This window comes from Nicotiana tabacum, chromosome 9 (assembly GCF_000715075.1).
Source record: "Nicotiana tabacum cultivar K326 chromosome 9, ASM71507v2, whole genome shotgun sequence".
NCBI classification, from domain to species: Eukaryota; Viridiplantae; Streptophyta; class Magnoliopsida; order Solanales; family Solanaceae; genus Nicotiana; species Nicotiana tabacum.
In genome coordinates, this window is record NC_134088.1 from 83,746,913 (window position 1) to 83,819,001 (window position 72,089).

The 72,089-nt window shown below is 38.4% G+C and overlaps 3 protein-coding genes, 1 long non-coding RNA gene and 1 other non-coding gene across 8 annotated transcripts; 4 read left to right on the forward strand and 1 right to left on the reverse strand.

The window, feature by feature from the left end:
• The first annotated feature begins 1,034 nt into the window (after window positions 1-1,034).
• Window positions 1,035-6,176, forward strand: LOC107773765 (uncharacterized). The gene is made up of 8 exons (XM_016593191.2): window positions 1,035-1,470; window positions 1,601-1,695; window positions 1,785-1,888; window positions 2,102-2,202; window positions 2,284-2,387; window positions 2,726-3,163; window positions 3,776-3,907; window positions 5,808-6,176. The coding sequence occupies exons 1-8, from the start codon at window positions 1,237-1,239 to the stop codon at window positions 5,962-5,964; spliced, it is 1,365 nt and encodes a 454-aa protein (XP_016448677.2). The 5' UTR covers window positions 1,035-1,236; the 3' UTR covers window positions 5,965-6,176.
• Window positions 6,177-9,741: 3,565 nt separating this feature from the next.
• Window positions 9,742-11,785, forward strand: LOC107829870 (peroxidase 57-like). Its single transcript, XM_016657335.2, has 2 exons — window positions 9,742-10,323; window positions 10,888-11,785. Exons 1-2 carry the CDS (start codon window positions 9,778-9,780, stop codon window positions 11,632-11,634), a joined length of 1,293 nt encoding a protein of 430 aa, XP_016512821.1. The 5' UTR covers window positions 9,742-9,777; the 3' UTR covers window positions 11,635-11,785.
• Window positions 11,786-20,746: 8,961 nt separating this feature from the next.
• Window positions 20,747-23,287, forward strand: LOC107829868 (uncharacterized). The gene is made up of 2 exons (XR_001658029.2): window positions 20,747-21,297; window positions 22,724-23,287. It is a non-coding gene; the product is annotated as an uncharacterized LOC107829868 (long non-coding RNA).
• Window positions 23,288-27,222: 3,935 nt separating this feature from the next.
• Window positions 27,223-39,876, forward strand: LOC107829867 (glutamate--glyoxylate aminotransferase 2-like). Of its 4 annotated transcripts, none has more exons than XM_075221791.1 (14): window positions 27,223-27,374; window positions 27,482-27,625; window positions 29,872-29,937; window positions 30,022-30,139; window positions 30,567-30,648; window positions 30,742-30,829; window positions 30,946-31,104; window positions 31,473-31,646; window positions 31,734-31,865; window positions 32,183-32,248; window positions 32,455-32,519; window positions 32,736-32,827; window positions 32,913-33,069; window positions 39,358-39,876. In XM_075221791.1, exons 2-14 carry the CDS (start codon window positions 27,509-27,511, stop codon window positions 39,461-39,463), a joined length of 1,422 nt encoding a protein of 473 aa, XP_075077892.1. In that variant the 5' UTR covers window positions 27,223-27,374; window positions 27,482-27,508; the 3' UTR covers window positions 39,464-39,876. The 4 variants fall into 4 exon arrangements, with proteins under 4 accessions (XP_075077892.1, XP_075077891.1, XP_016512819.1 ...); XM_075221790.1 differs by lacking the exon at window positions 39,358-39,876 and adding an exon at window positions 36,480-36,662; XM_016657333.2 differs by lacking the exon at window positions 39,358-39,876 and adding an exon at window positions 33,407-33,801.
• Window positions 39,877-56,631: 16,755 nt separating this feature from the next.
• LOC142164401 (small nucleolar RNA R71) lies at window positions 56,632-56,738 on the reverse strand. Its single transcript, XR_012695173.1, has one exon. It is a non-coding gene; the product is annotated as a small nucleolar RNA R71 (small nucleolar RNA).
• Between the last annotated feature and the right edge of the window lie 15,351 nt (window positions 56,739-72,089).

The following is a 72,089-nucleotide window of genomic DNA, read 5'->3' on the forward strand; positions in this document are numbered from 1 at the left end:
ACAACATAATACTAAAGGGCACTAAACAACAATAAAGTCACATATTATTATACGTACACCACTAAAATCACATATAACACTAATTATTAATAACATAACAATATATAATTTTTTTAATTTTTTAGCACATAAATAAACTAATCCGGATAAACAATAAAAAAATAATTATATCACAAAAAGCATACAACACAGTAAAAGCAACTAATTAGTACTTTATATACATGAGGTTTACCAAAAAGTAAGTCGGAATAACTCGATTTACAGTTTTTTGATTTGTGAAAAATTGATGATTTGACCACCGAAACGAGCAATAGAAGATATCCACTACACGATAACGCCTTAGATCTGGTGTTAGCTTGCTAAAATACGGAGGGACACGATTTTGGGGGGGACGGGTGGGCTCTAATAGAGAATTTTGCATAAAAATTCCTGGTGGGGGGGGGGTACCGTTTTCTCAGTTCTGTCGAGAAAGATGGCTGGGCTATTTTTTATATAGGTATAGCACATATACAAGATGCGCTATACCTACTTGTCTTTTCAACTTCAAGTATAGCGTATGTTGTATATGCACTGTACTTATATTTTGACCGCTATTTAAAATTCAAATATAACGCATTCGTTACATACGCTATACCTTTAACGGACAAATATGCCGTTAAGATATAGCGCATCAACCCATGCGTTATAAATAAATTGATAGTCGATTAATTTTTATGGTTTGAGTCCAAATAAACATTATGTTGGTTCCCGGCTCGTTTTTGTTCTCTTCAAAAACCATAGTGTCCTAAGTAGTGGGACCCAACATTACCCTATGTCAGCGGTCTAACCTATAACACATGGCAAGAACACCCATCAACTTTAGTTGGATGTGGGTCCCCCTCTATCTGTTTCAAAACACGGAGGCAGATAAAATATAGTACGACACTTTGATTGGTCAATTTGTGGGAATGTGAAAGTGGTGGAAACTATTTTTCAAGTCTTGAATTTTCTACAATCAAACTCTATAAATCCAATAGAAAATAGGACCCAAATTTATTGTAAACTTAATAATAAAAAGGGAGAACTCCACGTTTTTCTTCTCCCCTTTCCAGGAATCATCAATAGGCTTTAAGAATTGAGGAGTCTTATTGTTATTCTCAAAGAATGAACATTTACTAACACTTCTATTTGATCAAAAGAGCCTTCTTTGAGAATTTGAACTAGAGATTAACCCCTACTTTAATTTCCTCAAAGAAAATGATAGTAAGATGGTGGGTAACAACATTCCAATTGACAGAGCTGTTTGTGAGTTCTTTAGTTCATTTGACATATGGGCTTTACATATTCAGCACAGCTGTTGCCGGTGATCTTTCCCAAACTCTGAGCAATTGTCTTTTCAAGTCAAATTTGGAAACAGATGATACAAAAAAGACTAACAGTGATGTGCCTCCTATCGTGCTAGTTCATGGAATCTTTGGTTTTGGCAAAGGGGTAATGCCCCTTTATCACATTTCCACATTTTCTCCTTCTTTGGGTTTTGGGTTTTTTTCTTTCTCCATAATATGAAGGTCAAGTTGTTTGTTCTAATTGCCACCTGGCCTAATGTATTTTGCTTTTTTAGAGACTGGGAGGACTTTCATATTTCGCTGGTGCAGAGAAAAAGGACGAAAGGGTTCTAGTGCCAGATTTGGGTTCGCTTACTAGCATTTATGACAGGTGGATGTTTCAGCTCAAATACTGCCATACTGTTGTCTCCTGTTCCTTTTTTTTTTTTTGAGCAACAATTGATGGATTTTAGTTTTCAGGGCTCGTGAATTGTTTTATTATTTGAAAGGAGGGCAGGTTGATTATGGGGAGGAACACAGTAAGGTTTGTGGGCATTCCCAATTTGGAAGAATTTATGAACAAGGTCAGAATCTTTTAATCTTCTCTTAATGTTGGTCTGAGATGAATTTAAACGGGGAACAAGGTCAGCGACGATTCATATAATCGACGCCAATTTGTTTGGGACTGAGGCGCAATTGTTGTTGTTATATATTTACTTAATTGCATTTCAATCTTTGTGAATTCAATGTCTAACTTAAACTTGCCACTTTTCTTTCCTGGCAAAAAAATGAAGCAGGACACTACCCCGAGTGGGATGGAGATCATCCTATTCATTTTGTGGGGCATTCAGCTGGAGCACAGGTTGTTCGAGTCTTGCAACAGATGCTGGCTGACAAGGTAAATTAATGCACAATTAGTTAAAAATATTTGACGCGTTAAATAATCTGTTCGCGGTTAACATTACGCTTACTGTGATAGGCATTCAAGGGTTATGAGAATACTTCAGAGAACTGGGTGTTAAGCCTAACATCATTATCTGGAGCACTTAACGGGACAACCAGAACATACTTTGACGGAATGCAGTAAGTTTCTCAACTTTTTTACTTGCTGTAGTTTAACCTTATTTGGTCCATTATTGCCATGTGAACAATTGATGCTTTTATGCTATAAATTTGATCGAGTTGTGAGTTAATATATCTATACTTAGCTGTGACGTCAGAGTCCTAGATGATCTTCGCGTACATAGTACTTCAGGAGGCACACAATATGTAGTTACTCCATTATATTATGATAATATGCATAAAAACTACTGTCAAATCTATCATTGTTTTGTAGCTTTCTTTACTTTTATGTTTTTAACCAGTTAACTGAGACCTGTAAAACTGCAGTATTTACTGAATTTGACTGAATTCTTCGACAGACCTGAAGATGGGAAGTCCTTAATGCCCGTATGTTTGCTCCAACTTTGCCGCATTGGAGTAATAATTTATGAGTGGCTTGATATTCCCTGGCTGAAGGTCTATTACAACTTTGGCTTTGACCACTTCAGTATGTCCTGGAGGAAAAGTGGTATCCGGGGTCTTGTTGATTGCCTTTTAGGGAATGCCGGCCCATTCGCTTCAGGAGATTGGATACTTCCAGATCTTACCATCCAGGGGTCAATGAAGTTGAACAGCCACTTACGTACATTTCCGCAAACATACTACTTCAGCTATGCTACCAAGCGTACCACACAAGTAATGGGTCTTACAGTTCCTTCTGGCGTTCTAGGGATACATCCGCTGCTATTCATCAGAGTCCTGCAAATGAGCCAATGGCGGCATCAACAAGATGTTTCTCCTCCATACAAGGGCTATAGGTTCGTGCCTATTACTCCTCTGTTTCAATCTACTTAGATAGATGAAGGTTCTTTATACTGCATGGCCTATTCACCTGAGTTTTATTTCTATTTAGTCAGCAAGATTTTGAAACTCTGTAGTGAAACTTTTCTCAAGCATTGGCTATTTTAATCGAGTGACTATGCGTGTTGAGCCTCGCTGATTTGCATTGAGATCCCACATCCAACCTGATTATATTATTTGGGGTTATTGTTGTTCATGACAAGTTATTGTTGATTGTTAGACTACTTCGTGGATTTACATGCATGGCTCATATGCAATGCGCTAAATTAGGGATTTTGTAGCACCACTTTTGATTGATTTCCAATTCTCCTAATTTTAGTGTCACCTGAAAACTTTCTGTTTAATCTCCTTTTGTAAGATGTGGATTTCCGTTTATGATCAGTTTAGAGTCACAAGTTTTAATACGTCGCAAAAATTTTAAAATCAGTAATTCAAATGCACCATTAAGTTTTCTCATTCAAGATTGTATCTTCTTAAAGTAATCATTGTATATGAAAGCAGTACAGATTCAATACAAACAATAACTAGTTTCATCATCTCATTGCTGTTATTTCATGTAATACCTGCAGGGATGAAGATTGGTGGGACAATGACGGTGCTCTCAACACCATATCTATGACACACCCTCGCTTGCCGGTTGAACACCCGAGTCACCTTGTTGTAAAAGATTCTGATTGCCAGCCCTTGCAACCTGGCATCTGGTAGGTGCCAGTCAGATTCTGCTCTCGTATTTGTTTAGCCAAGTTAATATCATACAGTACCTCTTCTAGTTCTGTGTCCATAGCCTTTAATAACTACACAGTCCTCATCATTAGTCTTCATTCATGTCCTTACTCCTTAGTATTCCTGGGTATTAAGAATGGCAAATGGCCAAATATACCCCTCTACTTTCGAAAATGGTCTAAGAATACCCCTCGTTATACTATTGGGCTATTTATACCCCTGCAGCCATACTTTGGGTTCAAATATACCCCTCATTTAAACGGAGGGACACGTGTCATCGTCCTGTTGGTCAATTCTAAATATCTCTTAATTAATTAAAAAGACATATTACCCATACCTGAAAAATAATTATTTTTTTTGTAAAAACTGAAAAAAACTGATATTATTTTTACTAAAAACTGAAAAAAATGATTTTTTTTTTTTCAGGTTTTACAAAAAAACTGCTTTAGAAAAAAACTGAAAAATATTTTCTAAAACAATATTTTTGTAAAAACTGAAAAAAAGAGCTGAAAATCAATTTTCTAAAGCAATATTTTTTGTAAAAACTGGAAAAAACTGAATTTCTTTTACTAAAAACTGAAAAAAAACGAAAATATTTTTTTTTCCAGTTTTTACAAAAAAATTGCTTTAACAAAAGCTGAAAAATATTTTTTAAAACAATATTTTTGTAAAAACTGAAAAAAAAACAAACTAAAAAGCAATTTTCTAAAGCAATGTTTTTGTAAAAACTAAAAAAACAAATATTTTCTTTTTTTTCAGTTTTTAGTTAAAAATATTTCAGTTTTTTCCAGTTTTTAATTGCTTTAGAAAATTGATTTTCAGCTTTTTTTCAGTTTTTTACAAAAACATTATTTTAGAAAATATTTTTCAGTTTTTTCTAAAGCAGTTTTTTTGTAAAAACTGAAAAAAAAAATATTTTCGTTTTTTTTAGTTTTTAGTAAAAATAATTTCAGTTTTTTCTAGTTTTTACAAAAAAAAATAATTATTTTTCGGGTATGGGTAATTGGTCTTTTTAATTAATTAGGAGATATTTAGAATTGACCAACAGGACGATGACACGTGTCCCTCCGTTTAAATGAGGGGTATATTTGAACCCAAAGTATGACTGCAGAGGTATAGATAACCCAATAGTATAACGAGGGGTAATCTTAGACCATTTTCGAAAGTAGAGGGGTATATTTGGCCCTTTGCCGTATTAAGAATTGAGGTTTCAGAGAATTGGAACCTTGCTTTATGATGAGCGATTGTTATAGCCATCTTTTCCTTGCAAAAAGTATCTTAACTCAATGTGATCCTTTTTCTTTACTAGGATCTGATGTAGTATTGATCTCTTCTAATGGAATTCCCTATCAGAACTAATGATATCATGTGAAGGTGACAGTAGTTTTGTCTCCTTACTGATTTTAATAGATTTGACCAACCATCTATACTTACCTATATCAAAAAGATGGATGTTAAATTACATGCATTGATAGGATAATCATAGATTTCCTCTGTTAGTAGATTCAGATGTTTAGGTTATCTCTGAAAAATTGTTTCACTTGGCTGAAGAGCGAGTTCCAAGTACTTACAATTCAAAGAAATATGCTTACATTGTATGATCTTCCCTAAGCTTTGAGTAATGTATAGGAACTTATCCATATTAAAGGGATGTTTATATTGTCAAGAAACATTCCTAGAAAAGCAACTGTAACTGGTTTCGTCTTTATTTTTCAATGAACAAATTACTGATCTTATCTCTTGTAGACCCCTCATACACCGTATCTTGTTTATACTCGTAACTGTTTTTTATATAATTCTTTTAATATATAGTTCTTTTCACCCTTGTCGTTATGATTGCGTTCAAAGGCAGCAGCATTCATATTTCCTCCTATGCAGGTACTATAAAATTGTGGAAGTTGACCACATTCTTTTTGTTATGAACCGGGAAAGAGCTGGAGTTCAATTTGATTTGATCTACGACAGCATATTTGAGCGCTGCAGGAAGCATGTCTTAAGAAAGACTCCAAAGACTCCCAAACCAACATTCTTCTAATCTTTTACACATTGGCAAATATCTATTTCGCCTTTGAAATGGATTTTAAGGTCAATGTCTCTCATTGTTCTTTTGTATGTAATTGTTATTACCTCCATTGGCTCGTAGGCTTTCCGTGGGGAAATGTAAGTAGAGATTTGGTCCGTTGAACTGTCAAAAAAGATGAATTTAGAATTCCAAAAGAATACAGAACTTTCTTCTTTGACCATGAACTGCATGATTTCTTATTGTGATTGACTGATTTTTCATCTCAATATGGGAAAATACTCCCTAAACTTGTCTCGAAAACTCATTTACATATTCTAACTTTACGAGTGTCTTTTTACCCCTCTATTCTAACTCAAAGAAGAATTAATACCACCCTGAGAGGCGAGAGCTGATGGCAGAGAGAGTGTTTTCACTCCTTAAAACGTGACAAGATTCTTTAATTGGATAGTACACAATTGACTAGACTAATTTTGGCGGGCCTCTTTTCTTTTTCTTCTCCTCCACCTCAATCTTCTATCTTCACCTGCAAAACCAAGGGTGGTGCCTCCAAAGACTCCACCATTGCAGGTTCTCCAACTCCAAGATAAACCTTATTTGGTTGAAATCACTGACATGATGCCCAAACACTTTTGTGTCTCCTCTTTGAACAAAATTACATATTGGGTTTGCACTTTGCAGTCTCTATATATCCAAAAGAGGTCCACAAAATTAAATTTATATCCTTTGACACAGCTTAAGCACGAATTTCCCACATTACTAGATTCCTCTTGATTCAAAACTCTTGTCAAGAATAATAGGAAGGCTGCCATAGCAGTCGATCTGACTATGCTTGAAAAATATTGTTGTGGTTATTATTATTTCTCTTCTATGTTACTAAACAAAGTCAACTCTAGTTTATTTGGAAAAGAAATAAAGCTTCAGTGATTGATCATGGCAGATCTGTCATTCTCAGTTGTGTTAGTTTATTTGCACGGAAAGATCAGCTCTCACCACTAGAAACCAGATGGAAGCTAGCTGCCTCGCCTCACTGCCATAACAAGCTGTTAGGACTGAAAAAATCAGGTGTCATGCGTAAGCTAGCAAAGCAAACCTTGAACGACGATATATCAGACAACAAAAGAGAAATCTACCAAAAGAGACACAATCATTTAACGTGGTTCAGTCAATTGACCTACGTCCACGGCGGAGATGGGCAATCTACTATAATAAAAGAGAGTACAAAATATCGAGAGAACAACCTCACGAAGAGGCAAACACAACTGACACACTAACACTTGTCCCGTAAAGTTCTTCCCCTAAACACGACTCTCAAACCTCATATGGCTACATTGTGGATGCTACTGAATGAGAAGGAACGATCCTCAATTTATAGAAGTTCAAACCTTTTCCTAGAAGAAAAAAAGGACTAGCCAAACATGGAAGAATTATAATTTCCTTCTACAAAAATGAAAACCCAATTATGGTATATGTTGCCCTTTCTTTCAAAAGATAGGAAACCAAATATGGTAAGAAAATCAGGACAACCCCTAACACAAACCACCATGATATCCTCTTTCACCACCAGAAGTGCGCATGCCTTCCCGTCTTACCATGAACGCCCACGACCAGTGGAGTTTCTTAGAAGGATTTCAAGAAATGTAGAAAGCAGGTAGAATAGGTAAAGACCCCCTCCCCCCCTAAAATTGACACTTTTTAATGAGCATACACCTTAAGTGTACGTGATTTTAATTACCCCCTACGCTTACTTTTTCGGATGTTATTACCCCTAACCTAGTAAACCTTTCTATCGTGAATACACGCGCTGTATACATTTAAATGCTTGATGATGTGGCTGTACACGTTGGAATAATTAGGGTATCCAATTAGAATACCCGACCCGCCTTTAAAATTAATCCCTCAAATTTAACCCATCCCTTTTACCATCAGTTCATTTGGTCGATAACATAGAAAAACTAGGGTTTCTCACCACTTCATTCCCATCAATGACAGAGACGATTGTGAGTGCTTGAGCTTGATTTTGTGAGTCGATAGGGTTCTCCGTTGAGGTGCTGCTAAAAGCTAATGTGGAGGAGCTAAAAACTACTGGTTTCTTTGAGTCTCGCCAAAATTTCTATTGTTTTCACTCCGCATTTGTTAGTCTTATTCAACAACCCAGAAATAACAATGTTTGCTTGCTCAAAAAATGGAGGTTCATACCACTGAAAAAATCGACAAGAATTTGTTTTCGGATAAAGACTACATCCAAAGAATCGTCATCCAGGATTTGCAGTAGTCCATGCAACTTTTAAAGGAGTTGGCTTGCCACATCTATAAAAAACATTCATCTTCTTTCTTCCAAGTAAAAAAATGGTTGTTATTTGGGCAAAAAATAAGAGCCAAAATGGATGGAATTTGGATGGACAAAGAATGTGAGAACAACGAAAATGCTGAAGAATTAGAAAGAAGACAATAAATAAGGGTGAGAATAGGGTTGTTACCGTTGAGGTCTTCATTTTTGGGGGAAAATGCATTTATTACCGTTAGGGATGGTTCTAGGATTGGGAAAAGGAAATATTCAACTGATGTGGCAAAAAATATACTCCCCACGCGCACTCAGCCATTTGAACCAACTTTCACTGCCATGTGGCAGGTTAGGGGGGTAATAACATCCGAAAAAGTAAGCATAGAGGGGTAATTAAAATCACGTTTAGTTAAGGTGTACGCTCATTAAAAAGTGTCAAGTTCTGGGGAGGGGGGTCTTTACCTATTCTACCTAGAAAGAAATGAAAGTGAAAGAGTTAAATAAAATTGGAAAAAGGAGAGAAAAATTAAATTAGATGGTATCTGACGCAAATCTGATGTGGCATCTGATGTGGCGGCGTGTGTAATACACCACCAGCCTCAAGATTCGTGGAGCATTCTCGGGGTGATACTAATTCCACTTTGAATAAGAATAAGGGAGTAAAAAAGACACCTGTAAATAATGTGTAATTGAGTTTTTAGGACAAGTTTAGGGTAACTTATGTATTTTTCCTAATAGTTACTCAAGAGTATCTACATCAATACATAATATTTGATGTAATACATAATAGAGAAATGACTGATTTGATGTAATACTGATTTGGCAGGTTAGGGGGGTAATAACATCCGAAAAAGTAAGCATAGAGGGGTAATTAAAATCACGTTTAGTTAAGGTGTACGCTCATTAAAAAGTGTCAAGTTCTGGGGAGGGGGGTCTTTACCTATTCTACCTAGAAAGAAATGAAAGTGAAAGAGTTAAATAAAATTGGAAAAAGGAGAGAAAAATTAAATTAGATGGTATCTGACGCAAATCTGATGTGGCATCTGATGTGGCGGCGTGTGTAATACACCACCAGCCTCAAGATTCGTGGAGCATTCTCGGGGTGATACTAATTCCACTTTGAATAAGAATAAGGGAGTAAAAAAGACACCTGTAAATAATGTGTAATTGAGTTTTTAGGACAAGTTTAGGGTAACTTATGTATTTTTCCTAATAGTTACTCAAGAGTATCTACATCAATACATAATATTTGATGTAATACGTAATAGAGAAATGACTGATTTGGCATAAGGACCTTCGTATTTTGAGTAATTATTTTTTTTTAAATATTTTATTTAAATTTTGAGGTTAAAAATTCTAATGAAAATGCTTTCCGGAAGTTTGTAAGGACCTTCGTAATTTGAGGTTAACCATTTATTTTCTTAACTGAAATAACTACCATGAGAGATCTAACAGACAATAGCTTAACTTCTTTTTTCCTTTACAATTTATAAGCACCCCCAAAACCTCAATTCACAAATATATATATCATCAAATCACCATTGATGATGGCAGCTAAGGCCAGGATTTCTGCAGCTATTTTACTAGTTTGCATTATCCTTCCTTTGCTAGCCTCAGCATTTCTTGATCATCTTCCTGAAGTTCTAGAACATGATTCTAGAAATAAAGATGTAACAATCCGTGGTGATAATAGTATTGTTCGTGCCAACGACAATGACTTCACTCTTCCTCGCTCACATGACAAAAAGAATGAAAGATCCTTAAGAGAAAAGAAGCATAAGAAGAAGAAGAAGAACAAGAAGGGAAAGAAATCACATAAAGATAAAACTTTCGATTTTGACCACTTATTTGGAGGAAACCAACAAGAAGGAGATGAATTTTCTCCTTATTTGCAACCATTTGATGTGCCTCAAACAACAGAAGAACAAGAACCGGCAGAGAATTATGATGGATTACGTGAGGGATTTTACCAGAAAACGTGTCCTCAAACAGAGAATATTATAAGAAATGGCCTAATCAGGGCCTTTCAGAATGACTCTACCATTGCTGCTGCATTTCCTCGCCTTCTCTTGCATGATTGCTTTGTCAATGTAAGTCCTCGCCCACACTTTCCAAATTGCAAGTTCTACAATATTGATGCTTTTTATTCGGTCATTTAATAAAGCAAAGGTAAAAGATAACCTTTTAACTGTTCCTTGCTACAATTGTCTCCTACTTTCCCTTTGACCTTAATGGAGCTTTAATCTGAAGTATTAAGAACTGTAATTTTAGCTATAGTAAAAAAAACAATAGAGCATCAAATTTGGATCTTTTTTCCTAAATATTTTGACACATGAAATCCACCTCATTCATCCCGGAGTTTTGGCGAAGTTTAAGGGAAAATAAGAGATGATTTGCTAATGATAAAAGTATGAACGACTTCAAAGCAAAATGGATGGTAAAATTGAGATATTTCGTACAGTAGACGAATAAATTCTCTTTTTAATAAATTACGCATATGATAAACCAATAATATTCTTGGGACCTTCAATATTTTATCTAGATTCCACCATTTCTTCTTAAATCAAGTTCATGTATAATAACTCATACAATCTTCAATTCCGGTGGTAATTGCAACATATTAGTCTAACCAAAATCATGAATTTGATGTACAGGGATGTGATGGGTCGATATTACTAGATACAACACCCAGTGGTGCAAGAGTGGAGAAGTTAGCGGGCACAAATGGTGCTACAGTCAAGGGATTTGAACTCATAGACGAGATCAAAGCCGAGCTCGAGAGACAATGCCCTGGCATTGTCTCCTGCTCTGATATTTTGGTATACTTGTCGCGCGATGCCTTTGTTTTATCAGGCCTCCCCAATTACAACGTGCTCGCTGGTCGACGCGATGGCATGGAATCCAATGAAGCAAACGTTGTCGGAAACCTACCACTTCCTGGTGACACAGTGGATCAAATGATTGATCTTTTTCAAAAGAAAGGCCTAAATTCGGAAGATTTAGTTGTCCTAATTGGTGCACATTCAATTGGAGTAGCCCATTGTTTCAACTTCCTTTACAGATTGGACGAACCAGAGAAGGCACAAATGTTAGATCCTAGGCTTGCTGGAGTCATGAGATTTATGTGTGCTAACCAAATGAATACCTTACCTTTTGATCCCACAACACAGTACAAGATGGATTCTATTTTCTACAAACAATTAATGATGAAGAAAGGGTTGATTGAGTCGGATCAGATATTGGCTCAAGATATTAGAACGAGGGGCTTTGTGCAAAAGTTTGGTGATGATGAAATGGGATGGTTTGATAAGTTTGGTAAGGCTATGAATAAATTGGGAGCAATTGAAGTGCTTACTGGAAACCAAGGCCAGATCAGGAGACAGTGTAGAGCTGTTAACTGAAAATTGGATTAGTTTCTCATATTTTTTTCCCCTTTTCTTAAAAGAGCTTATAAAGCCAGCCAAAAGGTGTAAGAATTTGCTCATTTCAAGCAGCATCCTAGACAAATTAAAGCCTTGTTGACAAGAAATAACAAAATTTTACTTTCCCATATCATCTTTAGGAATTTACATATAATTACTTCCAACAATTAGGCAGGGAAATTGATGATTTTCCCAACTGCTGGCATGTGTATTTATAGTGTATGGACGATAACTATATTTGAAGTTGTTCGAGCAAACAAAATCATACATTCTGAGATGTTAAAGAATGTGCATGACATGTATGGTTTCAACAATATAAAGTTATTACACTATTTAGTATAGAAATTTATAGAATACAATAATTTGACGACACATTCGCACGAAACATGGGTTGTTGACTAGTATTTACACGATACCAAAATAAAATTAAAGCAGCATGAGGAGGAGATTGTGGTCGTGAAATAGTTGTGGGGTCCTAACCAGTAGACTCCAGGAGTTTGGACAGCGTAAACTATGGCTGTCCGATGGGACGGGGAGGGACAAAATTATCGGGACGGGACAGACTTTGACCGGAACGGTGACGAAACGAGCCTTAAACGAGACGACCCGGTAGGCCCATCCCATCCCACTTATAAACGAAATGGGACGGGACGAGATGGGATGGAGTGTGGGCCCTAAGTAGGCCTTTTTTAAAAATATTATTTAAATATTTAAGCATTAAATTTGGCAACAACTATTTTTTTTATAGATAGCAACGGTTATTTTTTTAAAGTTGACAATGACTAAGTTTTTAAAGTTTGCAACGATTATGTTTTTGACTTTTTTAATAAACTTAAAACTTAATAAATTATAAAGAAACTAAGTAAAGAATTATAAAATAGTAAAATGAAAGACTTGTAACGAAATATTTTAGTAATTATAATAGACTTGTAATTTATTTAATATAATCTCAAGTTATAAAGTAACTAAGTAAGACAGTTCATAAAACAATTACAAGGCTAAAGCCTTTTATTTTATTAATACAAGTTTCAAATTTCACATACAAATACAAGTCTTTTGAAGAGCACCTAATCTACGCAGCCACCTTCTAGGAAGGGTTTTGTTTGAACTAGGCTTGTTAGTAGCTATTTGCAAATTATCATACTAATATTTCTATATAGTTTCGTTGTAACTCATCTATAATTTTTGTGGGACATTGTTCTGGAATTAACAATGTTGCTTGATGTTCCATGAGTTACATGCCGCTATCGCTCCCAGTGCAAAGTATCTCATTGTATTTTTCTTCTTCCCTAGTGGTTAATTTTTTAAAACCAAGATTTCTTCGTTTTAAATTAATCCAATTTCTAAATAAGACGAAAATCTCTAGGATGTCTTCCACTAATGAATGTCTATGATCTATGATTTGAAATTTTGTCTCGCTAAAAGTACTCTCTGATGCTACTGATGATGCTTAAATAGTCAGTATATCTCGGGCTATTATTGAAAGTGTTGGAAATATCTTGCCATGCTCCCCCCACCATGCCAAAAGTTGTTCGTTGCCTTCTTCGTATTTAATACAATCCAATCTTTGATTAGGATAAGAATCAAGTTCATCATCAATAGAGGAATCAACACCTATTATATCCTCCATACATTCCCATAGAACTTCTACTCTAGCCTTGGAAGTAGTAGGAGCATTTTCACCACCTGCTAGTTGCCATAGATTTATAACTATCAAACATTAACCTAGCATAAAAATATATGCTAGGTTGGCAGTCTTCGAGAGATAGCTGTTCATTTTCTTGAATTTCTAAATTCTCATAAATTTTACGAACAAATCCCTTTGCTCCTCTTAATTTTAAAGTATAAATTCTCATTAACTTTATGAACAAGTTCCTTTGCGCCTCTTAATTTTAAAGATTGGTTAAGTATAATAGAAATTAAATAAACTTAGGGAATATGAAAAATACTTTTTAAATTTTACAACTATTTCATTAACGGTCGGTGCATAGTTTAGATTTGTTTTATACTTATTAAATATAATAAAAATTCCATAAATATACCATAATATATTTATGTAACAGTAGGATAATATATACCAGAAAATTATTTTGTAGCATAATAAAAATTTTCTAAATATTTAGTAAGTTCTTTGATCTCATCCCAATCAGACTCAACAATTTGATAAGCGGGGTTACCATTATGCATATTAAATATCATTTGTATATGCAAACGATAATCATAAGTAAATTTAAGCATTTCATAAGTAGAATTCCACCTAGTACAAACATCTTTTGGAATATTTCTATATGGAAGGTCAGCATATGCACATTGTTCTTTAAACTCACGAATTTTACTCGCTTTATTAGCACGAAAAATATAACCGCAAGCATGTTATACTTTACCACAAGCATAAAAAAATAAATTAATACCATCTTTTACAACCAAGTTAAAAATATGGCATGCACATCTAATATGAAAAATTGATGGATTAATTGGACAAAGTCTAGCTTTTAAGCTAGTTGTTGCAGTGGTGTTAGCAGACGCATCATCTAATGTGATAGTTAAAACTTTATCAATGAGCCCATAAAATTCAAGTATTTGTAGAACAGTAGTTGTAATATATGCTCCAGTGTGTTTCGAATCAACAAATTTATAACCAATAATATGTTTTTGCATGTTCCAGTGATGATCAACCCAATGAGATGTAATATTTAAATAATCATTACCATTAGGACTACGACCTACATCAGATGTGATACTTTATAGTCTAAGTAAAAAAAATACACAATGAATGTACTGAAGATATTCAGTTTGATATAGAAAAACATCATTTATGATTGTGGTATTAGGAAAATCTTGAAAAGAGGGATTATAAGTTTCTTGTATATAATGCACAAAAGTAGGGTGAGAAGAAAAAATAAAAGGTAAGCCACAGACATCGACCATTGTTGTTAAATTTTCACGATCTCGGACTTTGTTATAGGGACATAGTATAGTGCCAAAGTAGGGTGAAACTGTTGTTGAAAAAAGTTAGAACCCCATTGTGAGCACCTAAATTTTGACCATGCTTGAATTTTTTCTTACTCATCTCACCAATACCTCACTTTTCACTCCATCATTCCCGCTCTCATTTTCCCCCACGCGTGTTCCCACTCCACTTTTCCACTCATCCCCACTCATGTACACAGATGGGAAACTCCTCGGTTTTATATTCAGTCGGAGAGGCATCGAATTAGATCCACCTAAGACAAAGTCAATTCGAGATCTGCCACCCCCAAAAAAAAAACTAAAGTCATGAGTTTGCCCAGGAGATTGAACTATATCAGTAGGTTCATTGCTCAGCTCACAAACACGTGTGAGCCCATATTTAAGTTGTTGAAAAAGGCTGTTGTTATCAAGTGGACAGACAATTGCCAAAAAACTTTTGACAAGATCAAAGATTATCTGTCAAAACCCCCTGTACCGGTCCCACCTGAACCTGGTAGACCTTTGTTTTTATATCTATCAGTGATGGATAATTTCTTTGGATGCGTTTTGGGGCAATATGATGCGATAGGCAAAAAGGAACAAGCAATCTATTATTTGAGCAAGAAGTTCACCAATTACAAGGTTAAGTACACCCTTTTAGAAAGGACATGTTGTGCCTTGACTTGGATCGCTCAGAAGCTGAGGCATTATCTTTTGGCCTACACTACTTACCTCATATCCAGAATGGATCCTTTGAAGTACATCTTCCAAAAGCCAATGCCCACTGGCAGGCTGGCAAAATGGAAAATCCTGCTCACAGAGTTCGACATCGTCTATGTCACTCACACCGCAATGAAAGCACAGGCTTTGGCAGATCATTTGGCAGAGAATCCAGTTAATGATGATTACAAGCCACTTAGCACACACTTCCCAGATGAAGAGGTCAACTCAATAGAGGAAGTAGTTCCGGATGACAACCATGTATGGAAAATGTATTTTGATGGTGCTGTCAATATCAAAAGAGTTGGGATCGGGGCAATCCTCGTCTCACCTATTGGACAACATTACCCTGCAACGGCCCGACTTCGGTTCTTTTGTACCAATAATATGGCAGAATACGAAGCTTGTATCATGGGTTTGAAAATGGCCCTCGATCTGGATGTGCATGAACTATTGGTTATGGGAGATTCCGACTTGCTTATCCGGTAAGCCCAAGGTGAATGGGAGACTCGAGACATCAAGCTTATTCCATACAGACAATGTGTACAAGACCTAAGCAAAAGATTCAAATCCATCGAATTCAGGTACATTCCTAGGTTTCATAACGAGCTAGCCGATACCTTGGCTACTTTAGCCTCGATGCTCCCTTATCCAGGCAACACCCATATTGATCCATTACAAATCCAAGTTCAGAATCAACACGGTTACTGCAATACTATTGAGATAGAACCAGACGGTGAACCATGGTATTATGACATAAAAAGATTCCTGAAAATAAGGGAATATCTGGAGCATGCCAAGGGAGATAAAAAAAGAACTATAAGGCGGATCGCTGGCGATTTCTTCCTGAATGGGAAAATTTTGTACAAAAAGACCCCAGATTTGAACTTGTTCAGATGCATAAATGCTTCAGAAGCTGAGAGGATCATAGTTTAAGTGCATTCTGGGGTATGCAGACCTCACATGAATGTATATGTTTTGGCGAAAAAGATTCTGCGGGCAGGGTTTTATTGGCTTACTATGGAGCGAGATTGCTTTAATTTTGTTCGCAAGTGTCACCAATTCCAGATTCATGGTGGCCTAATTCACTCGCCTCCTTTGGAGTTGCATCCCATGTCCTCTCCTTGGCCTTTCATTGCTTGGGGAATGGATGTTATTGGGCCAATCGAGCCAAAGGCTTCAAATGGACATAGATTTATTTTGGTTGCAATTGATTAGTTCATCAAGTGGGTGGAGGCCGTCACTTTCAAAGCAGTCACTAAGAAAGCAGTGGTAGACTTTGTTCATTCCAACATCATCTGTTGTTTTAGTATTCCAAAGACCATTATCACTGACAATGCAGCCAATCTAAATAGTCATTTGATGAAGGAGGTATGCGAACAATGTAAAATTGTGCATCGACATTCTACCCCTTACCGGCCTAAAGCCAATGGACCCGTTGAAGCGGCAAAAAAGAACATCAAGAAGATCCTTATAAAGATGATCCAAGGTTCCCGACAATGGTGCAACTCCTTATCTGCTGGTATATGGGATGGTGCAACTCCTTATCTGCTGGTACATGGGATGGAGACTGTAATACCGGCTGAAGTCGAAATTACCTCTCTCCAGATCATTGTGGAATTAGAGATTGAAGATACAGAATGGGTAAATACACGATTAGAACATTTAATGCTGATTGATGCAAAACGGCTAGTAGCAGTATGTTTTGGCCAATTATACCAGCAAAGAATGACACATGCTTACAACAAGAAAGTGCGTCCGAGGCACTTTGATGTAGGCCAACTCATTTTGAAACGCATCCTTCCACACCAGGTAGAAGCTAAAGGAAAGTTCGCCCCGAACTGGCAACTACCCTACATCATCAAGAAAGTATTACCAAAAGGGGCCTTGCACTTGGTAGATGAAGAAGGACGGGTACCAGACATGACTATTAACGTAGATGCAGTCAAAAGATATTATGTCTGATATATATCTACTACGGAACTTTCAAGCATGATTTTCTCATATCGAGTGATGAAGGCGATCATTGCTCACCACCCCAAATAAGTGTCACCATTTTGTTAACCCTTTTAAGCCATATTTGTTTTCTTGGTTTTCCCTCCTTTTGGAACACGTGTAAAAAAAACAATATTCTGAGACATTGAACTACGTTCGACTTGATTCCGAAAGGATACGTAGGTAGCCTCTCCCTGGGGTTCAGTCACACCAAAACAAAAATTCACATTTCCCAAAAGTGAAAACTGGGAAAAATATTCCAATGGTTCGACGATGGTTTCGCCTGAAAGGTCCCAAAGTTGTAATTTAATCCAAATTCTTTTTACCCAAATCCTTTTCAAGTCCTTCCGATCAATCAATGAGAATGTTCAAGAATTGGAGGATACAGTCATTTGGATCTGATGCAACAAAAATGAGAGAAATAAAATGAGATAGTCTTATTGGTGAAATCCCTCATGGGCGCCATAGGGTGATGGCGAACAGAGAAAATGAAAATAAGAGTCTTACAGTGAAAACCCAGATGGGCACCATTAGGCGATGGTGAGTAGAGAAATGAGAGAGGTTAGTTAGAGAAAACCCGCAAAGGGCGCTACTAGCCGAATGAGGGTCTTTGATGCTCCGACATGAGCACAACCAAGACAGTTTCAAGATGAATATTTGCGGCAAATTTTGAGAATTAGATAGCTCAGACGAATCAAGCGTCCATTCCAAAATGCATGTCATGATTCGTTAAAGTCGGCACATACCTCCAGATAAGTCCCCCTATCCTCCTCCCCCAAAATGGGCACCTTTTGTTTAGACACAATTTCTTTTTTCACTTTCAATTGCTTTTATATTTTAACCCATAATTTTTCTTTGAGTCCTTTTTCGGTCTAATCTTGCATCAAAGCAAAGAAAAGAAATGGCTGCAAAACTGACTATAGTTTCCTTGTAATACCAAGCATAATTTGGGGCATATACGGCATTGATGAAGGCACAAATCCATCTGTGATCTCTTTTGATAAGAAAAACAAAGCGTCTCAAAGAAACTGAAAAGTTTGCCTAAGCAAGACTTGCTATGGGAAAACTTTACAAGCACTACAGACACGAGCTGTTGCAATGTGCAAGACAACTAAGTTTTATTTTAAAGGAAATTTGCCTTGCCCTAAGGACAAGGGTTAACAGTACCATGGACATCCGGATATGAAACAGTCGGGGGCAACATCGAAGAGCCAAGGTATCTAGGAAGCCATGCAGAGTATCCAAGCATCTCAGTACCATACTGGCAGAATCAGTCCTTCTACAGCAGTGGCCGTGACTTCAAGCTACTTAGGGCATTAAGGCCGCAAACCAACTACCACTTTGAAAACTCACAGTTTTATTTTTCTTTGTTTGAAACAGGAACAAAGCGGTGCAGAATGGCGATTCTTAAAGGACGAATATCACCAAAGGTAAGTCCCTCAAAATCTTCATTTTATTTTATTTTCAGCATGCATCACTACTGTCCATACCTCTCATTTTCGTAGCTTAACCCAGATAGAACTTTTTCGCCTAAGGGGATCCAGCTCATATTTCTGGCTAGAAATACTTTTTGCCCAGACTTGATTTTTATAGCTTAACCCAGGTAGAACATTTTCACCTAGGGGGATCCAGCTCATATTTCCGGGTAGAAGAACTTTTCGCCCAGGTTTGCTTTTTGTAGTTTAATCCGGTAGAAGTACTCTTTGTCCAGGCTTACTTTTCATAGTTTAACCCAGGTAGAACCTTTTCGCTAAAGGGATTCAGCATTTTTTTCAGTAATACAAGACGCCAACCCCTGGTTACATTTCCTTTTCAATAATACAGGGCGCCAACCCCTGGTTACATTTCTTTTTCAGCAATACATGGCGTCAACCCCTGGTTACATTTCTTTTTCGGTAATACAAGGCGCCAACCACTGGTTACATTTCCTTTTCAGTAATACAGGGTACCATCCCCTGGTTGCATTTCCTTTTCAGTAATACAGGGCGCGCCATCCCATGGTTACATTTCCTTTTCAGTAATACAGGGTGCCAACCCCTGGTTACATTTCTTTTTCGGCGTCAACCACTGGTTACATTTCCTTTTAATTAATACAGGGCACTAACCCCTAGTTATATTTCCTTTTCAAGAATACAGGGCGCCAACCCCTAGTTATATTTTATTTTTAGTAATACATGGCGCCAACCCCTGATCTCCTTACCAGTATAGGGTACACCAATCCCTAGCTGTGTTCTCCAACATAGGGTACACCACTCCCTAGTTGATTTGATCTTAAATGCAGGATACACTACTCCCTAATATCATTGCCAATATAGGGTATACCATTCCCTGACCACAATTTTCCAACATAAGGTACACCAAGCCTTGGTTGAGACATCTTTTTGACAATAAAGGAATATCATCCAAAAAATAAAAAATAAAAAAATAATCATCATGATCTTTTCAGGGTACACCATTCCCGATCTTTTATTGCTTTCAATAAAGAAGTAGTTTAGAATTTTATTACAATAACTCACGAAATTTTTCTAGTAAAAATTGGGGCAGAAAAATTTCGTTCGTTTATTTGTTTTGGTGTATGAGCAGGTTTTACCTCGAGGCATAAGATTCGAGATGACCAAAAGAAGAATTCGCAATTCAGAATAAAGAAAAGAAAAGAAAAAGAAGTGAATTCAAATGCAGAAGCAGATGAAAAGAATATGAAAAGCTCAAGACATGGCTAAAGTAACGAACTTTACATTTCCCGTTTTGATCAGAAGAAGTCGTAGAGGAATGAACTAGTACCTGCAGCTAGCAAGCATCAAAGTTCAGATCAGAGTCTGCGTGAAGACTTAAGATCAAGTTTTAGAAGATTTATAAATAGGAATCTTGTAACTCATAGCTGATAGGCTTGTTTAGTTTCTTTTGATTTTGATGTAATAAAAGGACCACAGACCAAAGCCTCGACGGAACCTCACTCGACTCCCCAACTCATTATTCCATCACTCTTCTTGAACACACACGACTTGACTCTTTTATACCCGGGATATGTAGGCTGTCCGAACCAAGACTCGGTCGCACTCTTTTCTCTTATCTATTCCCTTTTGAATAATGGGTATGGCAAAATATTAGTCATATCGCTCATCTTTTCTTTGTCTGAAAACTCTTCATGTTTACAAGCAAAGAGGAGCATGCTGTGAGCACCTAATTTTTGACCATACTTGAATTTTTCCCCACACATCTCACCAATACCTCACTTTCCACTCCATCATTCCCGCTCCCATTTTCCCATGCTTGTCCCCACTCCACTTTCCCACTCACCCCCGCTCATGTACCCCATGCTTGTCCCTCATGCTTTGTCCCCCACTCACAAACCCCATACCCGAAATCAACCATAAAAGCACACAACAACCTATCTTCCAAAGGGGGATATTTTTTTTCTTGATAAACACACACACACGAAAGGGGAAAGGAGGAACAGATCTGAAAAATTATAAAAGGACTGAGAGAGAGAAACAGGAAAAGAAGACTAGAAACAGAGGAGTACGACACAAAGAAAATCCGAAGCTCCACCAGACCCTGACTCCTTTTTCTTCTCCATCAAAAGCCTCACGACCACGAAAACCTAATAAAAAGACTGTAAATCACCTCTAATCAACTGTGATTGTACCATAAATCAAAAAATTTCTGTCCACTAATTTCTCCCGATCCTAACACCACCGCGATTTAGCGCCGCAACACCTGCAAAATTTTGATTCTCCGATTTCGGCGCATACTGATCTTCATGTAGAGTTGAGGGAAAACTCACAAATAAGATTTATCTGTTAGTTTCCTTCTCAATATCCGAGTGCGGTTTTAGCGAGGTTCCTTTCAGGTCGCCGGCGTGGTTTATGGTTTGCCGCTGAACTGGTCGAGGTCCCTATCTTGATTCGAGTTTATGTTTTGCTGGTCTGTACTGGTTTCGGGACTCCGTGCATTTGAATCATTGGAACTCAATTAAAGGTCTATTCTTCACTCTGTTTCTTCTTAGATTTTCAGATTTCAAATTGTTTTGGTGTTTGAATGGAACATTTGTTTGGCTGTGTGTTTGCTATTTGATCTTAAGTGAAATTCTTGTGTTTGGCCTAAACTTTGATGAGATTAATCCGCCAGTCAATTTAATTGATCCTCTTGCTAAATACATTGGGGCATGAATCGTTGATTTTAATCTTTAAATGTTTGGAGTCTTTTGTTGCATTCGTTGGTTCTTAAGTTTGAAGTTCAGCCCCGTAAATGCATGATTAGTTTAGTTATCAGTAAATTTCTCAATAAAGTTATATTGACTGAAGAATATTTGGTTAGTATATGAGAGTTAGTTTGAGGTTTAAAATTGTTATTAACATTAATTGCCATTTAGGCAAATGGTATAACCAAAGTCTTTTTCTAACAACAATCAGTTGTCAAAATTGTCTTAAACTTCAAATGGCCAGTATCACGTTTGCTTCTCTTTTCCTATTATTTCATTGTGCAATCTTCTATCTTATATGCATGTTTATATGTTTTCCTCTATAGGTTTATTTGATTTTGTTGGTATGGTTCGTACCTATTTTGCATAGTTTGGATCATGCGGCGGGACGCAGGTATAAAATAAAAGGACTCAATTTGATTTTCCAATAGTTTTATTTCATTGTTTCTCCAGCATGCTTTAGGTGCGATTAATAATAATCATCGTGGCTATGGGTACGGTTTTCGTGGCATAGTCACGATACATAAATCCAAATTCGAGTGTACGTTTCACGTGACTCGACCAGAACTTTAAATAATAATAAAAATTAACATGTTGTAAATCGCGGGTGCGTTTCACGTAGTGCGATTCGCAATGTGTACAAAAACAAACGAGTGCGCGATATCGCGACTTATTCAAATAAATTTCATAAATAATTAAAAGCGGTTGAAAGTAAAAAATATACAATAGGTTTAAAACATGTAATAAATTAAATAATTAAGCCAGGTATTAATTGTCAAGAGACCGTGCTAAAACCACAAAATTTGGGAGTGCCTCACACCTTCTCTCGAGTTAACAAAATTCCTTACCCGGTCTTCTGTGTTCGTAGACCATGAATAGAGTCAATTTCCTCGATTTGGGATTTTAAAATAAATTGGTGATTTGAGACACCATAAATTATTCCAAGTGGTGACTCTGAATAAATAAATAATCCTATTTTGATTAATGTCACTTTAATTGGAAAAACTCCCCTATTCCTCGGAAAAAAGGAGGTGTGACACCCTCCAGATCCAGTAGGAGCGGCAGTATCGCTGCTAGGATCCGGGGTTTTTCCGACGTTGATAAATGTAAATTTTAATCACTTATTAGTACCCTCTTGCTTTAGTTTTAGTTTGAAAGTATTGACTTTTGTTTCCAAATCTAATGAAATTGTATGAATTGCAGGCATGTTGGAGGATTGGAGCTTAACGAAGAAATTTAACTCAAAAAGGAGTATTCCAGCTCAACAAGGCAAAAAGAAAAAGTGCAAGCAGAAGTGCAGTCTGTAGAAGATCATGTGGACCGCAGAAATATAAGTGTGGCCACAAAAGAATCCCTGAATCCTCGGAGGAGTTTATAAAAGCGCAGCATGCACACCAAATTATGCGGCTGCAAAAGTTGGGCGCACAAACAAAATTTGACAAGTTCAGAGAAGGTGCAAAAGACCAAGTGTGAAGCCTCATTAAAGTGCGGTGCAATCAAAATATGCGGCCGCAGATTTCCTCACATTTCCAGAGAAGAAGATAAGTGCAGTCCGCACATGCAATTATTCAGCCGTAGAACCTCCGAAAGATATTTTTATCAACGAATTTCTGGGTACTATAAATAGATGGAAAATACTTTTTTAGGGCAAGTTTTATATTCCTAGCAGTTGTAGCGGTGATATTTTACCCTTCTGGGAAAGTAGTGATCAAAATTGAAGAAGATCCATTAATTTTATCTTTGAATTGTAGTTTATGGATTTAATTACTTCTTCTACTTTGTTTTCTATGCTTTCTAGGATGAGTAACTAGATTTTAGCTAGGATTATGACCCAACCCTAGTATATAAATCTTATGGGTTGTTAATTCTAATGCTTATTTATGATTGAGTATTTGTTATTTAGCCTTGCTTATGCATTATAACTAGAATTAATGGTTGCAAACATTGATTCATGAATATTTGACTTAGTTCTTACTTTAGAAAGAGGAACCTAGTCTAGGAAACTTGGCTAACAAGAAATTGACCTAGTTAAGGTTTTGGCTAATTTGATTAAAATGTTTGAACTAGAGATAGGAAAAATCTTACTTGCACTCATATCAATTGCTTGGATTGTTACCCATTTGGACTTGAGAAAGCCAATTTGGGCATAACCACTCTATAACTGAGAGGTATTCAGTGAGTATTTGAGAATTGAGAGTCAAAATACACCCCGATCTACAAAACAAGCATTAACTTAGTATACCCATTAGGTTTATATCTAGGTAGAAGTTACATCCCTAGGCTTTTCCCCAATTGATAAAAACACCAAAAATCCCTAGTTGCTTTACTTAGTCTAAATTCTTAGTGTTAAAATTAGTTAACAATCATCCTTCTTGTTTGAAAGTATAAATTAGCTATTTCAAGTACCCTCGTCAAGTATTTATCTCAACACCCATTATAAACTCCCTGAGCAATTCGACCCCTACTCATATTGGGTATTATAATTACAACGATTGTTTTCCACTTAATATTGAGTGTGGACTTGGACATGATCAGGCATCTATTTGAGATTGTATCCATAAATATTTGTGTGTTTTAAGTAAGTGCCTGGTTAAACCCCCCATCCCACCTAATGTTTCATGTGCAAATCGTGCTTTATATTTTACACAAATAGCAACTAAATTGACTTTATCATGTTAAAAAATTTCCATACAAGTAACGTTTTCGTACGTTCAACCTTGGCCTTACCCCTTATAGGAGGTACATGGGTAAAGCTCCAGACCGAGATTAACTCTGAGTTGGAGCTTGTATTGCTGGACTAGTGGGTGTTTCATCTAATTCTTCTTTCTCACTAAAAATATCATTGCCAAATTATCTTTGTAAAGTTTCATGATCTAATTATTCTACTGAACTAATACTATATTATACGGGGGGTTGGGTAAATGAAATTTCATCAACATGAGTCATTTCATCTATATATTTTCTAATTCTAAGAGAAGGATTATGATTAAGATTACTACAACTAGCACATTTACTATTTTTTTTTTAAATGGGTTGGTTATGCCAAATACTTTTTTAGGAGACATAATTTAAATACGAAAATAAATTATAAAAGTTAATAGAAAAAATAAACAAACAAATAAAACACGAAAATAAAGCACATAAAGTAAACACAAAAATTAAGCACTAAAACAATACGCAAACATTAAATATTAAAATTAAGAGATGGAACGGGTGCATCGTGATTAAATATTTAAAGTTGAAGAAATTACCCAAAACATTACTCCAAATACTTGACGAATTAATTTGAAGCTTGAAAGTTGCTCCAAATATTTACCCAAATACTTGAAACATAGTTGATTATGAGAAAATTGAGAGAAGAATATAGATAGAATGTAAGAGATCTGAGCGAGAATGATTGATTTTTGTGAAAAAAATAAAGAAGGATGGGGGTATTTATAATTAAAAATAGGGCCAAAGTATAATTTAACAAACTTAGGGGTTAAATTAAAAGTTTGGGGGAGAGTGGGGGTAGAGGGTTTTTTTTGGGGGGGAGGGGGGGGGGGTAGGGGCCAAAAATGGCCGTTTATAGCCGTTGCCAACGGCTTCTTTAGAAAAAAATGACATTGGCCAACGACTCTATTTTGAAGAAAAAAACAAGCGGGCTGGCGGGATGGGACCTTAACAGGCCAGACCACAGTACAAAATGGGCATCTCGTTCCATCTCATGTCCCGTTTAATATATGCCCAGTCCTGTTTAATATTTAGTGGGCCGGGACGAGACCGGGATGGGCCGAGTCGACCCATCCTGTTGGCAGCGATAGCGTAAACTAAACGAAAAAGAGCCAAAATTAGCCTTGAACTATTGGCCAAGGGATAAATATAAGGGAACTTTCAGAAGTGGCTGCTGTTTGGAGGCTTATTGTTGGGCGTATCTATAATTTAGTTAATTACATTCTGTAGCTATTAATTGTTTGCCATGAGATGTATGTCGCTATGTTCAATTCGGTTGTATACACTGTATTCAATTCGGATGTATTCGTTCTTATATATATTACATTGTATTCTTTTACTATGCTGAATCCAGTTGTATTCAAACAACAAAAAATCAAGAAATATGGTGTATACCGCTCTATTCAATTCGACTATATTCATTGTTAACTATTTTACATTATATTATATTCAATTCGATTGTATTCAAATAAAAAAAAATCACAAAAATGGTGATATTCAGATGTATTCAATTCACTATATTCATTCATATATGCTTTTACACTGTATTCGATTTACTGTATTTGATTTGGATGTATTCAAACAACAAAAATTCAAAAACTCAAGGATCTGCGACAAAAAATAACCTTCGTAATACATAAATACAGGTGAAAATACAAAAAAAATAAACGGTATTTGCATTGAAAAATACAGAATATACTCAAATTTGAGTGTATTTGCAGAGAATACAATGTATTTGTATCATTGTATGTGACTCAATAGCAAAGAAGAAGACAAAGTTTGCCGGAGATGACGTCTTCCGCCCAAACAAAATATTGTATACATTGTATTAAAACTAAAAAATGGTGACAAACAAAAATCCGCCAGACGAACAAAAAGCCGGCCATAATGTGTATTTCATTTTAAATTCGGACACAAGAAATAAAATATACTCAAATCTAAAAAATACACTCAGATTTGAGAAAATACACTCGGATCTGAGAAATTCGGTCGATTGGCCATGGTTTCTAGCCAGAGATGACGACGGCGGTGGAGGTAATGACGAGGACGATATGGATCGAGGAATTTGAGGTACTAAATTGAGAAATTTTCATAGCAGGTGAGAGATAAGAGAGTACAAAGGAGAGAGAAAAAACAAAAAGGAGGTTGAACGGTAGTGTTCCGGCGGGTTAAGCCTGCAGTGGTTCTCCGGCGAGATTGTAACACCAAAGAGATGGAGAGTTTATGAAATGAATGCTTACAAACTCTATATGCACAACTATATAGAAATTCTAAAAAAGGAAAAAGAAAATAATTTTTTTAATCCAATTAATTAGTACACAAGACTGAAATATGTATATCTACTACTATTCATTATTATATATGGGTTCAACTAACCCAAAGATACTTTTAATGTGGTATGATATTGTTCAGTTTGAGTCAAGATTGCACGATTTGTTTCAAAAGATCTCACACCATTAAGAGATTTTCGGTCAATTTTCGAGATTCGCCCCCGCATCGCCAAAGTATTTTTGGCATCCAAAGCCTGAAATTAACTTCTTGTATGTGCATCTCTAAACTCGTAACGGTATGCAAAGCACTATCATTCAACCATCACCATACTTGTCCCCGAATCTTGACTCTCATATCAGTTATTGGGTTCAACCAATCTAAAGATACTCTTAACATAATACAATATTGTCCATTATATACTAACTCCGTACAAATTTTCCTAAAAAATCACACACTATTAAAAAAAATTATATTTTATATATAGACTAATAATTTTTTCAGCTACCAATTAAAACTTTGTTGCCACGCCGAACAACTAACCTAGAAAGCACATTTGAACAACAGAAAATCCTAAGCATAAACAACAGAAATGATTTTATTTTATTTTCAAAAGATAGAGAGCACATTTGAACGGGCACACATCTCAAGCCAAGAGAGGAAATGAGCTGGCAAAGTGTCACTTGTGAGCCCATTACTTCATCTGATGCAATCACATACTGCATGCCTGCCACGTGGAATAAATATGACAAAAAATACCCACGGCATACACATGAAGTCATGTAACTATAGTTGTTGTCTTTCTTCATTTCTTATCGAACTCGTTGTTCTTTTGATTTTGAATTCCTTTTGTTCAAGAGCTAGAGTTGTTGAGGTAATTGTTTTTTTGAGGTAATCAAAAAGTGTTATTGATGACCATTGCATTATGGGCTGCTTTTCTTCATTTTACTGCTCATAATTTGTTCCTATAATTAATTCTAGGTTAAGCAGCTGCTCTAATTGTTTAAAATGTCATCTAAGCCGTTGGATTATGAAAATCTGAATGAAAATGTGAAGAAGTGTCAGTATGCCGTCAGAGGTGAGCTCTACCTTCGAGCTTCTCAACTTCAGAAGGAAGGAAAGAAGGTAAGGTTTTTGAGTTTTTCTCATGCCATGTTATTGATATTCAGACATTTTAATAGCTTTCCCATTTATTTAGTCTCCTATATTTGATGTTACAGTAGGATCCTAACTTGCTATTTCAATTTTCAGTCTTAATTGGTTCTCATTCATCCTCCTTATTTATGCTTTTGTGCTTGATAAGTTTTCTTTATCTCTCTGTGTGTGTGTGTGTTTTTTGGAACTAGAATTTTCGTCTAATTCCGGACATACGCCCAAGTCCCAAATCACGATACGGAACTACCGGAACTGTCAAAACACTGATCCGGGTCCGTTTGCTAAAACGGTTGATCAAAGTCAACTCATTTGAGTTTTAAGGCTCTATTTCACCTTTTAATTCATTTTTCACATAAAAACTTTCCGAAAAATTTTACGGACTGTGCACGCAAGTCGAAGAATAATAATTAGTGCTTTTCAAGGTCTTAGAACACATAATTACTTATTAAATTTAAAGATGACATTTTGGGTCATCACATTCTCCACCTTTAAAACAAACGTTCGTCCTCGAACGGAGTTAGAAAAAGTACCTGAGCTGGTGAATAAGTGTGGATATTTACTCTGCATGTCCGACTCAGACTCCCAGGTAGATGCCTCTACCGGCTGACCTCTCCGTTGCACTCGAACTGAAGGATAACTCTTAGACCTCAACTATCGGACTTGCCGGGCTAGATTAGCCACCGGCTCCCCCTCGTAAGTCAAATCTTTGTCCAATTGGACTGAGCTGAAATCTAACACATAGGACGGATCACCATGATATTTCCGGAGCATAGACGCATGGAACACCGGATGAACCGCTGATAAACTAGGTGGTAATGCAAGCGTGTAGGCTACTTCACCCACCCTTTCAAGAATTTCAAAGGGTCCGATATACCTAGGGCTCAACTTGCCCTTCTTTCCGAACCTCATTACACCTTTCATAGGTGAAACCCGCAGCAATATTCTTTCTCCAACCATGAATGCAATATCACAAACTTTACGGTCGGCATAACTCTTTTGCCTAGACTGAGCTGTGCGAAGTCGATCCTGAATAATCTTGACCTTATCCAAGGCATCCTGTACAAAATCGGTACCCAACAACCGAGCCTCTCCCGGTTCAAACCAACCAACTGGCGATCGGCATCACCTTCCGTATAATGCCTCATATGGAGCCATCTGAATGCTCGACTGGTAGCTATTATTATAAGCAAACTCCGCACGTGGCAAGAAATGATCCCAATATCTGAATAGTGCGCTCTGACTGTCCGTCTGTCTGTGGATGAAATGTTGTACTCAACTCCACCCGCGTGCCTAACTCACGCTGTACAGCCCTCCAGAAGTGTGAGGTAAACTGCGTACCTCGATCTGAAATAATAGACACGGGCACACCGTGAAGGCGGACAATCTCACGAATGTAAATTTCAGCTAACCGCTCTGAAGAATAGGTGACTGCCACTGGAATGAAATGTGCTGACTTGGTCAACCTGTCCACAATGACCCAAACTGCGTCAAATTTTCTCTGAGTCCGTGGGAGTCCAACAACAAAATCCATAGTGATACGCTCCCATTTCCACTCAGGAATTTCTAACTTCTGAAGCAAACCACCATGTCTCTGATGCTCTTGCTGACAATTCAGACATCGAACTACATATGCAACTATATCCTTTTTCATTCTCCTCCACCAATAATGTTGTCGCAAATCTTGATACATTTTGGCGGTATCTGGATGAATAGAATACCTGGAACTGTGTGCCTCTTTAAGGTTTAATTCACGAAGCCCGTCAACATTAGGCACACAAATATGAAACTGCATTCGCAGAACTCCATCTTCCCCCACAACAACCTGTTTAGCATCACCGTGCCGCACCGTGTCCTTAAGGACAAGTAAATGAGGATCATCATACTGTCTCTGTCTGATGCGCTCATATAAAGAAGGCCGAGCGACTGTGCAAGCTAGAACCCGACTGGATTCTGAAATATCTAACCTCACGAACTGATTAGCCAAAGTGTGAACATCTATAGATAATGGCCTCTCAACAATCGGAACATCTAACCTCCCTAGTCGCTTTTTCCTTGTAAATATCCAACAAGAGTAATCGATCACTGCATTATAATCTCTGCGTTATTATTTCTACATTACAATCACTATCACTGCTTAATTTATTTTCAAACCAAACGACCACTTAGTTTCTTGAAAGTGTTTGTGTAACTATCTCATGATTCGTCTTACTTTGCAGATTATATTCACAAATGTAGGTAATCCCCATGCCCTTGGACAGAAGCCGCTGACATTTCCGCGCCAGGTTTGTTGTAGTTGCCGAACATCAGTTCTATTAGATGATGCTTATGATTTTGTACATGTAAAGCCTTGGGACTCTCTGCTTCAGGTTATTGCACTGTGCCAAGCTCCATTTTTGCTGGACGATCCTAATGTTGGACTCTTATTCCCTGCTGATGCAATTGCAAGGGCTAAACATTATCTTTCATTGAATTCTGGAGGTCTAGGTATCTTTTCTCACTTACACTACATAGCTGTGGGAAATGAGTAATTTCTTGCGGTTCTGTTACAGAGATGGATCCATCTTATGTTACCTTCTCTACTTGTTATGCCTGTGTGTTTCCTGTCTGTAATCCCTTCAGTTCTTTCTTCCCCCTTGCTTGTGTTTGAATAATCGCCCGATTATGTTATCAGAATTTTCTCCTTTAGCATATTTAATTTATTGTTCCTCCTTATGTTCTTAAAATCCTGATCTATTATCTCGTTGATAGAAAGTGTTGCATTTATCATCCGTGCTTCTTGAGCTCTATCCATTAGCAACTACTTGTCTATATTGTTGCTACGAGTCCCTCAGCATGCTTTTGCCCCAATTTTCTGACAGTTGTATGATCTTTTGTTTTGAGAAATGATATCTTTATACTGCTGATCAATTAGGTGCTTATAGTGACTCCCGTGGCATTCCCGGAGTAAGGAAAGAAATTGCAGATTTCATCGAGAGACGTGATGGATATCCAAGGTTATTATATTGCTTTTTCATTTTCACTGGTTCTCTTTTCTATGACTTCGATTTTAGTTATCGAGCTTACAATTCTGGCTATTCCCTTGACAGTGATCCAGAGCTCATATTTCTAACTGACGGTGCCAGCAAAGGAATAATGCAGATCTTACATACCATCATTCGGGGGCCCAATGATGGGGTAACTAATATAAACGAAAAAATAAAACAAGGATAGATAGACCAGTCTTTTCTATTAATACTTCCAGGTTCTAGGTGCAGCATCATATTCCTTACGGGTACAATATTTGTTGTTAGGTATTGGTCCCGGTTCCACAGTATCCTCTATACTCCGCCACAATATCATTGTATGGGGGTTCTCTTGTTCCATACTATCTTGAAGAGGCTGCAGACTGGGGTCTTGATATCAATGACCTTCGGCAATGTATTGGACAAGCCCGACAGAACGGAGTAACTGTGAGTATGCCTTAATTTTGCTTTCCAGATATTTGCAGCTCACATCGTCACCGGTATGATTCTGTGGAATCCGAGGGATACTTTGGTAAGACGCAATTTGAGTGACTTTTAGACTCTGCCTGAATCCATACCTAGTAGAAAGGGGACCTTTACAGCATATTTGGGACTTAAACACAAACAAATGTTTTCCGGGACTGGCAAAACTTGAAAAAGCTTTTTTTATGGGGCTTTCCTTTCACATTGATACATTTTTGTAAGAAAGCAATGGAGAGCGCGGGAATACTACTTCACTTGAGTGGTGCTCTTCATTGTACTCAGGCATTTCTAACTATGACCTGCAAACAACTCTTGTCTTCAATTTTTCCTAGGTACGCGCAATGGTGATTATAAACCCTGGAAATCCTACTGGACAATGTCTTACTGAAGCAAATGTTAAACAAATATTACAATTCTGTCACCAAGAAAATTTGGTATTACTTGGAGACGAAGTTTATCAACAAAATATTTACCAAGATGAGCATCCTTTCATAAGTGCAAGAAAGGTATACATATATTATTCTGTACTTGATTATTATAAGAATATTATTAGATCTTGAATAACATTTCATGTTGTTCACCAAAATTCTCAGGTTTTAATGGATATGGGTCCACCCATAACCAAGGAGCTTCAGCTCGTTTCATTTCATACGGTCTCTAAAGGTTATTGGGGTGAATGTGGACAGCGTGGTGGATACTTTGAGATGACCAACATTCCTCCCAAGGTTTGTTTCGCCCTTCCCCATTCGAATTCAAAGATGGAAGTTTACTAGTCGATCTTGCTTCTAGTAAAGTGATAATCCCTCTGTGTCAAGTTGTTTTTTATGGTTTAAATAGGCAAAGTTCTTATGGTTTAAATTAGGCGCTTTCTTGTTTATTGTGGTGTGGAGAAATGAACCTGATCTTATGGTTTAAAGTGTTAACTAGACATTATTTTGAGCTACTCCAAAATGCTCTATCTCATTTGAGGGTCATGTTATATCCCAAGAATCTATGTACTTATACTCATGAGTGATGTCCTTTCTCTCATTTTATGTTGCAGTCTGTTGAAGAGATATACAAGGTTGCTTCGATATCACTCAGTCCAAATGTACCTGCACAAATATTTGTGAGTAGTTTTTATTCATTTCCTCCAAGATTTATGCTTCTGGCAAGGAAATATTATTGTGATTTGAATTTAGCAATTAACTTTTCTCGGACATCAAGTATTTACCTTATTTTATTATGTTATCTGAAGGTTACGTCCAGTTTACTTTTTTGATTGTAAACCTTCTTCTGACAAGAAAGAAGCTTGTATTCTTTTCTTTCCGACAGTTGGGATTAATGGCAAACCCGCCTAAGCCTGGAGATATCTCATATGATCAATTTGTCAGAGAAAGGTAACTCTTCTGGCATCTGTGCTACATGAAATTCTTGAACTTCATTTGCGAAGTTGTTGGAATAAGAGATGGAAGTACCATTCTTTTCACTGGATTTCGTAGAATATGGTTTAGAGCTTTTTGGATAGAAATTGGATTTCAATGTTGTTTTTCTTAACATACATGCAACCAAAAAGACGCTCTTGAATGACAAATACTAGTTAATACTTGTTGCAGTAAAGGCATCCTTGAGTCACTAAGGAGGAGGGCGCATCTAATGACCGACGGTTTCAATAGCTGCAGAAATGTAGTTTGTAACTTCACAGAAGGCAAGTCATATCTAGAGGCGTCTTTGTATTATGTTAAAGTTAAATGACCACACCCATTTACATTTGCGATAAAATATTTAAACAGGTGCTATGTATTCCTTCCCACAAATACAATTGCCTCGTGGGGTGATAGACGCTGCAAAGAAGCTCGGTAAAACTCCTGATGTTTTCTATTGTATCAAGCTGTTGGAAGCAACAGGCATCTCTACTGTCCCCGGTTCAGGGTTTGGTCAAAAGGAAGGGTGAGTTTGCTCTCTCTATCAAAATCTCAATTCTCGAATATCCTCAATTTGTACCCAAAATTGAAGCTGTGTTATATTCCTTCAACCCTCCCAACAATTAGTTTGATAGGGCTAGGATCAATATGCTCAAAGTCAAAAGAGTTTTAAGTTCAACAAGGTTATTAGTCGTAAGATGGTCAGCACAATCAGGTCATTTAAAAGTTAATTATAGGTTAAATTCTATGATAAACATTAATTGGATAACATCTTAAAAGTGGTGAGTATAAGTTAAATCCTTAATTAGATTAGCTTCTCGATGGTGGAATCTATTGTAATTTAAGGGTGCTTCTCCATGTAGGGTGTTCCACCTAAGAACAACTATCTTGCCAGCTGAAGAAGACATGCCTTCAATAATGGCTAGTTTCAAAAAGTTCAACGATGATTTCATGGAGCAATATGAGTAGCACAAATGCCATTCATTTATGCAAAAGCTGTTTTCAGTCTTTTAATTTATATGTTGACTATCTTTTTGTCTGATGAACTCTCTCTCAAAAAGTTACTTTAACAAGTTAAACGTAATTTAAGTGTTTGAAAGTTTCTAGCCAGAATTATTTGCTTTTTGATGAAGATCTAAGATTAGCTCGATAGAAATGAGAAAAGAGAAATGAAGAAGGTTCTAGAACAGAAACTCCATTGGAGAGCAAATTGAGGTGAAATTATTTTCTCAAATCATACTGTATACAATGACATGTGGCTAGTATATATACACTACAACTACCAGCTAAGCTAACTAATTTTACAAAGCTTCCGTTAATTCTCCAACACCCAATCCCATAATTAGTTATAACTTACTTTCTAACTAATCCTACTGACTCACGTGCCAGACACGTGCTGCTCCTCTCTTCAATACTCTCCCTCAAGCTAGGTGGTGCAAATAGATTAAGCACTCCTAGCTTACTCATCAAGTACTCATGTTGTGATCTCCCCACTGCCTTTGTGAACAAATCTACTTCTTGATCCTTAGACTTCATACTTGGTTCTGACAATTCCTTGTTGAATCCTTTCTATGATGAAGTGTAGGTCCATCTCTATGTGTTTTGTACACTCATGAAATATGAGATTTGCAGCAATTTGAATTGCTGCTTTGCTATCCCAATGCAGCTCCAGTGGCAGTTTAACTTCTGCACCTAGTTCTTTACAAAGTCCTTTTAGTCGTAAGATAGTGAGCACAATCAGGTTATTTAAAAGTTAATTATAGGTTAAATTCTATGATAAACATTAATTGGTAACGTGTTAAAAATGGTGAGTATAAGTTAAATCCTTAATTAGACTAGCTTCTCGATGGGCAATTTGAGGGTGCTTCTCTATGTAGGGTGTTCCACCTAAGAACAACTATCTTGCCAGCTGAAGAAGACATGCCTTCAATAATGACTAGTTTCAAAAAGTTCAACGATGATTTCATGGAGCAATATGAGTAGCACAGAGTCCATTCGTTTATGCAAAAGCTGTTTTCAGTCTTTTAATTTATATGTTGACTAACTTTTTGTCTGATGAACTCTCTCTCAAAAAGTTACTGTAACAAGTTAAACGTAATTTAAGTGTTTGAAAGTTTCTGGACAAAATTATTTGCTTTTTGATGAGGATTTGAGATTAGCTTGATTGAAATGAGAGAAGAGAAATGAACCAGAAGGTTCTAGAACAGAAACTTCATTTGAGAGCAAATTGAGCTGAAATTATTTTCTCAAATCATACTGAATACAATGACACGTGGCTAGTATATATACACTACAACTACCAGCTAAGCTAACTAATTTTACACAACTTTCGTTAATTCTCTAACACCCAATCCCATAATTAGTTATAACTTACTTTCTAACTAATCCTACTGACTCACGTGCCAGTCACGTGCTACTCCTCTCTTCAATACTCCCCCTCAAGCTAGGTGGTGCAAATAGATTGAGCACTCCTAGCTTGCTCATCAAGTACTCATGTTGTGATCTCCCCACTGCCTTTGTGAACAAATCTACTTCTTGATCCTTAGACATCATACTTGGTTCTGACAATTCCTTGTTGAATCCTTTCTATGATGGAGTGTAGGTCCATCTCTATGTGTTTTGTACACTCATGAAATATGAGATTTGCAGCAATTTGAATTGCTGCTTTGCTATCACAATACAGCTCCACTGGCAGTTCAACTTCTGCACCTAGTTCATTACAAAGTCCTCTTAGTCGTAAGATAGTGAGCACAATTAGGTTATTTAAAAGTTAATTATAGGTTAAATTATATGATAAACATTAATTGGTAACGTGTTAAAAATGGTGAGTATAAGTTAAATCCTTAATTAGACTAGCTTCTCGATGGTGGAATCTATTGCAATTTGAGGGTGCTTCTCTATGTAGGGTGTTCCACCTAAGAACAACTATCTTGCCAGCTGAAGAAGACATGCCTTCAATAATGGCTAGTTTCAAAAAGTTCAACGATGATTTCATGGAGCAATATGAGTAGCACAGATGCCATTTCGTTTATGCAAAAGCTGTTCTCAGTCTTTTAATTTATATGCTGACTATCTTTTTGTCTGATCAACTCTCTCAAAAAGTTACTGTAACAAGTTAAACGTAATTTAAGTGTTTGAAAGTTTCTGGCCAGAATTATTTGCTTTTTGATGAAGATTTGAGATTAGCTCGATTAAAATGAGAAAAGAGAAATGAACCAGAAGGTTCTAGAAACTCCAGAAACTCCATTGGAGAGCATTGGAGAGCAAATTGAGCTGAAATTATTTTCTCAAATCATATTGTATACAATGACATGTGGCTAGTATATATACACTACAACTACCAGCTAAGCTAACTAATTTTACACAGCTTCCGTTAATTCTCTAACACCCAATCCTATAATTAGTTATAACTTACTTTTAACTAATCATATTGACTCACGTGCCAGTCACGTGCTACTCCTCTCTTCAATACTCCCTCTCAAGCTAGGTGGTGCAAATAGATTGAGCACTCCTAGCTTGCTCATCAAGTACTCGTGTTGTGATCTCCCCACTGCCTTTGTGAACAAATCTGCTTCTTGATCCTTAGACATCACATACTTGGTTCTGACAATTCCTTGTTGAATCCTTTCTATGATGAAGTGTAGGTCTATCTATATGTGTTTTGTACGCTCATGAAATATGGAATTTGCAGCAATTTGAATTGCTGCTTTGCTATCACAATGTAGCTCCACTGGCAGTTAACTTCTGCACCTAGTTCATTACAAAGTCCTGTTAGTCGTAAGATGGTCAGCACAATCAGGTCATTTAAAAATTAATTATAGGTTAAATTCTATAATAACATTAATTAGTAACATGTTAAAAATGGTGAGTATAAGTTAAATCCTTAATTAGACTAGCTTCTCAATGGTGGAATCTAAAGGGTGCTTCTCTATGTAGGGTGTTTCACCTAAGAACACGTATCTTGCCAGCTGAAGAAGATATGCCTTCAATAATAGCTAGTTTCAAAAAGTTCAACGATGATTTCATGGAGCAATATGAGTAGCACAGAGGCCATTCGTTTATGTAAACGCTGCTTTCAGTCTTTTAATTTATATGTTGACTATCTTTTTGTCTGATGAACTCTCTCTCAAAAAGTTACTGTAACAAGTTAAACGTAATTTAAGTGTTTGAAAGTTTCTAGACAAAATTATTTGCTTTTTGATGAGGATTTGAGATTAGCTCGATTGAAATGAGAGAAGAGAAATGAACCAGAAGGTTCTAGAACAGAAACTTCATTTGAGAGCAAATTGAGCTGAAATTATTTTCTCAAATCATACTGAATACAATGACACGTGGCTAGTATATATACACTACAACTACCAGCTAAGCTAACTAATTTTACACAGCTTCCGTTAATTCTCTTACACATAATGCCATAATTAGTTATGACTTACTTTCTAACTAATCATACTGACTCACGTTCCACACGTGCTACTCCTCTCTTCAATACTCCCCCTCAAGGTAGGTGGTGCAAATAGATTGAGCACTTCTATCTTGTTCATCAAGTACTCGTGTTGTGATCTCCCCAGTGCCTTTGTGAACAAGTCTGCTTCTTGATCCTTAGAAATCACATACCTGGTTTTGACAATTCCTTGTTGAATCCTTTCTTTGATGAAGTGTTCATCTATCTCTATGTGTTTTTCACGCTCGTGAAATATGGGATTTGCATCCATTTGAATTGCTGCTTTGCTATCACAATGTTGCTTCACTGGCAGTTCAACTTCTGCACCTAGTTCTTTACAAAGTCCTGTTAGCCATTAGATTTTTGCAACTCCTGCTTCTATGCTTCTGTATTCTGTCTTTGCTAAGCTTTTTGGGATTGCGCATTGCTTCTTGGATTTCCATGACACTAATGAGTTTCCCAATTTCATCACATATCCTGTTACTGATCTCCTGGAGATTGGACATGATGCCCAATCGGCATCACAAAAGGCTGTAAGCTTTGTTGACTGTTTAGTGCTCGTTAACTAGCCCAATCCTGGAGCACATTTGATATATCTAACAACCCTGACTGCTGCTTCCATGTGAGATTTCTTTGGACAATGCATGAACTGACTTAGTACATGAACTGCATAACATATGTCTGGTCTAGTCATGGTGAGATATAGTAGCTTCCCAACTAACCTTTGATATGGTTCTGAGCCTCCCAGCTTCTCATCTTCTTTCTAGTTCATATGTTGATCATACTCCACAGTAGTGAGTTTCTGATTGCATTCCATTGGTGTGGTCACTAGTTTTGACCCTGCTAATCCAAGTTCAGTAATTAATTCCATTGCAAACTTCCTTTGATTCATCATTATTCCTTCTTTGGACCTTGCTATCTCAATCCTAAGGAAAAACTTCAAATCCCTCTAGTCTTTGATTTTGAAATTGCATTGCAGTATGGCTTTTACTTTAGAGATCAGCCCTTGATCATTCTCAGTTATGAGAAGATCATCTACATACACTAAGATGATTACTAGTTTTGTCCCTTGCTTCTTTATAAATAAAGAGTAATCAAAGTGACTCTGCACAAAACCTGAACTGAGTAGTGCCTCCGTTAATTTTAGATTCCATTGTCTTGAAGCTTGCTTTAGGCCATACAGGGATTTATGCAGCCTGCATACTTTCTCCCCCTGGTTGGGAAATTCTTGTGGTAGACACATATAGACCTCTTCAGTGAGGTCTCCTTGCAAAAATGCATTATAAACATCCATCTGATGCAAGTTCCAGTTGTTTGCTGCTGCCAAGGCTAGAACTACTCTTATTGTCACCATCTTGACTACAGGAGAGAATGTTTCCTGGTAATCTAGCCCTTCTATTTGATTGTATCCTTTGGCTACTAGTCGTACCTTATATCTTTCAATCTCTCCATTGGCCTTATACTTTATCTTGAACACCTACTTACATCCAATAGGAGCCTTCCCTGCTGTCAAGTCTACCAAGGTCCAAGTCCCATTTTCCTTGTGTGCATTCAGCTCTTGAATCATAGCATCAACCCATTTGGGGTCTGATGCAGCTTCCTCATAGTTTACAGGCTCCCTAATGCTGGTAATCTTGGACAAATAAGACTGGTATTTAGCTGATACTCTTGCATGACTTAAATAGCTTTATAGAGGACACTTGCAGAGCTGCTTACTAACTGATTGTGTTGATGAATCGCTGCAGACATAATCCTACATCCACACAGTCCCTTTAACAGTCCTAGCTGATTTCCTGAGTTCATTTTCTGTAGAAGTGAGTGTGTTTTGTTCTGAAGTGATTAGTTGCTGAGTTTGTGTGTCTTCAAAGAGCAGGGAATGTGGTGATGAAGGGTGTGTATCCACAACATGATTATCTGCAAGGAGAAGATGTTTCATCATCTGGTGATCCTGCTGGTTCTGGGACATCTAAACTGTGAGGTGACACTGCATCAGTAATGGCTGGTGAATCTAGCACACCATTAGGAAAGAGCTGTAACTTTCCTTCCTGAAGTAACTGGAATGGGAAGATATGTTCCATAAACTTGACATCCCTTTTGACAAAGAAAGAGTTAGTTAAAATGTTATACAACCTGTAACGCTTCTGGGATGATGAATATCCCATCAACACAACCCCAATTGATCTAGCTGCAAACTTATCTCCTTCTCCTACAGTCTTAGCAAAGCATAAACATCCTATGGTTCTAATATGCTGTAGAGACGGTGCTCTTGATAAGTAGGGATTTTAGTCTATTATTTGCTCTCTTTTACTTAAGTTTTGGACCAAAAATGCATGAAGGTATTCCTGGAAACTAACTTAATGTGCTTGCTTGCAGGGTTTTGTTCGAAATGAGCCAAAGAAGCCATATCCAACTCATAAAGGAGTCAAAGTTGAACATAAACCAAGTCTGGACCAATACTGTGGAACGCGGACCGCGATAGAAAAGGGCGGCCGCAAAATTATCATCGCTGAGGCGACCATTATTCCGCAGACCGCGAAATAGAGATTCAGAGAGGCGGTTTTGAGCACTAAAATTGAGCGTTGAGAGCGGCACAAAGACACGACCGCGAAGTAACTGGCGCGGCCGCGGTTGGAATTTAGCGTACTACGCTTGTCGAGGTTCAGAGACTTTGCAAGATGGGCATAAATGGAGAAGGCGGTCCACGTCCAAATTACGCGGCCGCGAAGGAATCTCACGCAGACGCGGTGAACATTATGCGGTCCGCGAAATGAAGATCTACCCAGGTCCAGATATGACGCGGACCGCCATCACTATTACGCGGCCGCGAAAGCCGAAGCACGGACGCGGTCAGAATTACGCGTCCGCGAAACCTCTGCAGGGGCATTTTTGTCCGGAATTTTTATCCTAGTATAAATAGATCGTTTTATCAATTTTAGGTTAAGTTTTGTTTAGCAGAGCACGTGAACGGCTGGTTTTTCCCTTTTTGGGCAATTTTAGAGTAGATTTACCTTCAAACTTTAGATTTTCATCTTGTACTTTAATATTATGGCTTATATTTCATCTTTATCTTTGATTTCTGCTGTTATTATGAGTAGCTAGACCCCATAGCTACGGTTGTGACCCAACCCTAGTGTGGGTATTTAATGGGTCTTGAATTTTAGGGCTTAATTGTTTATGGGTTAGTGATATTTATCCTAATTCGTGCTAAAATTATAGAATTAGTGATTGCAAACACTGATTCATGCCTTTATGACTTAGGCTCTTCTTGAGAAAGATAGACTAAGTCTAGGAAAATTAGGCTAACAAGAAATTGGGGTGAACTCAAAAGAATTGATAGCCCCAATTAAAGGGTTAAACCTAGAGATAGTAATACCCGACTTAAGCCAATTTCACTTGTATTGTATGAACACCCATTTGGACTTGAGAAAGCCAAATCGGGCAAAGTCACTCAAACTACCGAGAGGTATAGAGTGAGCACTTATGTGTGATGGTTATATCACGACCCCAATCATAACAAGCTTGTCCTAGATTCTTGATACCCATTAGATACTCACCTAGGCAGAACTCACTTCCCTAGTGCCTTTTAACACTTGAAAACTTTCACCAAAAATATTGTACTTAGCTTATACTTAGCATACAATAGTATAAAATTAAAATAGAATCAATCGCAACAATGTTTGGAAGTGTAATTAGGAACAACACGCACATCTAGATTAGTTAGATACCCAACTCCAATCCAAATTAACTCCTTGTGAAAATCGATCCCGACCTCGTTGGGTAAAACTGCATCGACCATCTTCGATATTCTATAGTGGTGTAGGTTTGGCCTCGATCACTTTTTGGCGCCGTTTCCGGGGAGTTAGGCGGTGTTGGCTATCTATCTAACTATTTGTGTGTCTTGTTTTTCTTTCTTTCTGTTTTTCTAACTTTTGTGTATCAATCGCTTTAGGTACCAAATGGCTCATAATGATGCTCTCGGACATGTTCTTCCGGGGGAGGAGGTAGATGACAATGGTGAGGAAGGTTAATCTAGAACCTCAAGTCCAAATAAGAGGCCGCCAAGCTAATGACAATATTCCAAACCCTCCCTCACCTCCTCCACGGGAAGCACACCGAGTGCTACCCAATGAAGGTTACGCAAGTGCAATTGTCCCGCCCCGAATTCGGGCGGGCAATTTTCAAATTACAAATGTCATGATGACCCTATTGGAGAAAAGGGGATTCTTCAGTGGAGCTCCTCATCAGAACGCATACAAGCATCTAAAGAGTTTTGTAGACACATGCTGGGGGAGCAAGCAGACGAACGTGTCGGAGGACGCTCTGAGATTGAGACTTTTTCCATTTTCACTTAGAGGGAAAGCTTTGGACTGGATAGAGAGGATACCCAACCACTCCATACACACGTGGGATGAGTTGGCAGAAAAGTTTATAGCCATGTTTTTCTCACCGGGTCATATGGCAGCATTGAGGGATGAGATCTTAGCCTTTAAACAAGAACCTAATGAACCCGTACATGAAATCTGGGAGCGATACCGGACAATGGTCAAGGAATGCCCAAACAATGATATGACTGAAGCAATGATTCAGGAGACATTCTATAGGGGCGTCAACACGACCAACCAGTGTGTGGTGAATCAGCTAGATGGGGGAAATTTTATGAAAATGCCTTATGCCGATGCTTGTGGCATACTTGATGAGATGGCTGACACATCCTCAGCTTGGCAGAGTCAGGCAAATGTTCCTCAGGGTGACCCTAATGTCATCCATCTTCACAAGGAACTTCATGATCACGGACAAGCCATAGCCGAGTTGATAACTACTATGAATCAGTTAGCAAAGTTCCAGTTTCAGCAAGTTCAAGGGACAAATCAAGTAAATGCCATGGAAGGGGTAAATGTCATGGTCAACAAGAGGAGACAGCATGGTCAACAAGTGCAAAACAATCAAGATCAATATGAGCAAAGTGGTAGTGGTTACAATTAAGACGATTATTATGATGATCAAAGTGAGAAAGTGTTATATGCTAATAACTACCAAGGTCAACAGAGCAATGCTCCAAATCAACAATGGAGATCGCAAGGGAACAATCAAAATTGGGGCAACCAAGGCCAAGGGAATTGGAATAATGGCAACAACAACAACTCGAACAATTGGGGGAACAACAATCAGAATTGGGGCGGCAATGGAAGCCAAGGGGGTTGGAATAATAATAATCAAGGCAACCGGGGGTCGGGCTTTCAAAGGCCCCCGATGTATCAACAATCCAGCAATCCGCCTCCATATTCGTCTCAAGGGCAAAGTTCTTCAAACAATGAGATGGGGCGGATAAAGAGTATGTTCAAACAAATCATGGAAAGGAATGCTGACTCCGATGCCCAAATAGCCTCCCATACTACCTCTATTCGCAACTTGGAAGTACAAATGAGTCAAATTTCTCAAGCATTGAATACTCGCCCTAAGGGGGCACTACCAAGTGATACGGTAGTAAACCCGAAGGGTGGGAACAATACAGGCCATGCTATGGCGGTGACCACAAGAAGCGATAAAGGTGGAGATACAAGTACCTCTACTCCAAAAAAGATTGTGAGTGATGATGTTGTGTTGCAAAAAGATGATGAGATTCAAGCCAATGATGAGAATGTGAATGATGAAGTGAGGATCGATATTGATGACAACATGGAGGAGACTCAAAATGATGTGAACCCATCTAGGGAACACGTGATAGATATACCGGAAACAGTAGTGCCTAAAGACAAGGCCCTTTTGCCAAGGCCTCCTCCACCATATCCTCAAAGGCTTGCAAATCAAAAGAATGAAAACCAATTCAAGAAGTTTATTGAGATGATGAAAAGTCTGTCAATCAATGTGCCCTTGGTGGAAGCTCTCGAACAAATGCCGGGATATGCCAAGTTCATGAAGGACTTGGTAACTAAGAAGAGATGTATGAATTGTGAGACCATCCAAATGACTTATCAAGTTAGTGCCATTGTGCACTCGATGGCTCCAAAGCTTGAAGATATCAGTGCCTTTACAATTCCATGCACCATTGGTAGCGCCGATTTTGCAAAAGCCTTGTGTGATTTGGGAGCAAGTATTAATTTGATGCCATATTCCGTGTTCAAGACACTAGGTATTGGGAAAACAAGAGATACTTCCATAAGATTACAAATGGTGGATCGGACAATGAAAATGCCGCTTGGTATTATTGATGATATTCTAGTCCGGGTTGACAAGTTTATTTTGCCTGCTGATTTCGTGATTCTCGACTGCGAAGTCGACTATGAGGTGCCTATAATATTGGGGAGACCTTTCCTAGCAACAAGGAAGGCATTGGTTGATGTGGAAGCATGGGATCTCACCTTCCGAGTGGGCGATGAAAAAGTTGTATTCCACGTGTGCAAATCAATGAGGCAACCAAATAGCAATGAAGTTTGCTCTTTTATGGATCTTGTGACGGAGGTGATAGTTGATGACACGAGTGCCATGATCAATGTGGAAGATCCTTTGGAAGTTGTGTTGTTAAACCATGAGGATGATGAAAAGGAAGGCTTGGTTGAATGTGCAAATGCATTGCAAGGAATGGGATCCTACTCATATGGGCCTCGTAAATTTTCCTTGGACTTGGAAAACCGGAAGACTCCACCAACAAAGCCCTCAATTGAGGAGCCACCAACATTGGAGTTGAAGCCTTTGCCTTCACACCTCAGGTATGAATTCTTAGGCCCTTCTTCCACATTACCGGTTATTCTTTCTGCTTGCCTAACTAACGTGCAGGTAGACTCCACCCTTGCGGTGCTTCAAAGAAGGAAAAAGGCAATTGGATAGACTTTGGCTGACATTCGGGGTATAAGCCCCGCCTTTTGCATTCACAAAATTATACTAGAGGATGATGCCAAACCCTCCGTGGAACATCAAAGGAGGTTGAACGAGGCTATGCAAGAGGTCGTCAAGAAGGAAATTATCAAGTGGCTTGATGCAGGGGTTGTGTACCCTATTTCGGATAGTTCATGGACTTCACCGGTATAATGTGTGCCGAAAAAGAGGGGTATGATTGTGGTCACAAATGAGAAAAATGAGTTGATCCCCACTCATACTGTCACCGGATGGAGGGTATGTATGGACTACAGAAAGTTGAACAAAGTGACCCGCAAAGACCACTTTCCATTGCCCTTTCTTGATCAAATATTGGACAGACTTGCCAGGCGTGCCTACTATTGCTTTTTGGATGGGTACTCAGGGTACAACCAGATTCTCATTGCACCGGAAGACCAAGAGAAAACCACCTTCACATGTCTGTATGGCACATTTGCATTCTCACGGATGTCGTTTGGTTTGTGTAATGCACCGGCTACCTTTCAGCGGTGTATGATGGCAATATTTACGGATATGGTGGAGGACTTCCTCAAAGTGTTCATGGATGATTTTAGTGTTGTGGGGGACTCATTTGAAGAATGCTGGGATAATCTTGACAAAGTGTTGGCCCGATGTGAAGAGACCAACCTAGTGCTTAATTGGGAAAAATGCCACTTTATGGTCGAGGAGGGCATTGTCCTCAGCCATAAGATCTCAAAGAACGGTATTGAAGTGGACAAAGCGAAGATTGAAGTTATTTCAAAACTCCCTCCTCCTACTTCCGTCAAGGGATTTAGGAGCTTTCTTGGGCACGCGGGGTTCTACTGAAGGTTCATCAAGGATTTCTCAAAAGTGGTGAACCCCTTGTGCAAGCTGCTAGAAAAGGATGCAAAGTTTGTGTTCAATAAAGATTGCATGAAATCGTTTGAGCTTCTCAAGTATAAATTGTCAACCACTCCCATCATTACCGTACCCAATTGGAGCTTTCCATTTGAGCTCATGTGCGATGCTAGCGATGTTGCGGTAGGAGCGGTTTTGGGGCAAAGGGTCAACAAGATATTTCATCCGGTCTATTATGCAAGCAAAACGATGAATGACACCCAAGTCAATTATACGGTGATCGAGAAAAAGTTATTAGCCATTATCTTCGACATGGACAAGTTCAGGCCATATCTCATGGGTGCCAAAGTGATTGTGCACACCGATCACGCGGCACTCCGTTACTTGATGACCAAAAAGGACTCGAAGGCTAGGTTGATGAGATGGGTTCTTCTGCTTCAAGCGTTTGACCTTGAAATCATTGATAGAATAAGAAGTGATAATCAAGTGTCGGACCACTTGTCCCACTTAGAAGAGTATGGGAGGCTCCACGACGGCCTCGAAATTAATGATTCGTTCCCGGATGAACAACTTCTCTCCGTGTCTTTGAATGGTATGCCTTGGTTCGCCGATGTAGCTAACTTTCTTGTGACCGGCATTGTCCCGAGTGAGCTCTCTTCTAACCAAAGGAAGAAACTCAAACGGGACAACTTGTATTATTATTGGGACGAGCCCTATCTTTTCAAGATTTGCAATGATGGTGTGATTCGGAGATGTGTCCCGGAAGAAGAGCAAATGAATATTCTTGATGCTTGCCATTCCTCGCCCTATGATGGTCATCATGGTTGGGCGAGAACTGTTTCAAAGGTTCTTAGCTGTGGATTTTATTGGCCTACCCTATATAAAGATGCAAGTGAGCTTGTTAATAGGTGTGATGAATGCCAAAGAGCTGGTGGAATTTCCAAGAAGGATGAAATGCCTCTCACCACTATTCTTGAGATCAATATTTTTGACGTATGGGGCATAGACTTCATGGAGACCATTTGTGAGTTCCTGTCGTAACACTTACATTCTGGTTGTTGTTGATTACGTTTCCAAGTGGGTTGAAGCTGTAGCTTTGCCCAACAATGAGGCACGGAGTGTGGTGGCATTCTTAAAGAAAAATATCTTCACAAGGTTTGGCACTCCTAGGGCGATCATCAGTGATGGGGGTTCTCATTTCTGCAACAAGGCCTTCGACACTTTACTTTCCAAGTATGGTGTCAATCATAAGGTGTCAACCCGTTATCATCCCCAGGCTAGTGGACAAGTTGAGGTCTCCAACAGGGAGATAAAGAGCATATTATCAAAAACTGTCAATGCAAACCGGACGGATTGGTCAAGAAAACTTGACGATGCTTTGTGGGCTTATAGAACTGCGTACAACACTCCAATTGGTATGTCTCCATACCGGTTGGTATTTGGGAAAGCATGCCATCTTTCGGTTGAGTTAGAGCACAACGCCATGTGGGCGCTCAAGAAGTTAAACCTTGAATGGGATGTAGCAGCTAATCTCTGGGTAGAGCAACTCAATGAACTTGATGAATTCAGGTTTCATGCCTATTCCAGCTCGTCCTTGTATAAGGACAAGATGAAGTACTTACATGTAAAATATGCCCGGAACAAAGAATTCAAGAAGGGTGACTTGGTTCTTCTACTCAACTCTCGGTTACGACTGTTTCCGGGAAAGCTCAAGTCAAAATGGAGTGGCCCTTTTGAAGTGGTGCATGTAACTCCGTTTGGTGCTCTTGATTTGAAAAACAAAAATGGTGAAATCTTCAGAGTTAATGGGCACCGAGTGAAGCACTACCTCGGCAAGTTTGATGACAGCCACGTGGTGGCCTTGATCAATTTCACATGCTGATGGTAACATGCGTCGTGCCGCGACGTTAAATCAGGCGCTTCTTGGGAGGCAACCCATGTTGTGCATTGTTTTGGACTGACTAGTTGTGATGTTTGTGTAGGAATTGGTTGTGTAGTGCAGGACTTTGACAGGGAAAAATCTGACTAAGTGTAGGAATTTCGCGGACTGCGCTCAAAATTGCGCGGTAAGCGTTAGCATTTCGCGGTGGCAAATTTTATCCGCGGACGCGTACTTGAAGAGCCCAAAATATCAACTCTCTGAAGTTGAGTTCGCGTCCGCGTTCATAATTTGGCGGACCGCGGTGACATTCGCGGCCGCGCCCAGTTTTTCGTGGACCGCGCCCAGGATTTTGCAGCAGCTCTTCGAAAGTAAAAAGCGCGGACCGCGGTAGTATTCCGCGGACCACGCTAAGGTAAGTCGGTGGGTCCCCATCGGTTTGGTATAAATAGAAAGTCCTTAGGACTTTTACACTTTTCGAACCTCAAACTTTCACCACATTAGAGCACTGTTCATCTTCCTCTTCTTTGACTGTCAATCTCATTTCATATCAATCAAGAATCTATTTTCCTCTACAATTTTACAACTGGTATGCTCAAATCTTTGCATTAATTTTATCTCTTTCTTTTCTTTTCTTCTAGTTTTAATTTTTCTTTTTGGTTTGGGTTTAATACATGCCACAATCTCAAAATTATGCTTAATTGATGCTTAAATTCATGTGGGTAATTGTTTTACATGCCTAATGGTGGATATGGTTATTACCTATGCATGTTAATTGCATTAATTTTGCACTTAGTGAAAACCCTAGATTTCAAATGTGCCAGTGCCCGTTTTGTTTGAACTCCGCGGACCGCGGTCCATTTTACGCGATCCGCGTTCTTTAATTTGTGAGAGCTAAGTATGGTTGCATGTTGGCGGACGCGGTGATTTTTCCGCGGTCCGCGTTTAAACTTACATGGCCGCGTCCAAAATTCGCGGTCTGCGTTCCTGAGTTTCAGAGAGTTTGGCAATTGCTTCCACGACCGCGTCCATTTTTACACGGTCCGCGTTTGATCTTTCGCGGTCGCGTCCCAAATTTTGCGGTCCGCGGAATACCATGATCAAAGAGTTGGTAGTCTGAGTCCAACCTCCTCGCGGCCGCGCCCATTTTTACGCGGTCCGTGATGGCCCTTCCGCGACCGTGCCCATTTTTCCGCGGTCCGCGTTGCACTGTTTTGGGAAGCACTGTTTCATTTCATATGCATTTCTTTAAGGATTAATTGAACCACAATACTAATGATCTTTCACTAATTGTGTGTGCAGATAATGGTGCGATCACGTGGTGGTCCCGAAAAATTAAAAGGGAGAGGAGAATCCTCCCGAGGCAAAGGCAAAGGGAAGCAGACTGCACCCTTAGCACCTCAGAAGATTATTAGCAAAAGGCCCCACCTGTGAGACCACAAGCTGACTCCTTAGACACTAGTGAATACCTCCCTTCCCGGGAGATTTCTGAGGGAGAATCTGCACAATAACCCGAGGCTCAATCTCAACCTTTCTGTCTCGTCAATCAACCCACCTCCTCAACTGAGTCGTCTGATGGATCAGAAGGAGGTAGTGAGACTTCAGCACCATCTCCCCCACATGCTGCAACTCCGGCCTCAACAGCTGCTCCTATTGATATTTATGATGAAGAAGAGGTTACGGGAGAGGAGGTGATACCCATGGGGGGGGGGAGGGGGGTTGATTAGATCAAGGAAGCCGGCAGTGTGGCAAGATAGGTTCGTGAGTGAGAAGGCGTACCACAAATTCCAGGAATGGTGGCCACAAAGGTCGCTCACCCTTGAGCGACATTTCATAGAAAGAGACCTTCTCCCTCACAACCCGAATGTGAAGAGACAATTTGATGAAAGAGTGGGGATGAAATTCTTCATTAGCAAGTTGCCGGAAGCAAATGAGTACCTAGTCAAGGAATTCTACGCCAATGTTTCCCACATAAAAAAGGGTACCTATGTGACTAAGGTACGAAATAAGAAGATCTGGTTCGATGGCAAAACATTGAATATATTTGCCAGGTTTGATGTTGTAGATGTTGCTCTATACATACAAAAAGTTGGCATTAGATGAAGCAGCCCGTCCATGGGTAGTAGAGTGATAGCCATACCAGGGACAACACCGGCCTGTCTTACATCGGGAGTCTCAATTGCCAGAAACACCCTTAGCTTTGAAGCCAAAGGGTGGTGCACCTTTGTCTGCAACCGCCTTGATCCATGCCAGCATGACAGTGACATTCCACTCTCCCGGGCGATCCTCATAGCGTCCATCATGACGGGGTACCCAATAAATGTGGGGAACCTCATGGACCAGAACATATCTAAGGCAACCGGGAAGGAAGAAAGGTCCTACCCTTATCCCAATTTCATCACTATGTACCTAGAGGACCAGGGGGTTGAGGGGAGACACTTTGACACGAAGATGAAGCCGAAAAGACCCTTCTCTTAGTACAACCTTCAGGGAGTAGATACCCCGAAGTCCAAAGGCAAAGCCACTACCTCTACTGGCCAGTCTGAAGAGCCAAGGGTAGTGGCCACTGGTTCCGAGCCTTCCACAGCGGAGGGTTCTTCGGCTGCTATGCCACCTCCCTCATCCGGTCCATATGTCACAGCCTTATTATCTGTGCCATCATCTTCTGCATATCCTCAGACTTCACTGCGGGTCTCTCAGACGCTATCCAGCGTCAACAACTGGTTGCAGGAAGCTACATCAAAGCTGTCTGTCTTATCCAGTGCAGTCGCAGCACAGGCAGCCCCAACACAGCTTCAGGTACCTCGATCAGTGGAGGATTCATTGAAGGAGCTTCTGGACAACCAGAAGAAGCTCCTGGACAACCAAAAGAAAATCCTGGAGACATTAGATACTCATGGGAAGGTGATCAAGGAGCTGGGCAAGCAGGTCAAGGTCAAAAAGATGAAGAAGACTCAAGCTTCAAAAGAGTCAGTGGAGCTGCTGAAGAAGGGGGTAGAGAAGTTCACTTCTACCGGAGATATTCCACTGGACCTGCTTTTGGAGGAGACTGCCCCTGCAGCACAGACAACACATGCATCAGAGCAGGAGGCTGACAGAGAGCCGGTGAGAGGTTTTGTGGTGCCCCAGTCAGAGGACCTGGAGATACAGTTGGAGGACCCGGAGGGAGTTGATGATCCTATACAGTCCGAGGTCCCCACTAGTGAGCCTGACCCCATGCAGACAGAGACCACATAGGGAGTTTTCTTTACTCTCTATCCCTTCCCTAATCTTATTTTTGCTTTTAGCATTGAGGACAATGTTATCTTTTATTTGGGGTGGGGTGGGGTGTGGTCTTCTTTTGATTGATGACCGACATGTAATAATTACGATACTATTTTCCTTTATTTTTACTTATCGTTATTTTCACTTTCGTTATTTTTCACTTTTGGTATATATATAACTTTACCATTCCATGTATATATTCATCTCCATTTTGTATATATTCGGTTCACTCCATTATTGTACATATTCATTTTACTTTTCGTAGTTTACTTTATAACTTCTTTTGTATTTTTCCTTAATAGCTTAGCTTGTTATTTCCTTTAGTAGCTTATTTTTGAGTTTTTATCTTCTTTTCACATTTTTTGCGTGATCAATAAGCCTTTGATTTTCTTAATGCCACGGTTCTTTACAAAGGTGGATATTGTGTGAACTGGGTGGCTCTTCCCAACGATGGATGGCGTGACAACCTTCTTAAGGATTGAGTCTGTTTTTCTTTTTGCTATGATATGTAGTAGTAATGAATAAAAGTTTCTCAAACAGGCTTCACTTGGTACTAAAACATTTACCTTCGACCTCATGGTTAGAAATAAGTTGATTGATAAAGAATAGCTCTAGTTGTGACCTTTAGACTCTTGAGTTGACTAAAACTATCATCAAGTGGTTTCTTTGAGCCATCTGTGATCTTCAATCTTAGCTAGGGTTGTTGTGGGCCCTCGACTCTGTTCTCTTTAACAATCCATTAGCTTGAGAGAGAGGTGAGGTATTGAATTGCAAGTCCAAGTCCCGTGCCAATAAGTCTAGAACTTGCCCTGAATGTTTGTCTAGGCGAAATTCTAAGTGTAGCTCGACTTGAGAAATGATTGCAGGCTCTCCTTGGTCCCATTTGAACTGTGAAAGCTTCGGTAGCCTACCAATATGATATCCCTAGTCAACCTCTTTGAGCCTAAGCCTTTTTCATTCAATAGCTACATTACAATCCTTCATCCATTTTATAATGACCCTCTCTTGTCACCCAATTTTTCCTTAGCATTCATGATGAGCAATTAGCAAAAACATAAGTTTGGGGGAGAGACGAGGAATTTCAAAGTGATGAAAGGTACAAAGAACAAAAAGAATTGATGAAAAGGAAAGGCAAAGAAAAGGATGAAGAGTTAAAAAGAAATATGTCAAAAAGAAAGAAAAGGTTGAATGGATTCAAAGAAAACAATGTTGAAAGGCATGGAATAATGAGAAAAGGAGAAAAATAATTGTCGTGAACAAGAAAGAGTGACAATGTGTCTCTCTAGTTCCCCTAAGGAAGAAGAAAATGACTCAAAGAGTCAAGAAAGTATGAACCGAAATGAGAAAATAGAGTTCTTAAGGAAAGATGAAACCATCATAGTTCATTATGCCCTACCTTGATCCAAAAAGCCTTCATTACATCCCGCTAAATCCCTATATGATTTCAAGTTGAGTGAGCTTATATTAGTGGTGATTTACATAAGGGGCAAGTTTATGGTACTTAGAGCCGGACTTGTGGCATTCTTTTGAGAGTGATGAGCGCACTTCTTTACAATCCTTGTTTTGAGTGTCACATTCTATAAAGTGAGATTTGGTAATGGAGAGTAGAGGAAGAGGAGTTTGGGATCCACAATGACCTACGTGAGAGAGCGAGCTTCCTTGATGAATTGAGTCAACTCTTGATGCTTTTGTGTCACATTAGAACTATGGAACTCAAAAAGTCATAGCACGATGTTGTTGATAATGCATTTGTGTTGAGGGTAATTGTTAGTCCCAATTGATACTTGATGAAGTCACCTTAGGACAGCTGAAATTTTTATTTATTTTTCTTGTGGAGGTGGGAATTACCTTCTTTGCTTGAGGACAAGCAAAAGCTTAAGTTTTGGGGAGTTGATAAGTAGGGATTTTAGCCTATTATTTGCTCTTTTTTACTTAGGTTTTGGACCAAAAATGCGTGAAGGTATTCCCGAAAACTAACTTAATGTGCTTGCTTGCAGGGTTTTTTTCGAAATGAGCCAAAGAAGTCATAACCAACTCATAAAGGAGTCAAACTTAAACATAAACCAAGTCTGGACCAATACTGTGGAACGCGGACCACGATAGAAAAGGGCGGCCGCGAAATTATCATCGTTGAGGCGGCTATTATTCCGCGGACCGCGGAATAGAGATTCTGAGAGGTTGTTTTGAGAATTAAAATTGAGCGATGAGAGCGGCAGAAAGACGTGACCGCGAAGTGACTGGCGCGACCGCGGTTGGAATTTAGCGGTCAACATTTGTAGAGGTTCAGAGACTTTGCAAGATGGGCATAAATGAAGAAGGCGGTCCGCGTCCAAATTACGCGGCCGCGAAGGAATCTCACGCGGACATGGTGAACATTACGCGGTCCGCGAAACGATGATATACCCAGGCCCAAATATGAAGAAAGCGGACCGCGCTTACTATTACATGGCCGCGAAAGCCCAAGCGCGGATGCGGTCAAAATTACGCGTCCGCGAAACCTTCATAGGGGCATTTTTGTCCGGAACTTTCAGCCTAGTATAAATAAATCCTTTTATCAATTTTAGGTTAAGTTTGTTTAGTAGAGCACGTGAACGGCTGATTTTTCCCATTTTGGGCAATTTTAGAGTAGATTTACCTTCAAATTTTAGATTTTCATCTTGTACTTTAATATTATGGCTTATATTTCATCTTTATCTTTGATTTCTGCTATTATTATGAGTAGCTAGACCCCACAGCTAGGGTTGTGACCCAACCCTAGTGTGGGTATTTAATGAGTCTTGAATTTTAGGGCTTAATTGTTTATGGCTTAGTGATATTTAGCATAATTCATGCTAAAATTGTAGAATTAGTGGTTGCAAACACTGATTCATGCCTTTATGACTTAGGCTCTTCTTGAGAAAAATGGACTAAGTCTAGGAAAATTAGGCTAACAAGAAATTGGGGTGAACTCAAGAGATTGATAGCCCCAATTAAAGGGTTAAACCTAGAGATAGTAATACCCGACTTGAGCCAATTTTACTTGTATTGTATGAACACCCATTTGGGCTTGAGAAAGTCAAATCGGAAAAAGTCATTCAAACTACCGAGAGGTATAGAGTGAGCACTTATGTGTGATGGTTATATCACGACCCCAATCATAACAAGCTTATCCTAAATTCTTGATACCCATTAGATACTCACCTAGGCGGAAGTCACTTCCCTAGTGCCTTTTAACACTTGAAAACTTTCACAAAAAATATTGTACTTAGCTTACACTCAGCATACAATAGTATAAAATTAGAATAGAATCAATCGCAACAATGTTTAGAAGTGCAATTAGGAACAACACGCACATCTAGATTAGTTAGATACCCAACTCCAAGCTAAATTAACTCCCTGTGGAAATCGATCCCGACCTCGTTGTGTAAAACTGCATCGACCATCTTTGCTACTCTATAGTGGTGTAGGTTTGGCCTCAATCAGCTCTCCCATACAAGATCTCAAAGGATGACTTTCCTAATAACACTGATAAAGGTAGTCTGTTTATCACATAAACAACTGCATGTATACATTCCCCCAAAACTTGTGAGGCAAATATCCTTGCAATCTGATTGCTCTAGCCATTTCCAGTATGTACCTTTGCTTTCTTTCCACCACCCTATTTTGTTGTGAGGTGTTGACACAAGAACTTTGGTGGATCATTCCACAAGATTGAAACAAACTATTGTATTCAGAATTAAAAAATTCAGATCCATTATCACTCCTCAATATTTTCACAGTCACATCAAATTGAGTCTTTATTAAGGCTAGAAACTATCTCAAACATACAACCACATCACTCTTGAGCCTCAACAAGTAAATTCATGCCATTCTACTATAGTCATCTACTATGGTGAGAAAATATTTATATCCATTGTAAGTTACCACTGTATATGGACCCCATACATCTACATGAATCATCTCAAATGGTTTATTTGATCTACTTGTACTCTTTGGGAAGGGCAATCTTCCTTGTCTAGCTAGAGGACAGATTGTGCAATTCCTTGTTCTATCATTATTGGTCTTGAACTTCATGTTTGGAATTTGTTTCACTACTCTATCTGGAGCATGTCCAAGTCATCCATGCCACTCTTTTAAGTCCTCCTCCTGCATAGTAGATTTCTGAAGATGTACATTTGCAGCCTTGGCTTCAAGTTTCTGATGCTGCAAGTTGTACAAACCTTCTAATTCCTTACCAATCCCCTTCACCTTCCCACTGTGAAGGTCCTGCATTATCCAAAAATCAGGATAAAAGGATGAAGCATCTTAAGTCCCTTGTAAGGTTGGAATAGACAGTTAGTTATATTTAAAGTTTGGAATGTATAGAACATTCTTAACAACACTATTTTCACCAATTTTACTTTCTCCAGTACATTCAATATCAAATGAGGTCCCATCAGGCAGGTATACCTTTGGTGCATAATGGTAGGCTATAATCTCGTGTTTTAGTCGCTTATTGCATTTTAATTTACTGTATTTTTATTGTCTTTGAGGTTTAATAGCTACTGTTTTGTACTTAGTGTGTGTTTTATGCCTTGTAGGAGTGATTCCGAGTGATGTAGATGTTATAGAACCAATTCGAGTTATGTGGAGCTTTTAAGTCTGAGTAAAAGCTAAAGGGATTAAGTCGGGATCGAGTTTGAGGTAAAAAACTGAGTATACATATGAAAAATAAAAGAAAAAATGCTCAAGACCAATTAGATGGCCTATCACGGCGTGAAGCTGGTTGGGCATGACGAGGTTACTGCCAATTCAAATGTTAGGCAATAAAACATGCAAGGAATTGAAATATTTTGATAAAGTGTCTTAGCACTTTGTGCTAGCCAACGTGGCGAAAAAAGGGAACAAGTAAATTGTCATCATGAATTAAAGAACAATGTCCTCTGAATTTTTTCATTAGTGTGTTGCGCTGGGCAGCGCGATAGTGCTATTGTGTTGTTGTCCGTCAGAACGTGCTCTCTAAACTTCTCCGCTAGCATCCCGCGTGGGGCGGCGCGCCTGTGCAATCTTTACAGAGTAAATGTCCTATTTCGGCTAGGAAAAGGTGATCTCGTCTGGGCCCGACCCTACTTGGTATAAATACATAGAAAAATATTATTTTCTAGACTTTTGACACACTTTTGACCTAAGGAAGCTAAGGAGGAGTTGGAGGAGAAAAATCACAAGGATTTCATCATTCCTTCCTCACTCAAGACCCGAGTTTGGATTGAATTTATATTTTCCTATACTTTAATTTTATTTGTGATGAATTTCTCCAAATCTATGGAGTAGTTCTCTTTAGGGTTTGATGGATTTGGTGTATTGATGATTGTTTGTGAATTATAACTCTAGTTTTATGTGTTGAAGCATTTTTGGATGATTTAATTATTGCATATATATTTACTAGTTCATTTAATCGAGAGAGGCATAACTTGTGATATCTTTGCATTTTATTGTTGGTTGAGTTCATTAATTCTTCTAAGTAATCGAAAGAGGCTAGTTAAATCATTGACTAAACCTAGTTAGGATAATAATCGAAAGAGGTTTTCCTAAACACCAATCCAATACGCATTCTTGCATATCTTCACGTGCTTAATTTGGTTCATCTTGTGAGGTTAAAACTTAATCGAGAGAGGGGTTTTTGCTGAACGTTTGAACTAAGAATTGAGTGAATTCGCGAGACTCACTTGAACATTAGAAGTGAATTATCTATAGTTAGATCCCCAACAATTATCATGCACCTATCCTATCAAAACCCTATCTTCTCCCATTGATAACCTTTTTTGCTTATTCCTTGTTTTGATTGTCATTAGTCAATAGCTTTAGATTCTTAGTTAATTTTAGTTAGACATCTTATAAATCTTAACTGTTGATCATCTTGGATAGAAACCAATCTAGAAACTACAAGAATACTAAATCAATTCCCTGTGGATAGGATATTATACTATACTATATTTGATTAGCGAGCATAATTTAAGTATGTGTTTTGCGCTCATCAAATTTTGGCGTCGTTGCTGAGGATTGATAATCAATAGTGTTTGAAATAGTTTATAGTGTTAATTCAGGAATTTTTCTATTTATTTTATTTTATTTTTCCCTTTTTATGGTTGATGTTCTTTGACTATGCGCAGGTTACGGGTTCAAAGTGGTGTATGACTAGAACTTCTGCGAAGGAAGTGCTACCATACGAGCCAGAAATTGAAAAACAACTGCGACAGCTGAAGAAGGAAATAAATCTCACCGAGACAACAGAAAATGTTGGGCAATCCTCAACCAAAGAACTTATGGATAGAAACGGTGAACATAATATGGATTTGGCTGCGAGAGAAGCAACGCAACGAAGAGAACAAGCTGCACGGGATGCTGAGGAAGCAGCTATTAGAGATGCGCAAAACATCTATGAAGAAGAGAGGGGTCTCAGACTTAATCAACATCAACCCTTATCTAGGAGACCACTTGGAGATTATGATAGACCGGTCTACAATCAAGTTTTATCAAGTGTTAGACCACCTTCAATTGTAGCAAAACATTTCGAGTTGAAGCAAGAGTTGCTTCAAACCCTTCAGAATTATTGTGTCTTTAGAGGGAAGCCAAACGAAGATCCAAACACACATCTAATGGACTTTGAGGAGATTATGAACACCTTTCAATACAATGTTGTGTCACGAGATGCAGTGTACTTAAGGGCATTCCCCTTCACACTCAAAGATGATGCAAAGCAATGGCTTCGAAGCTTACACATGGGATCAATTAGAACATGGGAGGAGATGACAAGAAAATTTCTTGATAAATATTTTCCCTCAGCTAAAATGGGCAAGTTTAGAAGAGAAATCTATAACTTCTGCCAGAAAGAGAATGAAACTTTTTTTGAAGCATGAGAGAGGTTTAAGGAGTTTGTTAGAAAGTGTCAACATAGTGGAATTGAACTCTGGATGCAACTCCAGGACTTTTGGGATGGATTGACACCGGCCTCATGTAGAGCAATGCAGCTGGAAGTCCGTTGATGAAGAAGATTTCGGGGGAGATAGTCACAATTCTTGACGAGTTATCTGAAGACGCAAATCAGTGGCCCTCTGAGAGTGATGAAAGAAGAAGATCAACTGGTGTTCACCAGGCTGATGCTAACACATCTATGCAGGTACAACTTGATGTTATGGACAAAGAGATAAGGAAGCTGACCTTAGCGTCGATATAGAGTGAACTTCACGCAGCTTGTGATATATGTGGAAGAGGACACCCTACTCATGAGTGTCAAGACTCAACTAAGGAAATAAATGTTGTGGGAAACTACATTTTAATGCAATGGGTCAGAGGCACCCCGGTTTTTCATGGAGTTCACATGGGGGTACTGCGAATGCATGACAATAAAATAACCCTAGACCCCATGGACAAGGAGCTCTAGCATTCCAAAATCAGCAGAGGCAGCAATTTCAGCCTCAACAGCCCATTCAGTTTGGCATAGAAGATCTCATGAAGACCTTCATTCTGAAAACTGATGAGAGGCTTGAAACTCATAGCGCAACTATACGAGAACATGGAGAAACTATCAAAGAAATTAGTACTGTTTTTTGAAACTTGGAAAGACAGGTTGGGCAGCTAGACACTATATTGTCTGAGAGGATTCCAGGAACTCTCCTCGCTGATACTGAGAGAAATCCCAAAGAAACAGTGAATGTTGTGACCTTGAAAAGTGAGCAAGTGTTGAAGGATCCCACCCCAATCCAAAAATATGTGATACTTGCAAAAGAAAGTGGGGAGCAGCTGAAAAGTGATGATGACAAGAAGAAGAAAGGCCCAATGAAAACTGAGAAGAAGAAGGAAGAAAAATCGAGAAGGGAGGAACATGAGGAGAGCAGACATATGCCTGCTTTACCTTTCCCTCCGAAGCTATGTAGAGAAAAGGTGGACAAGCAGTTTGAAAAATTTCTGGATATGCTGAAGCAGGTTCATGTAGACTTACCATTCACATAAGTTCTCTCACAAATGCCTGCTTATGCCAAATTCTTGAAAGAGATCCTTACAAAGAAGAGGAAAATCGAGGAGACCTCAGTGGTGAAGCTCACAGAGCATTGCAGTGCTATATTGTAAAACAAACTCCCACAAAAGTGTGGAGATCCAGGGAGTTTTACTATATGTTGCTCATTAGAAACTATAAATTTTGATAAGTCTTTATGTAATTCTGGTGCCTCAATTAACTTAATGCCTCTATCTATTTATAGGAAACTGGAGAAAGAGATTGGAGAGATAAGGTCGGTACCAATATCTTTGCAGCTGGCAGACCAAACGACTTTAATACCCAAGGGGATAGTGAAAGATATGTTAGTTCGGGTAGATACGTTTCTATTTCCTGTAGACTTTATAGTGGTATGGAGGAGAACAAGGAGGTCCCCCTCATCCTAGGAAGAATATTCTTAGTGACGGGTAGAGCTATACTAGATATACACGATAGAAAACTCATGCTTAGAGTAGGCGAGGAGACGATGACTTTTGATATGAATGCAGAAAAGAGGGCACAAAAGGAAAAACCAGCTGGGAGTGTTGAGTGGAAAGTGAAGGGCTTAAAAGAGAAGGCTGTTGAGCAAGAAAGATAAGTGTGGGGTGTACCCCAAAAAGGCTGAGAAGAAGCTGTCGGCATAGATGTGCGCATTAGTCCGAAGGCGAGGAATGGATCCCGACTTGGACTCAGACCCAGACTAAATGTTCAGGGATGTTTTCTTTACCTTATGATTTTTAATTGTGTGTCATGGGGACATGTCACAATTTAAAGTGTGAGGTGGGGGATAATTGTATGTTGTATGTATATGTGTAGTTTTATTAGTTATAGTAGTTGGAAAATTGAAAAAACCATAAAATTGAAAAATATTCGATTTTTCTCGACGATGGATATCATTTGATGGGTTTCTTAAGAGATTAAAGTCGAAAGAAAAAGATAAAAAGATTTTCTTTTGTTAGGTAGTGTATTAATTCCCCCTTGTTTTTTCTTTGTGCTACGGTTCTGTTCCAAGGGTTTTGTTTGAATTGGGTGTAGTTAGTTTTTATTTTTATTAGTAGTAGAAAACCTTGTGCTATGAATTGAATGGAAGGCAATATTTTTTGACTTTATTATGCCTTGAGAATAGTGAGTGCTTTAGTTGTGACGCTTAGGCTCAGGTTTTGACTCTTGTATAAGTACCTTAAATTATATGATCTTAACTTTGCTTAGCTGCTTTGACTAGAGTGTCTTGATAAGTCCGTTCTTGAGTGAGTTATGTGTCATGTGTGTGTGAAGTTTTATGTTATTCTGTGCATTGCATTTAATGTCTAAATTTTTCCCCTGTGTTTGCAAAGCGAAATAGTAGTTTTGCTCAGTCTTGGAAGTGATTTAGGCATTTCTTTATTGAGCTAGTTATATGCTATTACCCACCTAATTGTTATGTATCTTAGTTAATCCCGTTGAGCCTGTAAGCCTGTTTCTTTAGCAACCGCATTACAAGCCTTGTCCATTTATTCCAATTGACCATCTATTTGAACCTTTTACCTCTCGTGAGCATTTGAATTTGATATGAACTTTTCAAAAGTTGAAGTGTGGGGTGGTTGGTTTGGTTTTTGAGTGGAACTAATAAAATAAGGAGAATGGTGCACTACATTAAAAAAAGTAAGGGCCACTTGAATTGGAAAAGAAAAGAAAAGAAAAAAAAATAGTGGTATTGTTGTGAAAAAATATTCCTTGATTGTGGTAACTCTTGATGTATTTATGCTTAAAGAAGTTGGGAGTTGATGTATATTGTTGTGAATGTGGAGTTATGGTTTGACATAAGTGTGGGGTTTTGAATTGTTAATTGTATGTATTAAGAGTGCTTAGGGATGTGTAGTCACTCTGATATCTAATTGTATCCTACCCATCCCGCAGTCTATATTACAACCAATTAAAGTCCCAGTTGATCTTTAACTGAATGGGCTCAATTAGTAGAGTAGTACACTACGGGCAAGCCTATGGTACGTCTTTTGTGGCATATGAATGGTGTTTCTGAGAGTGAGCGAATTCTTAATCTTGAGGTCCTAATTGTTCTTAATGTCTATTGTGTGTGGAACTACTCTCTATTGTTGTGTGAGTGTACTTGATTCACGAAGGAAAGATAATGCTGTTGACCTCTATGTTAGAGCAAGTAAGCAGGTTATAAATAATTCATGGTGCTTGTGAGTCAAATCTTGAGGCGAGGATGTTACGTTAGAGTGATTAATCTATTTTAAATATTCTTGGTATGATTAGTTATAAGAGTTGTTTAAAAGGGTCGTGGTTATATGAAGTGTAGTTTGATTTCTTGGGGACGAGCAATGGTTTAAGTATGGGGTGTTGATGGTAGGCTATAATCTCGTATTTTAGTCGCTTATTGTACTCTAATTTACTGCACTTTTATTGTGTTTGAACTTTAATCGCTAGTGTTTTATACTTATTATGTATTTTATGCCTTGTAGGAGTGATTCCGAGTGATGTAGATGTTATGGAGCCAATTAGAGCTATGTGGAGTTTTGAAGTCTAAGTAAAAGCCTAAGGGATTAAGCCGGGATCGAGTTCGGGGTCAAAAATTGAGTATACATATGAAAAATAAAAGAAAAAATGCTCAAGACCAATTGGATGGCCTATCACGGTGTGAAGCTGGTTGGGCATGACGAGGTTACTCCAATTCAAATGTTAGGCAACAAAACTTGCAAGGAATTGAAATATTTTGATAAAGTGGCTTAGCACTTTGTTCTAGCCAACGTGGCGAACAAAGGGGACAAGTAAATTGTCATCATGAATTAAAGAACAACGTCCTCTGAATTTTACCATTAGTGCGGCGCGCGGTGCGTCGCGCTGGGCGGCGCGGCAGTGTTATTGTGCTGCTGTCCGTCAGAATGTGCTCTCTGAACTTCTCCACTAGTTTTCCGCGTGGGGCGGCGTGCCTGTGCAATATTTACAGAGTGAATATCCTATTTCGGCTAGGAAAAGGTAATTTCATCTGGGCCCGATCCTACTTGGTATAAATACATGGAAAAATAATATTTTTGGACTTTTGACACACTTTTGACCTAAGGAAGCTAAGGAGGAGTTGGAGGAGTAAAAGGACAAGGATTTCATCATTCTTTCCTCACTCAAGACCCGAGTTTGGATTGAATTTATGTTTTCCTATACTTTAATTTTATTTGTGATGAATTGCTCCATATGTATGGAGTAGTTCTCTTTAGGGTTTGATGAATTTGGTGTATTGATGATTGTTTGTGGATTATAACTCTAGTTTTATGTATTGAAGCGTTTTTGGATGATTTAATTGTTGCATCTATATTCACTAGTTTATGTAATCGAGAGAGGCATAACCTGTGATATCTTTGCATTATATTGTTGGTTGAGTTAATTAATTCTCCTAAATAATCGAAAAAGGCTAGTTGAATCATTGATTAAACCTACTTAGGAGAATAATCGAAAGAGGTTTTCCTAAAGACCAATCCACTACGCGTTCTTGCATATCTTCACGTGCTTAATTTGGTTCATTTTGTGAGGTTAAAACTTAATCGAGAGATGATTTTTTGCTGAACGTTTGAACTAAGAATTGAGTGAATTCGAGAGACTCACTTGAACATTAGAAGTTAATTATCTATAGTTAGATCCCCAATAATTATCTTGCACATATCCTATCAAAACCCTATCTTCTCCCATTGATAGCCTTATTTGCTTATTCCTTGTTTCGATTGTCATTAGTCAATAGCTTTAGATTCTTAGTTAATTTTAGTTAGACATCTTATAAATCTCAACTGTTGATCATCTTGGATAGAAACCAATCTAGAAACTATGAGAATACTGTTTAAATCCAATCCCTGTGGATACGAAATTATACTATACTATATTTGATTAGCGAGCAGAATTTAAGTGTGTGTTTTGTGCTTGTCAGTGCATTACCTAAACTACATGTGTTTATCTTGTCAAGCAGTTCTCTGGTGTGAATCATATGATTGGTTGCACCAGAGTCTACTATCCAATTCTCATTTTTAACTGTTTCATTTGTGACAGAAGTCTGTTGTGCCTGCAAAGCCTTTTGTGTTTTCACCTGTGTCCTTATTGATCAACTTTAAGATTTGATCATACTGCTCCTGGTTGAACATGATTGGCATTCCCTGTTCTGGATTGGTAGTAGGTGTGTTCATCATCTGTTGCCCTTCTTGTGACACTACATTGGCCATCTACTTTGTCATTGACTGTTGTATCTCTTGTGTAGTTGCATTAACCAGAGGTCTTTGAGAAAACTTGTTGCTTTCTTCCTCATTTTGAAGTCAGCTGGGTATCCATGTAGTTTGAAGCAAGTGTACTTTGTGTGTCCTTTATAGTTGCAGTAGTCACATAAACAATTTTCTCTCCTGGACTTGTAGTTATTTCCTGAGTTCACTCCTTTGTTGGTGAATAGTGCTATTCTATCTACTATGTCTACAGTCTGGGAAAACGTCCCTAAAGCTCTGTCTTTCTTCATCTGATACCACGATGAAGATCTGAGATTAGCTTGATTGAAATGAGAAAAGAGAAATGAACCAGAAGGTTCTAGAACAGAAACTCTATTGGAGAGCAAATTGAGCTGAAATTATTTTCTCAAATCATACTGAATACAATGACATGTGGCTAGTATATATACACTATAACTACCAGCTAAACTAACTAATTTTACACTGCTTCCATTAATTCTCTAACAATCAATGACATAATTAGTTATAACTAACTTCCTAACTAATTCTACTGACTCACGTACTAGTCACGTGCTACTCCTCTCTTCAATACTTTTTGCAATAAAATTGCATTTGGATGGTGTTTCTTTCAAAAATGACAACCTCCACTGTTTTATTGCCTTCCGGACTCCGACAATAATTTTTGAGATTAAGAACATGTTTGGCCAAAGCTTTTGGAGACCAAAAGCATTTTCTTTTTGGTCAACAAAGCACCTTTTTGAAAATTTGAGGTGTTGGCCACGACAAAGAAATATTTTGGGCAGCAGCATAAGCGATTTTTTTGTTTAAGAAGCTATAAATTCTAGTTTCTTTTAAGACATAGAAGAAATTAATTGAAATTAATTTTTCAAGAAAGAATATCCTAATCATAGATTTATATCTTATTAATTTAGGCTTTTTTTTCTTTTTCATTTCTAGCATCCTTTTCTTCTCTTTTTATTTAATTGTCTTGCTTGAAACTATTTGTTAAAATTTATTTTAAAAAGTAATTTTTTTTTTATGTTTGATATAATATTTGAATATTAATATCAGATGTATAAAAAAACCAAAAAAGAAGTATATTCGAAAAGTTACATGTATATCTATCTGTCTATATTATTATAAAAGTATGAATAATTTATGATAAATGTTGAACGACTAAAATAATCTCGAAATATTGATCAACTTTTATAACCTTAAATATTTGTATAATTTAAGGATATAATTATAAATTCCTGATTTTTCTTTTCATTTAAACTAGGCATACACTAAGGCTACATAGCCAACTTTGGGTCAAATTCTTTTTTTGGACTCTACTTCTCGCTGCATACTTCTTCTTGCTAACCTACGATTTGTTGGACAACAATATGCCCATTTTGGTTAAATTCTTGGTTTGGTCTTACCGTCTACTTTTTCCTCCTAGCTTATTTCGTTTTTCACAACAAAACAATACTCTTCCTTATTTAATTCTCCCGTTTGTGTAGGGTTCAGATTTATTACATGACTCTATGTAGGAAAAGAATAAACCAGTTATTCCTATTAAAGATGTCATTGTTCCACATTATTCATGGTTCTCTACAAGTATTGTTGTAGAAAGAAATAAATTTCTCCAAAAGTATTATTAGTTCTCTCTATTGTTTCCATTTTTCACAATTGAGTAATGCTTTAGGGTCATGTATGAATTAGAGAGAAAAACAATGACATTTTAACTTTTATTGTAACTATTTTTGTGTCGTACTTGTATACCCGTAAAACAGTACAGTTGAATTTATACGTGGTTTCTAGACAAATGAACTAATTTGATTCTGAAATAATACAATAATTTAAGAAATACAAGATAATTAGCCTTAGAATGTAAATGAAATAACAAAGATGATGATTCCATGAACACGGTTTCCGGGAATGTAATGACCCTGTGATGACTCAAAATGTCATTTTTAAATTTAACAATTAATTTTATATCTTAAGACCTCAAAAAGTACTATTTATCATTCATAAAATTGTGTGCGCAGTCCGTAAAATTTTATGAAAAGTTTTTATGTGAAAAAAATGGATTAAAATGTAAATTAGAGCTTTTAAAACTCAACGGAGTTGACTTTGGTCAACATTTTGAGCAAACAGACTCGAATAAGTATTTTGACAATTTCGGTAGGTCCGTATTGTGATTTGGGACTTGGGCGTATGCCCGGAATCAAATTCCGAGGTCCCTAGCCCGAGATATGGATTTTTGATGAAAAATTAAAAGTTTAATTTCAAATAGTGACCGGATGTTGAATTATGGGAAAACGACCCCGGAATAGAATTTTGATGATTCCAACAGCTCCGTATGGTGATTTTGGACTTATGAGTATGATTGAAATTTTACTTGAAAGTCCGTAGTGAAATTAGGTTTGAAATGGCTAAAAACAAGAATTTTAGTTTGGAAGTTTGACCGGGGAGTTGACCTTTTGATATTGGAGACAGAATCCAGTTCCGAAAATTTTAATAGCTCTGTTATGTCATTTATGACTTGTGTGCAAAATTTGAGATCAATCGGAGTTGATTTGATAGGTTTTGACATCGAATGTAGAAGTTGAAAATTTTAAGTTTCATTAATTTCAGGATTTTAGTGATTGTATCGAATAATTTTTGGTTAGATTCGAGCCAATCGAAGTTGGATAATCGAGGAAAAGGCCTACTGATAGATTAAATTGGAGCAAGACGAGGTAAGTCTCTTGTCTAATGTTGTGAGGGGAAATTTACCTCATAGGTGATTAAATTAAATAATTATTGCTAATTGTGGGGGCTACGTACGCACGAGGTGACGAGAGTCCGTGCGTAGCTACTATAAATGCTAAAGTTCGGGTAGTTTAGGATTCAAAGCATGAATTACTTATGTAAATTATATTCTTTATTTAATTAATATTAGTGATATATATATATATATATATATATATATATATATATATATATATATATATATGAATATATATATATGAATATATTGTGAATTGTTAGACAAGGTTATTAAAAGATGAAATTCTCATATGCTAAATTCTTGTTAGATTAATTAATTGTTGTAATAAATTGTTATCCTCTCGAATAAATATTACAATAAATACTCTCATTCCGGAGGTACATAAGAAAATGTCCTCCTTTCTTGTGGAGCAGGCCGAACGCCTCGGCAGGATAGATGTGTATATGGATCGTACCGCACATCCCTCGGCAGTGTACACGACACTTTGGATCGGGCCGTACGACCTCGACAGAAATCGTGCTTAATAATAATAATTACACGATACTTTGATAGTTTATTGTAGCTTGTGAAGCTAATTGATAAATTTTGAAATCTTTGGAATTCAAGGATTTTATCCCTGCTAGCTAAGGAATTATTGTTATTCCTGTAAATGAGATTAATTGATAAATTGGAAATTTATTGGAATTGAAAAAATTTAATTATTTCTGTTGGTTAAATAAATTATTGTTATATTCTGCGAATCATGCTGATTTAAATATTCTAGTTTTATTTCAATTATTATTATTGACCCATAGTGAGTTTCAAAGTCGGCCATCTCGTCTCTACCACTTCTAGATTAGGCTTGATACTTACTGGGTACATGTTGTTTACGTACCCGTACTACACTTGCTGTACTTTTTGTGCAGGATCTGAGACAGGTACTAGTGGAGGACCTATCATCACATATCCACGTCATCCCGAGGCATAGTGGTGAGCTGCCTTTCTGAGCCGTTCTACAGCTACCAATGTCTCTTCTTATATTTACATTCTGTCTATTTCATTCAGATAGTATTTGGAGTTTTGTATAATCTATTAGATGCTCATACACTTATGACATCGGGTCTTGGCATACACATTGGTAGAATTTGATGTTTTTATTATTTTCTTGGATTTAAATCTAATCGATATATGTTTAATTCATTGGGTGGCTTGCCTAGCTGTAGTGTTGGGCGCCATCACGACCTTTAGGTGAAATTGGGTCGTGACAGACCCAACCGGTCATTTTAACTTTTAGAACCCCATTCCATAAAATAAAACTTCCCGTATGTGCTTTTAAGTTGGCTTTAAGAGGCCAAGTTTGACTTCGGTCAATATTTTTAAGAAAACGACCCCTGAATAGAATTTTGACGATTCCAACAGCTCCGTATGGTGATTTTGGACTTAGAAGCGTGTTCGAAATTTTATTTGGAAGTCCGTAGTTAAATTGGACTTGAAATGGCTAAAGTAGGAATTTAAGTTTGGAAGTTTCACCGGGGAGTTGACTTTTTGATATCGGGGTCGGAATCCAGTTTTGAAAATTTATATAGCTTTGTTATGTCATTTATGACTTGTGTGCAAAATTTGAGGTCAATCGGACTTGAATTGATAGGTTTCGGTACATAATGTAGAAGTTGAAATTCTTAAGTTTCATTAAACTTGAATTGGGGGATGATTCATGGTTTTAGCGTTGTTTGGTGTAATTTGAGGGTTCGACTAAGTTCGTATGATGTTTAGGGACTTGTTGGTATAATTGGTCGAGGTCCCGAGGGGCTCAGATTGAAGCGATTTTTGGGAGATTTTCAGAGAAAATATCGGGGTAGTGTTCTTAACTCAATTTTGGTTAGATTACCCGAATCCACTGTTTTTATCATTTAATTGGTGAATTAAGTTGGAAATGTTTGAAAACCCTCTTGGATAAATTTGAGGATTTGAGGGCCGAATTGCGATAGGAATTTAGTAATTTTGGTATGGTTAGACTCATGGTTGAATGGGCGTTTATATTCCATAATTTTTGCCGGATTCCGAGACGTGGGCTCCACAGATAATTTTTGAGTTAATTTCAGATTTTATTGAAAAAAATATAGTATTTTCTTATGAAATTGATTCCTATAATTTTTTTTGACTGTATCGAATTATTTTGGCTAGATTCGAGTTATTCAGAGTTGGATAATCGAGGAAAAGACCTACTAGTGGATTAAATTGGAGGAAGTCCAGGTAAGTAACTTTTCTAACCTTGTGTGGGGGAAATTTCCCCTAGGATTGATATTGATGTGATAATTATAATGTGTTGAAAGTCATGTACACGAGGTGACGAGTGTGTACACGGGCTAAATGTGGAAGATTATGTCTTTAAATTGTGTAGATTACTGATGCATATTAATAAATTATTTTATCCTATTATATTCATCATCATTGTTCTATTTTATACTCTTAAATTTGCCTGACATTTTTCCTACTAATTGTTTACCTGTTTAGTTGAAACTTTAGTTTCTTTTGTTTTGTGCATTACTGGAAAGATGGATTTCTTAATTTAAATATTTTTTAAAAAATAAAGTATTTTACATATAAAATTTTGATATTTAGATATGGTGTTAAATTTATGAAATACTATTTTTACTGAATATTTTGTGAGATTTTTGTACTCATTGTGATGGAGCTGTGAGCTCTTTATTGGAAAAAATATTGTTGTTGATTTATTTCGGTATGAGCAGCGAGCTCTTTATTATGGAAAATACTGTTGTTTATTTATTTTGGCTTGAGCTGTGAGCTCTTTATTGTGGAAAAATATTGTTGTGCTTTATTTTGGCAAGCTGAAATATTTGGGCACTTGAGGTACAAATTATGATATATTGTGATATCGATACGCATGCGGTGGTATAAGGTCTGGGTGTTGGAACGCTTGCGGTGAGATAAGGGTGGCTTGATACGCGTGGCTAGTAGGGGAACTACTAGAAGTCATGCGGTATAATAAGGGTGGCTAAAACGCATGATGCTATTTCTGGAAAATATTTTCTGTAAAATTGATTGTGCAGACTCCCACGGTGATATATGGAAATGAGATATTGTGAATTTATTTATAATTTGGGACTACGAGGCGGTACCTCGGGAGTGCCCTTGTTGATAATTCTTTATGGTTGCATTTGTCCTTGATCATTATTGTGATTTTCTTAAAGTTGTAAATTTCTATTTTCTTTGCACGAGGTATTATTTGCCCCTTTTTTATGTAATTAAATGGTGACATATTACTTGATTCATTCCATTGTCATTTTATTTTTATTATATTGATAAACATTTCACGATGTCCTTTATTATTTCCAGTAGGGCCTGACCTGACTTCGTCACTTCTCTACCGAGGTTAGGCTTGGCATTTACTGGGTACCGCTGTGGTGTACTCATTCTACACTTCTACACATCTTTTTGTGCAGATCCAGGTACCTCCTACCAGCCCAGACATCAGTGAGCTATCTGTGTATGGAGACTTCGAGGTATATCTGCTAGCGTCCGCAGACTCCGGAGTCCCCTTCTATCCTTATTATGTTGTTTCCTTATTTTCTTTAGACCTTGATGTATAAAGGCATTGAAGATAAATTATTAGAAGCTTGTGACTTATTTCTTCCGGGTTTTGGGAGTTGTAATTATGTGAATTGCAGATTTATTTATTTCATATTTCTATTGTTATTCCGCTTTGATAGGCTTACCTAGTCTTAGAGACTAGGTGCCATCACGACATCCTACAGAGGGAATTTGGGGTCGTGACAAGTTGGTATCAAAGCTCTAGGTTCATAGATGTTATGAGTCACAAGCAGGTTTAGTAGAGTCTCGCGGATCGGTACGGAGATGTCTGTACTTATCTTCGGGAGGCTATGGAACTGTTAGAAAATATTCACTTCTTTGATTCCTTATCATGCGCATTTGTTGACTTCGAAGTTCCAAACCATCGTCTTTCTATTCTCTCACAGATGGTGAGGACACGCACAACTGGATCCAATGATCAGACACTCGCGCCCCCTGTTAGAGCCGCAAGAGGCCGGGGTCGGGGCAGAGGCCGAGCCAGAGGCCGAGCTAGAGGCCGAGGAAGACCGTGTGGTACAGCCAGAGCACCTGCACAAGCTACTGCAGTAGAGCCACCGGTAGCTCTAGTTGGAAAGCAAGCACCTGAGATGCCTATTACTACCCATGCACTTCAGGAGACTCTTGCCTAGTTTCTGAGCATGTTTGGCACTCTAGCTCGGGCAGGGTTAATTCCACTTGCTCCTGCCACATCTCAGGCTAGAGGAGGAGCACAGACTCCCGCCTCCCGTACCCTAGAGCCACGGGCCATAGTTGACCATGCCCCAGAGGTTATACCAGTGCAGCCAGTTGTCCCAGTTCAGCTAGAGGTTAGGACAGCAGTTTCAGAGGGGAAGCAGCTCAGGCTCGAGAGGTACAAGAAGTACCACCCTCCCACTTTCAGTGGTTTGGCTTCAGAGGATGCTCAAGGTTTTCTTGAGGAATGTCACCATATCCTCCGTACAATGGTATTGTGGATTCCAGCGGGGTTTCTTTCACGACATTACAGCTTAGAGGAGCGGCCTACCAGTGGTGGCGGGCATATGAGTTGGATAGTCTGGTTGAGGCAGCTTCACTCACTTGGACTCAATTCTCAGATATGTTCTTAAGGGAGTATGTTCCTAGGAATCTTAGAAATGCATGGAGCACAGAGTTTGAGCAGCTACGCCAGGGCTCTATGACCATGTCATAGTATGCGGTCCAATTCAGTGATTTGGCTAGGCATGCACTAGCCTTGGTTACTACTCTTCGAGAGCGGGTCCGCCGATTTATTGAGGGGCTCCACCCTAGTATCAGATTCAGTATGGCTTGAGAACTGGAGATGGATATCGCATACCAACAGGTGGTGTCAATTCCTAGGAGATTGGAGGGTATGCGGACTCGGGAGAGAGAAGAGAGGGAAACTATGAGACCCCAAGATTCTGGCACATATAATGATGGCCACGCTGCAGCTACAGCCCATCATGGTAGAGGCTATGTGAGCCGTCCTATTCATTCAGCACTTCCAGCTTCCAGCGGTATTCCGGCTACTCCTAGACCTCAGGTTCCATATTATGCACCGCCAGTGTCTACTGTACCTCCTGCACGGGGTGCCTTCAGCGGGCGGTCTAGTCGATCAGGCCCGAGCCAGTCCCAGCAGCCACATCCTCCGAGGGCTTGTTTTGAGTGTGGTGACACTCGTCATATCATGAGGGATTGCCCTAGACTTAGGAGGGGGTGCACCTCCACAGATTTCTCAGGCCCCGCTCATTCCACAAGGTCCTTAGGCTTCTCAGGCCATGATTACACTCCAGTTGCTACTCTACCTGCACAGCAAGCTAGAGGTGGAGGTCTGACAGGTAGAGGTCACCCTAGAGGGGGAGGCCAGGCCAGATATTATGCCCTTCCTACTAGGACAGAGGTCGTTGCATCCGATTATGTTCATAGGTATTATTCCGGTCTGTCATAGAGATGCATCAGTCTTATTTGATGCAGGCTCCACTTATTCTTATGTGTCATCTTATTTTGCCCCATATTTGGGCGTATCCCGTGATTCTTTGAGTTCTTCTGTTTATGTATCTACACCCGTGGGTGAATCTATTACTGTGGACTGTGTGTATCAGTCGTGTTTAATTGTTATTAGTGTTTTTGAGACCAGAGCTGATTTATTATTACTCAGTATGGTGGATTTTGATATTATTTTGGGCATGGACTAGTTGTCGCCCTATCACGCTATCCTTGATTGTTACCCCAAGACGGTGACATTGGCCATGCCAGGTCTACCGTGGCTAAAGTGGAGAGGTACCTTGGATCATGTTCCTAGCAGAGTTGTTTCATTTCTTAAAGCTCAACGAATGGTTGAGAAGGGGTGTGATGCGTATCTGGCCTATGTGAGATATGTTAGTGTTGATACTACTACCGTGGAGTCAGTTCCTATAGTAAGGGATTTTCCTGATGTATTTCCTGCGAATCTTCCGGGAATGCCACCCGACAAGGATATTGACTTTGGCATTGATTTGTTACCGGGCACTCAGTCCATTTCTATTCCACCATATCGTATGACCCCAGCAGAGTTGAAAGAATTAGAAGAACAGTTACAGAAGTTGCTTGATAAGGGCTTTATTCAGCCCAGTGTATCGCCTTGGGGTACTCCTGTCTTATTTGTGAAGAAGAAAGATGGTTATATGCGGATGTGTATTGATTACCGCCAGCTGAACAAGGTTACAGTGAAAAATAGGTATCCATTGCCACGTATTGATGACCTATTTGATCAGCTTCAGGGTGACAGAGTGTTTTCTAAGATCGACTTGCGTTCAGGCTATCATCAGTTGAAGATTCGGGAGCCAGATATCCCGAAGACTGCCCCATAGGACTCAGTATGGTCATTATGAGTTCCTTGTAATGTCATTTGGGCTAACCAATGCCCCAACAACATTTATGCACTTAATGAATAGTGTATTTTATCCCTATCTTGATTCTTTCATCATTGTGTTTATTGACGATATTTTGGTGTATTCTCGGAGTCGGGAAGATCATGAGCAGCACCTGAGGACTGTGCTTCAGACTTTGAGAGAAAAGAATTTATATGCAAAATTTTCAAAGTGTGAATTCTGGCTTGATTCAGTGGGATTTTTTGGGTCATATAGTTTCATGCGAAGGGATCAAGGTAGATTCGAAGAAGATTGAAGTAGTGCAGAGTTGGTCCAGACCATCCTCCACTACGTAGATCCGGAGTGTCCTTGGTTTGGCAGGGTATTATCGCCGATTTGTAGAGGGTTTCTCTTCTATTGCTGCACCTATGACCGAATTGACCCAAAATGGTGCTCCGTTCAGGTGGACCGGGGAATGTGAGGAGAGCTTCCAAAAGCTCAAGACAACTTTGACTACAGCCCCAGTATTGGTATTACCTATAGGTTCAGGGTCTTATACTGTGTATTGTGATGCGACGCATATTGGTCTCGGCGCAGTGTTGATGCAAGACGGTAGGGTGATTGCCTACGCGTCCAGATAGTTAAAGGTATATGAGAAGAATTATCCGGTCCACGACCTTCAGTTAGCAGCTATTGTTCATGCCTTGAAGATTTGGCAGCATTATTTGTACAGTGTCCATTGTGAGGTCTACACCGGAGTCTACAGCATTTGTTTAAACAGAAGGATCTTAATTTACGACAGCGGAGATGGTTGGAGTTACTTAAGGATTATGATATCACCATTCTCTATCATCCCGGGAAGGCCAATATAGTGGCCGATTCCTTGAGTCGTAAGGCGGAGAGTTTGGGCAAC

Coding starts and splice junctions, on each gene's coding strand:
- LOC107773765 (XM_016593191.2), top strand. CDS start 1,237: ATGATAGTAAGATGGTGGGTAACAACATTCCAATTGACAGAGCTGTTT. Junction 1,889..2,101: donor TGGAAGAATTTATGAACAAG/GTCAGAATCTTT, acceptor AAAATGAAGCAG/GACACTACCCCGAGTGGGAT. Junction 2,203..2,283: donor AACAGATGCTGGCTGACAAG/GTAAATTAATGC, acceptor TTACTGTGATAG/GCATTCAAGGGTTATGAGAA.
- LOC107829870 (XM_016657335.2), top strand. CDS start 9,778: ATGATGGCAGCTAAGGCCAGGATTTCTGCAGCTATTTTACTAGTTTGC. Junction 10,324..10,887: donor TGCATGATTGCTTTGTCAAT/GTAAGTCCTCGC, acceptor TTTGATGTACAG/GGATGTGATGGGTCGATATT.
- LOC107829867 (XM_075221791.1), top strand. CDS start 27,509: ATGTCATCTAAGCCGTTGGATTATGAAAATCTGAATGAAAATGTGAAG. Junction 31,105..31,472: donor CCCGACAGAACGGAGTAACT/GTGAGTATGCCT, acceptor AATTTTTCCTAG/GTACGCGCAATGGTGATTAT. Junction 33,070..39,357: donor GGGTTTGGTCAAAAGGAAGG/GTGAGTTTGCTC, acceptor GCTTGCTTGCAG/GGTTTTGTTCGAAATGAGCC.